General features: G+C 59.8%; 1 protein-coding gene across 1 annotated transcript; it reads right to left on the bottom strand.

Annotated features, from left to right (window-relative positions):
• Positions 1-18,154: 18,154 nt before the first annotated feature.
• On the bottom strand, positions 18,155-49,933 carry DAGLA (diacylglycerol lipase alpha). The gene is made up of 20 exons (XM_055581100.1): positions 49,482-49,933; positions 46,952-47,090; positions 46,388-46,599; positions 44,765-44,866; positions 43,850-43,988; positions 40,627-40,714; positions 38,510-38,644; positions 37,887-37,964; positions 35,951-36,075; positions 30,013-30,166; positions 29,394-29,477; positions 29,203-29,280; positions 28,625-28,705; positions 27,150-27,292; positions 26,521-26,589; positions 26,106-26,178; positions 24,728-24,924; positions 23,913-24,042; positions 23,198-23,385; positions 18,155-21,595 (listed from the first exon to the last, which is right to left on the bottom strand). Exons 2-20 carry the CDS (start codon positions 47,044-47,046, stop codon positions 20,641-20,643), a joined length of 3,126 nt encoding a protein of 1,041 aa, XP_055437075.1. The 5' UTR covers positions 47,047-47,090; positions 49,482-49,933; the 3' UTR covers positions 18,155-20,640.
• Between the last annotated feature and the right edge of the window lie 18,894 nt (positions 49,934-68,827).

The following is a 68,827-nucleotide window of genomic DNA, read 5'->3' on the forward strand; positions in this document are numbered from 1 at the left end:
GGCTGGCCCCACTGAGGCAGGAGGCACCCCTCCCACAGGCCCCTAGGCCTTGAGTCAGGGGACTGTACCTCATGTTCCCTCCCCTGGTGAACCCTGGGAACAGATCTCAGGTCCAGTAATAAATCCTAGATCACCTACTGCGTGCTGTGTGACCTTGGGCAGCTCACTCACCCTCTCTGAGCCTCAAGCTCCTCAGTAAAATGGGGACAGGAACAGCTAACACTTTATAGGGTTGTTCTGAGGATGAAACAAATTAAGGTGTATAAGGGGCCCGGCACATAGTGGGTGCTCAGCAAACAGCGGCTGTCCTCACTCCCCAGCACCCAGAGCCCTGGGGTCCCCAGGAACCCCCGGCCCAGGCCTCTCCCTGGCCCCAGCCGGCATTTCAAGAATGCTGAGCCCCGCTTAGGTGATTAATGAGTGGCTAAGCCCTCCTAGGAGTCACGCGCTGCCTGGGACAGGCCCTCCTGCCTGGGCTCACCCGGCAGGGAACAAGGGACACCCACCAAGCATCGCCAGTGGCCGCCCGGGGCAAGGGGAGCTTCTCAAGCTGGGAGTGACCAGGCTGCAGGCCGAGATCCTAGGACTCCAGTCACACTCTGGCCCTGACTCCGTCCTTCCCAGTTAACTGAAGGTCCCATTTATTGAGTGCCTGCTGTGTGCCAGGCACTTTTAGAGCCTAATACATTAATAATCATAGGAGTTTATTCTATGCAAGGCAACCTACAGGCCCTTCCCGTGCAGTGAGACGCTTCATCCTCCCAACCTATAACGGTGACAATGACATGATGATGATGATATTGACAGGGGCTCCCACTGAGTGCCCACCAGGCCCCAGCGCCCTTCTAAGCGCTTAATGGGTTTACCTCCCAATCGCCCCTGAAGACCTGGTGTTTGTTATTAGCCTCATTCCCTTTGTCCAGAGAAGCCAAGTCTCTTGCCCAAGGCAACAGGGCGAGGAGAGGCCAAGGGTGCGGGCCTGACTCCAAGAGGGAAGGTTTGGTTGGTGGTTGCATAGGCTTCCTGGCCATCCTGGGTGACCCCCCGCATGGGGGGATGGTCCCGAGGGAGGCAGGATCGGGCACAGGGAATGGGGAGGGAGGAGGCACTGGAGCGTCACGCCCACCTTGGCCGCTGAAGCTGCAGGTTTTTGAGACTGAACTTGGAATCCACAGTGAATGATGGGGTGATGGAGTCATGGTGTTGCTATTTATAACAGGCCAGGCCCCCTCCTCCCCTCCTCCCCCTCCTCCCCTGGCTAGGAGCACTCCTAATCACCCCTAATCCTCCTGCCCACCTCCCCCCACCCCAGGGATTGGTGGGGGGGCTCAGACAGAGGCATCTTGGGAGACCCTAACAAGAACCAGATGTGGTTGGGGGGAGGAGAGGCCCTCCGGTGCCAGGGGCCGGGCGGACGGGAGGATGCAGGCGGGAGGGGTGAGCCACTGGGGCAGGGTGGGGGTGGGCCAACGGGTGGGAGAGAAGTATGAGGTTTGGGGGCTTGGTAGTCCTCCTGAGGGACACTGACACCAAATATTCGCTTTCTCTGGGAGTCGTCGAGGCCTGTCTGGCCCTCTCCCCACACCACCCATCCTAAAAGGTCCAGCCACTAAGCAAATGCCCCCAGTCTGTCCGTGAACCACACTGGAGATCTCTAACCCAACTTTCCAGCCCAGGGACTCCTGAGACTGGAGCAGAGGCCCCCAGGAACTCAGGAGAAAGGCAGGGTGCCTAGGGCACACTCTTGAAGGTGCCCCCTTCCCCACCGCTCCCAAAAGAACCCTGGAAATCTTTGAGCCGGCAGCAGACACCTGTCAGGCAGGAAGCTAAGAGATCTTCTGCTGATCCTCAAGACCTCCCTGGGAGGTGTGGAGGCTGCCCAAGGTCCCACAGCCTGAAGGTGGCACCACCAGGTCACAAACCAGCATCCTTGCCCTCCCTCTCCCCAGACCCTCCAACTTGCCATTGCTCGGGGCACCCAGAACCCTAGTGCAAGGCCTGGCAGCTGGGCCCCCTGCCTGCCCCCACGGCTGCTCCTGCCCCAGTGTCCCTCCCTGCAACTCTCCAAGGTCCAGCCCCAGCCTCGCTCCCTCCTGGGACAAAAAGCCCCACTTGCTCTTTGGGGCCTTGGCACGTGCTGTTCCCTCAGTTCAGTTCAGTCGCTCAGTTGTGTCCGACTCTTTGCAACCCCATGGACTGCAGCACACCAGGCCTCCCTGTCCATCACCAACTTCTGGAGTTTACTCAAAGTCACGTCCACTAAGTTGGTGATGCCATCCAGCCATCTCATCCTCTGTCCCCCATGCTGTTCCCATTCCTCATCACTCGTTAGGTTTTGCCTTAAGTGTAAGTTCCTCCCAGAGATCGTGTCTGACTCTCCTAATTCCTTGAGTGGCAGCCTCCTTTCTACTTTCTCATCAGGCTCTTTGCTCACATGCCCTAAGGGGCAGAGTTAGTCCTCTGCCCACCCACAGCCCCCATTCACCGAGTGGTCATTCTGTCACACACTTAATACAGCTTTTTGGGGGGCTGCACGCCATGTGGGATCTTAGTTCCTCGACTAGGGATCGATCCCATGCCCCCTGCGTTGGAAGCATGGGGTCTTGAGCACTGGACCATATATAACTCATGTATAATTCTTATAACAATCCTATGGGGTAGGTGGTTTTCTTGTTCCCTGTTTCACAGATGAGGACACTGCGGCTCAGAAAGGATAAATGCCTTTCCACTGCTTTGCAGGTATAGCAGCTGGGCTGAGTCCTCTCCATCTGCCCTCTGTGGCATTAGCATCTAAGTATACCATAGGCACACAATAAATGTTCATGGGATGAATGAGCAGAGTGGCAAGCAGGGCACTGGAACCAGGCCTGCCTGGGTCTGGGGACCTCCGCCCGGCTATGCTGCAGTTAGGGTCCAGGGCTAGACAGGGCCCCTCCAGGCACCGCCCCTGCCTCGCTGAGCTATGCACCCCAGCTGCTCCTCATTAATTAGGCCCTTTATTACCTGCCTTTAACAGGAGCCAGACACTGCTCCTTCCCAGGGAGACAGGGATGGGGGCTGTGGGAAGGAAGCCCCTGCCCTCCTCTCTCCTCCTCCCTCTAAGGCCACCCAGCTGGGCAGAAGGGGAACCCAGGGGACACAAGCCAGGTGCGGGCTGAGGGCGGGTAGGGGCCCAGGTGGTCCTCCACCCTGGACCCTTCCCTTCCTCCCCACTCATGCTCACGCCCCCTCACCACCAGCTGTGGCCGCTGGCTGAGTCTCGGGCATTGTCCCGGGGAACGGGGGAGGGTGGGGACACGGCACAGTGGGAGGCTTGTGCCCTGTCCACACCCTCCCCCCCACCCGTCAATGGGGCACTTGTCAATTCATGCCCCAAACATGGCGGAAATCCCGTCGGCCACGTGGCTGTGGGCAGGGCAGGCCAGGGCCTAAGGATGCCGTCCGGGCAGAGCTGATCGGAACCCGGGGCAATCAGGGCACAGGTCTATCCTCCCATTGTCGACTGTCCACCCCAGGGATCCTGCCTCCAGACGAGGGCTGACCAGGGTAGCAATGGTCAGAAGACTGCCCACCTTGGCACTCCCACAATGCCCTAAATGGACCCCTGGGGTCACAGAGACCTGGTTGGTAATGTGGGCCCTTCCTTCATTGCTGCGTGACCCTCAGTAAGTGGCCTGACCTCTCTGGCCTTAGCTTCCTTCAAGTGCAGGAGATTCCTGCATCATGGGGTGGTCGTGAGTCTTCAATGAGATGGTGGGAGAGCTCCTCACCCCAGGAGGCCATTCCTCAGTTAGTGTTAACTATCCTGTCTCCATCAACCTTGGGACTCCCATCTCCTTTCCTGCCCAGGCACAACTGGTGCCATGTTGTTATTCTGGCACACCCGTGGCATAGTCCAGTCTCCAGGACCTGGCTCTAGCCATCCCCACTCCAGTGGGTAGGACTTCTGTGACTGTCTGCCTGCCCTGCCAGTCCTTCCGCAATCACCCCAGTCACAGAGGGCCCTCCGTGCTGTGGTTTCATCTCCCAATATTGACTGAGCTGATCGACATGTGCCAAACTAGTTCCCACTGGGACAGGGCACATGGGCTCTCACCTTCCTTGGTCTGGACTTTCTATCTTTATTAATATGACCTATGATTAATATATGATAACTAATTCAGGCTTCAAATTGTGACCAGAGCCTTCTCACCCAAAATGCCTTCAGGTCAAATGCTTGATTCTGCAAGTGACCCTCTGCATCTCAGCATCAAATCCCCAGTTAGCCTGGGGCTGAATGACAAGGATGTGGCTTTGGAGTCATTGCCAGCAGATCCTTAAATCTGATCCATGGTTGTCTTTGTTCCCTCTCAACTTCTTGCCAAAAATACAGTCGAGTCCTGCATCCTGTTTGCAGAGACCCTTCTACTCCAGGGGACCTGAAATCTTTAGCCCCCTCTGGGGTATAGCTGTGTCCTCCTTGGGTTCCCACACAGCTGCCATCCTGTCCTCAGATCTACACAAGGCTGAACTCTCAGCCCCAAGATGCTCCCAAGCCAGGTTCAACAGAGCTGGGCCCAGCAGCTGTGGCCCCTTCTTAGGGAACCCGCATTGGTCCCTAGGGATTTCCACTTTGCTCTACGACCCCCAACCATCTCCCACAGCGACCAGGCCAGGCAGGCTGAGGAAGACCCCTCCCCGCAGAGGTAAAATAGGCTCCTTGCAGCTCAGGGTGGGCTTACCAGGGTCACCCAGGCCCATTTGTGTTCACACACCAGCATGCCCCACATGCACGTGACACAAGAGCACACTCCCAGGCATGTATCCACTAGCACACACACGATCATGTACATCCAAACATACACCTGTGCAGAGGCACACACGCCAAACACTGACACACGCATGTGCACACACACAGCATGGTCCAAGTGTGCTCACCCATATCTTCACACAATTATTTACTGAGCATGTATGTTTCAGTCATGATGGTAGGCTCCAGAGATGAAGCAGTGAGCAGACAAAACCTCCTGCCTCGTCCCATTTGTGGCCAGGTGGGGGCCCAGTCAGGGGACGACCTTTCCTTTGGGACCAGAGCAAAATAGCGAAGGGCAAGCTGGGGAGACATGTGCACACCCTCTTCCCCAGGAGGGCTTGGGGAGGGTGGCAGTTTGCACAAGGAACCCCTCACTTCCTCTTGGCTCCCCTTCACTTTCTGGCTGCCCCTCTCCCAGTCTCTTCACACCCACTCCTGGCCTGTCCTAGTCCCCTCTTCTGTATCAGGTTTACTGGTTGTACATATAAATTGTACTTTCCTTAAAAAAAAAGACAAAACAAACACAAACCTCCTGTCTACATGGAGCTGACATTCCGGATGCAGAGTCAGGTGACAAGATAGATGGGTCAAACCCACAGCATTTTAGAATGTGACAAATGCTATGGAGACACTAAGGCAGGGAGATGAGGCTGGGGTGCTAGAAGAGTGAGAAGGAGTTGTCATTTTAAGCAGGATATCAGGGAAGGCTTCACAGAGCAAAGACAGGGAGGAGGTGAGCCACACGGACAACTGAGAAGAACATTCCAGGCAGTGGGGAGCCAGTGCAAAGGCCCTGCGGCATGTTCACATCTCAACACACCTCACATTTGTACACTCGTGCCCACAGTGATTCCCCGGTGGCTCAGTAGGTAAAGAATCTGCCTGCAGTGAAGGAGACTCAGGAGATGTGGGCTTAATCCCTGGGTCGGGAAGATTCTCTCAAGGAGGAAATGGCAACCCACTCCAGTCTTTGTGCCGGGAAAATCCCACGGACAGAGGAGCCCGGCGGGCTACAGTCGATAGGATCGCAAACAGTTGGACACGACTGAGTGAGCACGCACGCGTGCCTGCAGTGCTCGCTGACCCAAGGCAGGCCCAGGCCAGCACACCTCCCCATCAGGTCCAGGTGAAGCCAGTCCAGCTGAGCGAACTCGGTGTAAGCCAGTCCAACTCTGTCACCAAAGGCAGCCCACTCCCAGTTAGCAAAGCAGGGGATGTGTATCTTGGGAAAGCCCCTCACCCTCTTTGGGCTGCTCAGAGAGGAGCTCCCAGCTCCCCCCTCCCTCCAAGACCACAGACCCCAGGAGAAGAACCATGGTGGGGAGAAGGGAGCACGGGGGACTGAGGTGATGAAGAGGGGAGTGAGGGGGGTGGGTCCCCAAGCTCCTCAGAGAGACAGAGGCTGTGGTTGTGCATTAGTGGGGCTGGAGGGATCTAGGTCAGATGGAGGAAAACCTTTCCCACCGATGAGCAAGTAGGCAGGGAGAGGCCAGGAAGCCCTGAAGCCCACTGTCCATGGTCCAGGCCAGGGGCTGCTTAGGAGCCAATTGCCCCTCGACCCAGGGTTTTCCCTTCCTTCCTTCCTCCAGCCTCAACAGTCTTGGGGTCTCACTGCTTCTATCACACAACCCTGACCATCTGAGTGAGGGGTCTGAGGTCCAGAAAGGTCCAGGGGCTGGACAACAGTCACCCAGCACAGTCGCACGTGAAGGGTCAGGCCCCCCAGCACACAGACAAGAGGCCCCCTCCCGCCCCACTCCAAGCTGGCACCCAGCTGTGATGGGCTGCAGGTCAGGAGACGGGATGCCACCCAGCTTTGCCACCACGGCTGCCCTGAGTGAGCCTGCCCCATCGCCTCCTCCTCCTGCCTCAGCAGCCCCCTCTCAGAAGTGAGGGGACCCCAGCCGCACTTCCACAGGGCCCCCGAGAGACAACACACACCTAAACCTCCGGCCTGGGTGCGGCTGGCAAAAACAAAGGATGGTCAAGCCCCTTCCCCCAGCCACCAGCCTGAGTTCCTCATCTCTGAGCTGGAGGGTGGGGCAGGCCCCGCTGGAGGCACCGGGAACCAGGAGTGGCATCAGGGCCAGGCAGGGCCATGGAGCGGCCTCTGAGTACCGGGTGCTCCACAAGGTCACAGCTTCCCTTCGGCCCTGGAATGAGCAGCCCAGAGAGGGTGAGGGGCTTTCCCAAGACACACAGCGCCAGCCACAGGCCCCAGCCTGACGCTGGGGGTACTGACCTATCCTTGGACCGATAAAGCGGGGAGCATAGTACCTGGTGTGAGCCTCCCAAGGGAGAGCAATCACAGTCCAGGCTGCAGACACCCCACCAGTTACCGTCCCAGACCCCGTTTATCTAATCTCCACGGAAACCCTGAGAGGCAGGTATGATGCCTACAGCTGTGTTGCCATTCTACAGAAGGGAAGGTGGAGGCACAAAGAGGTTTAGGGACAGGACCAGGAGAAGGCTAAGGACAGACCCACAGCCCACCTCAATGAATGCAGAGACCCACATGGGCTCAAGGGGCTGCCCAACATGCTGGCAGCTGGGGCTGGAGACCAAGATGGGAGAGGATGCCTCTCCATACACACACCCAGGCTGCGGGGGAAACTGAGACCCAGAGGAGGGCTCGGTGAAAAGGAAGAAGGTGGGAGAAAAAGGGCAGACAGCCTGGGTAGGGCGGGGCCAGCCCCGGTTAATAATTCAGTTAATGATTTCTTCTCTCCATCCTTATCGAGCGGGCAAAGTCCAAGGGCAGCAGCCAATCAGCAGCCCCCGCTGGGCAGTTACCCAGCGGCCTCTGCTGCCAGGGCCCCCAGTCCTGCGAGGAATCAGAGAGCGGGGGCCAGTTCCCCAGGAGGGGGCCGTTCTGCCCAGAGCAGCCTATCTTTCCCCCCAACACCCTGCTTGGCTCTGCCTAAGACCCCCGGGGCCCCTCTGCCCAGGCCCTCAGACTCAGGAGAAGCCCTGGAGTTGGTAGGCTGGAAGCAGCCTGCTCCGCTCCTTTGTGCTGAACCAGGCCCCCTGACCCTGCCTCTGTTCACATGGTCATTGTTGCTTCCATCTCCTGCCCTCCCCCCACCCTGTGCGGCCCTACGCTGGGTGCTGGGAACAGGGGGATGAGTCAGTCGCCCCCCCCCCCCCCCCGCCGCCCCTGCTACCTACCACTTCCCTTCCAGCTGGGGTCAGGACCTAGGGAGGTGGGGCTGGGACAGAAGTCCTCCAGAGTGGCTCTGTGTGGACCCAGGAGGCACCCCATCTCATCCCCTTGAGAGTCAGGGGTCTGGTGGTCTCCCCTACCCACCGACTCCCCAGGGCACACTGCAGGCAGGTGGACTCAGGCACAGTGCCTGGTCACACAGCGCATCTCAGCCCCAGACTCCCGTCCAGGGTGGGCATCCTCTTCCATGAGTGGTCAGGTGGGCTCCCCGGGGGCCTCATCTGCAGGCAGAGGGGCTGGTCCCCATAGGAAGGCCACCCTCCCTCCCCAAGGCCCTGGCGACGGGGCGTGCTGAGGCCTGGGTATCAGCCCTGGTTCACCCGGACTGACCCCCTTCTCTTGGAGCCACAGTCTTGGACTCTGGGGAAAGCGGGCCAATGCCATCCCTCCACTTCCCCATCCCAGAGCTGAGGAAGGGTCAAAGCCAGGATCTGGTGTTCTGGGATCGGTGAGGAGCCCAGCGCCCCCTCCCCCCGTGTCCAGTGTATATGTCCTATCGTGAGGTCAGGAGCTTGCCTTTGTTTGGTGGCTGAAAAGAATCATCCTGGAAGCCCCTGCTCTGGTCCAGCCTACCTGCCTACCCCAGACAGGTAGGGGACATGAAGCCAGAGAAGGGAAGTCACCAGCCCAAGCTACCCATCAGGTTTGGAAGGAGTGAAAACCAGGCTCCCACCTCCAATCCTAACAGGGCTCTAGAGGCCAGGGGAGGCACCCCAACCTCTGGGTGGCCTCTCCAGCACATGCTGGCAGCCCAGCTCCGTTCAGTCGCTTCCTCCATCCCCACCGGCTTTCTGAGGGCTGGCCGCTGTTCACTCACACCCCATGTGTCCCTGAAGCCAGGGGCCAGCACCCTCCGCCTTCTAAAACATCCCTCTTCCCCAGGGCTGGAGGAGAAGGCTCATCAGAGCCCAGGGCAGCATCAAGATCTTCTCTGCTGCCCACTCTTATCTTGCAGGTGAGGAAAAGGGGTCCAGAGAGGGCCACACAGCTCTCAGCGACCGAGCCCACCCCACAACCTCTAAGACCCTATTAGGGATCCTCTGCCGCCACCTGGCCCTGGCCCTGACCAGCTCTGGGAGCCCCAGGCCCCAGCCAGTCAACGTGATTAGGAGGACACCTGCCACTGCGTCCCGGTTACCTGCTGGGAGCCAGTGCATCGTGCCTGGAGGGTCCGCTCTCTGCAGGCCCTGTGCCCGCGGGTCTGGGCGGCTGTAGCCTCCCTCTAGGGGATTAGCAAGGCAGTCACGGGGGCCCGGCTGTACCAGCCTCGAGGGGGCCGCCCTGTCCCAGCCTCCCACCTGAGGCTCAAAGCGCCTTAGCCTCCAGCCCCTCACCCTGGGGCCGGGTACAGCCTGGCCCCCCCACCCTGTGCGGGCAGGACCCAGGACACATGCCTGATGTGCCTGGAGAGGGGGCCTTGTCACACAAGGGGCCTGGGCACACCTTGCCCCCTTCAGTCAAGCCCTCTCCCATCTCCAAGCCCAGAGCTGAAAGCACAGACCCTGCGCCTATGTACGCACTGTCCTGGGGGGTGACCACAGCCAAGCAGGACCTGGGATGAGAGCTCAGGCGTCCCCCAGCCCCGAGGGACATACGTACCGCGTCTCTTCCCTCTCCCTGGAACAACACATACACCATGCGCACAACAGCACTGCTGCCCCCGCTTCCACACTTCCACTCATGAGCACACTCGCCAGCACCCCCCACCCCCCAGGGGCTCCCTAACACCCACACTGAGTCCCCCATGTGCCATTGCCCACCAGATTCCCGGCCAGGCCTTCCCCACCCAAGCTGCCTGGGAGACCCCAGCCCTCAGCGCCTGCCCCACCTTCCCCCCATCGCAGGCTCTGGGAGCACTTTTCCAGCCCCTGGCTCCCTCCACAGACATTCTTGAGTCTCCTCTTATCTCTCTGGAGGGAGCAGCACAGCCTCCCCGCCAGGCCAGCCAGGCCAGCCGCATGGCTGAGCCGTGGCGTCAGCCCCCACCCCCACTCCCCACCCACGGCCAGGAGGGAAAGTTTGGCTGCGGAGACAGGGAGCCTGGGCCAGCCAAGCCCACCCCTCTGCCCGGGCCCAGGGTCCTGGGGGAGGAGGTGCGGGGATATCTGCAGGAAGTAAGGGGGTCTGGCTTGTGAGTCATCGGGACGTCTGGCACGCTCAGGGCACCCCCAAAAGAGCAGCCCCCAAGCAAGGACAAGTGTCCCCTTCCTACCTCCCCAGGGTCTCCATAAAGCCCCTCAAGGCTCCTAAAGGATTAGCAGGAGCAGGGGAGAACCAGAGCCCCTGGGACCAATGGGGAAATGTCAGGACCCTCAAATGGCCAATCCACTCAGGATCAACCACTCAACCTAGTCCCAACCTGACTTCTTGGATCTGGGGCTGCTGGGGGTCCCAAAAACTGCAGTGGAGAGGCCTGAGGCTTGGGGATGCCCTTACCTGGGTTGTTTAGCAAACTTTCTCCCTGTCTGTGACTTCTGGCTGGGGGGCAGCAAGCAGAGTGGACAAAGGCTCCCACCCTCACACCCCGGAAGTCACAGGGAGAAACTGAGTCAAAGAAAGGCCTTCCTTGCTCCCTCACAGGACTCCAAAGGGATCTGGGCGCTGGGCTTGAAACCTGGGCCCTAATTCCCTGCCCTGTGTGCCCTGTGGGCCACCCGCAACTCGCCAGGGTTAGGTTCACACTGATGGAAGGTTCTGGATCATCGAATTTTGCATTCTGAAAGCACTGAGGTGCAGGGTATGGGCTCAGGGACTGGGCAGCGGGTAGGGGCAGAGGGTGGGCTACCGAGGTGGGTGGAGAGGGACACAAAAGCACCCAGAAGGTCTGGCTAGATGTTCCAGCAAGGGTCTGAGAAGCTGGGGGGTGTCAGCCTGTGCCTGTCCCCCTCCCCCACGCTGTCCCTTCCCTCCTGAACTCAGCACCGGGGAGGGGGACAGCTTGGAGGAGGGGCGGAGGCTACTCAGGAAAAGGGGAGAGAAGCTGGCGAGATGAAGGTGCAGCGCCCCCAAAACCACTGCTCAGGAGCGGGGAGAGGGCAGAAGAAAACACGGTCGGGTGTGCGTAGATCCCAGCCCTGGCGAGGGTCCTGTAGGGTCAAGGTGAGGAGAAGAGGTCGTTCCTGGGACAGGGGCACCGTCTGAGGGGGCAGAGCTCCAGGGACAGGTGTGAGACATAGCCCAGAGGACCCTTGGGGGGTTGGCAGGAGGCAGCGAGAGGTCTCAGAGGGAGGAGGTAGCTAATGTGGTGGGGGCGGTGGGAAGGGGGGGTGATGCCAACTTCAAGAAGGTTCCAGCCCAAGGAGAGCACTGGAGGTGGTGGTGGGGGGGGAATCCCGCCCACAGAGGAATGCCGGGGAGGGGTACCCCAGACCCTGGTAAGGGAGGGGTAGCTGCTTCCAGGGGAAGTTCAGCTGTGGGGGAGGGGGCAGCCTTGGAGAAGGTGGGTGACGGTCCTGAAGGGGGTCTCCCCATCTTGATGGGGGTCCTAGGCTCCAGGAAGCACCGTGGGGCAGGTCCCAGCTCCTAGGAGTCAGGCTAGGGGCAGCGGGAGCAGGATGCCAACCTGAAAGCAAAGGCAGGGCGTCTGGGTCCTTAGGCGGGGGTCCCAGTCTCTGGGAGGCACGCTGGGGTGCTAGCCTAAGAGGCATGGAAGACCCCCAGAAGGCGTGCTGGGGACTCCAGCCTAGAGGGGGGTTCCAGCGAAGCACAGAGACGGTCCCCGGGGTCGGGAAGTGTCAGAATTCAGAGGGGACTGCGGGTCCTGGAAGGCGTGAAGGAAGGCTGAGTAGGGATGGGACGCAGCTCCAAGGAAGTTGTGTCGGGAGTGGGGGGGTGGGGGGGGGGAGGAACAGGGAGGGGGAGCCCAAGTTCAGCAGAGGTGGGTATTAACCTGCAGGAGATGGAGGAGGGCCCCCGCCCGGAGCAGGCATTCTGGCGGGGTCCCGGCCTGGCGAAAGCACAGTCCGAGGTCCCAGTCCCCAGGCAGACCGGGCTGGGGGCTCCCAGCGCGAGAGGGTCGTCGTCCCCGCCGGCCCCGCGCGGTCCCTCACCTTCGAAGAAGCGCTGCAGCGCCTCCGTCTCGTCCACCACCTCCATGTCCGGCCTGCCCGCCGCGCACTCCGCCCCGGCCCCGCTACAGCCCGGCCCGGGGGCGCGGCATCGCCGGCGCGGCCAGCGCGACAGTCCCGGCTCGGCTCCCGCTGCGGTCCCGCCCGGCCCGCCGCCTCGTTCGCCCCCAGCGCGGCCCTGGCCCGGCCCCTGCCCGCCCGCACGCGCCCCGCCCGCCGGCCGCGCGCCGCGCCCCCTGCCGGCCCGCCGCAGACCCGCGCCGGGCAGGATGCGCGCGGCTCCTCCAGGGGGCGCTCGGCGCGGGGTGGGGGGCTCCTAATCGAGTTGGGGGGGGTCACTGCGCCGCCAGACCCCTGTGCTGCGGGAGGCCAGGACCCCCGCAGTCCTTGCCTGCCCCTGGGGTAAGAGCAGACAGCTGGCTTCTCAATCTCAGATGTTCAGAACCAAACCTCAGGGATAACCCCCGTTTCCTCTGTTGACCCACTGCCCATCTCGGCAATAACTTGCATTTCTCAAATGTTCGTTAGAGGCCAGGCCCACCCTGAGTGCTCTACGGGGATTATCTCTGAGTTCGTCCTCTCAGGTACCCTACCAAAGAGAGACTACTATGTGATTTTACAGATGCGAACACTGAGGCTCAGTGAAGTTCGGTACCGTCTGAGGAAGTCTGTCCTGTACAACCTTGCAGTGATGGCGGATTCCCTCTCTGTCTTCCATCAGGGTCGCTGCCAGCCGCATCTGGCTGCCGAGCACTTGAAAAGTGGCTGTTGAGACTGGGAATCTGACTTCTCAATTTTTAGTTAATTTTAATTAGTTCAAATTTAAATAGCTATGTGTAGTTGTGGTATTGAACGGTCCAGGTCTAACGGTTTCAAAGGGATTAGGGTCAAAGGCAACATCAGAGCCAGGTCCTGGCTGACCTGGGAAACTGTCCCTTCCGTCATCCAGGAGGGTCCTGAGTGAATCCACCAGCCTTCTCTCTCTGTCTCCATCTCTGCGAGCGCCTCTCATTTCTTTCCTGCCAAACAGCACAGCCTCTCTCCCCACTGATCTCCTCTATAACCCTTCCTATCACTTTTTTTACTTATCTATTTTTATTATTTATTTATTTATTCTTTGGCCATGCCACACAGCATGTGGGATCTTAGTTCCCCAGCTAGGGATGGAACCCCCCCAACCCTGTACCCCTGCTCTGGAAAACACAGTCTTAAACACTGGACCGCTAGGGTAGTCACCCAAATCACTCTTTTTAAAACGTAAATCAGATCGTGTCACTTCTTTCCTAAAACCTGGGGTTTCCCTTTGCACTCAAAACAATATCTAGGTCCATCCATGCTGCTGCAAATGGCATTATATATGTGTCTGTATAACTGATAGGCTTCCTTGTTGGTGCTAGTGATAAAGAACCCGCCTGTCAACGCAGGAGACTTAAGAGACATGGGTTCGATCCCTGAGTCGGGAAGATCCCCTGGAAGAGGAAATGGCAACCCACTCCAGTATTCTTGCCTGGAGAATCCCATGGACAGAGCATCCTGGTGGGCTACGGTCCATAGGGTCGCAAAGAGTCAGACATGACTAAAACGACTTAGCACACACACATAAGTATAACTGATTCACTTTGCTATACAGCAGAAACCAACACAACATTGTAAATCATACTCCGATAAAAATTAAAAAAACAAAAACATCTAAACTCCTGCCCTGGTTTCCAAGGCCGAGTATGACCTGCTCCAGCCTGTAATGCTGGCCTCATCTCCTACTCCGCTCTCCATTGCCAAGTCACAGGCACCACAAGTCCTCTTTGCCATCACTCAAACATGCCAGACTCACACCTGCCACGGGGCCTTGGCACATGCTGTTCCATCTGTCTGCAACGTTGGTTCCCCTGAGCTGGTTCCTTGGGCGTAGTCAGTCTCAGCTCACTCACCACCTCACTGGCCATCCTATTGAAAGCAATTCCCCCTGTGTGCACGAGTGCTAAGTTGCTCAATTGTGTCCAGCTCTTTGCAACTCCATGGACTGTAGCCCACAGGCTCCTCTGTCCATGGGATTCTCCAGGCAAGAATACTGGAGTGGGTTGCCATGCCCCCTTTCAGGGGATCTTCCCAAGCCAGGGATCGAATCCGCATCTCTTAAAGTCCCCTGCATTGGCAGGCAGGTTCTTTACCACTAGGACCACCTGGGAAACCCAGTTCCCCCTACCTAGCCTTTCTTTCTCACCATGAAAAAGATTTGTATCTACTCTTTGTTATGATTCTTCTCCTTGCTCAAGAATGAAAGCTCTATGAGGGTAAGGGTTTTTTTCTGGCTTGGTCAGTGCTCTAAGTTCAGCACCAAGAATGCTACTTGGCACACAGTAGGTGCTCAAAATATTAATAGATGTGATGAATGAATGACTAGGGTGGCGTCTTCAAACTGCAGAATCTTAGAACTCTGAAACCTTGGAAGCAGGGAGTTCTGGAATCCGGGACCCAGAGAATCATCTCACTACAGAGTGGCTCCGCTCACAGCCTCCCTGGGTCCTCAGACACAGCACGGGGGCTGGAAAAAAATCTACCCCACTCTTCTTCTTGTTCAGTCGCTAAGTCGTGTTCTACTCTCTAGGACCCCATGGACTGCAGCACGCCAGGCTTCCCTGTCTTTCACTTTTCCAGAGCTTGCTCAAACTCATGTCCATTGAGTCGATGACGCCATCCAACCATCTCACCCCTGTCACCCACTTCTCCTCCTGCCTTCTAGCTTTCCCAACATCCGGGGCTTTTCCAGGAAGTCAGTTCGTTGCATTGGGTGGCCACTGTATTGGAGCTTCAGCCTCAGCATCAGTCCTTGCAGTGACTATTCAGGCTTTGTTTCCTCTGCATTGATTGACAGATGACAAAACTGAAACAGAGGCCAAGGAGGGGGTGGTGGGAGGACTCACTGGCAAGTCAAGATGCCGGTCTAGGCAGCCCACCGGTGGCCCCTCAGAGGACAGTGTGGGGTGGGGGGCGAGCTGGGCTACCGGGTGGACGTGGCAGTGAGAGCCAGCAAAGCGGTTCTCACACAAGCTACCCTCCTCCTCCTCCCCAGCGGCCAGCCTTGGTGGGGGTGGGGGGACAGCCGGGGCCTGAGCCCCAGATGTGGCCCAGTCAGCAGGCCCGTGGTGGCCCGCCGAGGAGGGTCAATGCCACGACAGTTCTGGGGCTGGGGGAGGGGGTGCCCAGGCCGGCGGGCGCCTCACAATGAGGTTTTGTCCCCCGGGGGCCGCTCTCGGAGCTGTTGCTCTTAGATATATAGAAATGGATTTTGCTGGAGGCCCCAGCTGTGTGAGCTGACCAGCGCTCCCCCCACAGGGGCCCGACTGAGGGAGGGAGAGGGCCACACTGAGACGCCTATTCTTTTCCAGCTGATACACCCCAGAGGTTTTTCCCCCTCTGCAGCCTCCCTTAAGACAATTGTTATTCTCTGCTCTGCCCCCTCCCCCACCCGGGTCAGGCCCACCCCGCGGACAAAGTAGACACCCGCCTACGCCGAGTGATTTTTTAAAATGAATTTATTTTAGGAGTTGCCCAGGACCGCCTGGAAAATCAGCTTCTTTACAAGCCTCCCCCATCCGCAGGTCTTCCTGCCACATCCCACGTGGTGCCCAAAAAGTCTACCGTTAGAAGGCGGTCCCCATCTGTGAAAGATGCCTTGCCCTGGCAGTGGGTGGGTGGAGCTATGCGTATTTTGTCCCCAGCACCCAAGTCCTCAGGCTGGGTTGTTGGGTCTCGGCCTTGAAGATGCATGCAGTGGGATGGGGCTTCCTGTTCATCTCATGGGAGCTGGCCTGGCTCAGGGGGTTCTCGCCCTGCTGTCTCCCCTGACCCCACTAAACCACTGAGTGAGGGAGCAGTGGTCCCCTGGGATCTTCGTCTCTGCGCTGGGGGAGTAGGGTGGCTGAAAGGCCCCTGACTCCAGGGCTCAGTGAAGAGTCAAGGCTGCCACCCTCCAACTCCATAATGAAGGAGGTTGAGGCTGGTGAGGGAGCCCCAGAGAGCCTTGCGTAAGCAGGACCTTGAGGGAACCCATCCATGGAGAGAAGTCCCTGCCAGTACCCTCTCCTCACCACGCCACACGAGTGAGGGACCGAGATTTCTGTGCTGGCCCGGCAGACATAGCTGTCCCTGGGGCTGGCTCAGCCATTCTGCAAGGCCTGTCCTCTGTACCTTCATCTCTGAGTCAACCCATTATTCCCACCTCATGGTGTAGGTAAAGTACCAGGGAGGTGATTGATAAATGCGGCTTTCTCTGACTCCAGGTCAGTTCCCAGAGCCCAGCGCTGGCCCTTGAGGGGGCGGTTGGGTCAGGAAGAGGCAGCCACTCAGCAGGCAACCCTGGGGAAAGGGAGGCAGGGACATGAGGGTTAATGAGTAACGGGCTGGAGGCTGGCCCAGGGAAGGGTGGAGCGCTGTGGACAGAACCCTCCCTACTGCAGCCTGCAAGACTCTGGGCCTCCTGTGGACTCACACAGTCCTTGGCACCTGCCCACTTTGCAGAGGAAGAGAGGAGGGCCCAAAGAGTGGTGAGCATGAACCCAGGGAGTCAGCAAGCGAGGGGTCCCTTGCAAGCAAGCAGGGTCACCTCTCTCCCGCTTCCCTCCCAGCTGAGACGGGACAGGCCATACGGGTGGCCGAGTGGGGTCTGGGAGGCAAGGCGCTGCTCCAGTCCCTCCCCCATCACTCCTCATGAGAGCCCCTCCCCGTTCCACACTCTGGCTGTGTGACCTCAGGCAAGTCACAGAACCTCTCTGATCCTCAGCTTCTGCTTCTGTTCTCCTGATAGAATAATTTGCAAGCCAAATGAGACTACAAGGTGTGAAGAACCTCTGAAAACTATTAGGCGAGTGTGGAGGCAGGGCTGGGAAGGCCTGGATTTTAGTCCTAGATCTGCCCCTGGGCCTGAGTGCCCTCGAGAAAGTTTCCACCTTTATGTAGCCTCAGTTTCCTCTGTTCGAAGAGGCCTGGGGGAAGACAGAACCACTCTGTCACTCTCCCCAACACCTCAGTCTGCACTCAGAGCTGGGAGGGTGGGCAGTGTCGGGAGGGGAAGGTCCAGGTCTGGTTAGACCTTGGCTGGGTCAGCGTTTGGGCGGCACTGGTGTAGGTCCCCTCGGACTGGCTGGAGGAACAGCGCCATCTGCTGTGTGGAGGAGGCAGACCTGGGCTTGCAGGAGGCCTGGCCACCTGCCCACCCTGGCCTTGCAGCCGCTCCTCAGGCCTCACTGGCCTGGGGCCAGGCTGGAAGGGGGTCCTTGGGCCTGACTAGGTCTTTTGCACCCTCCCTAGGGAGGGTAGGCTAGGAGGTCTCCATGATGGTAGACCCCGAGTTCCGGTCTGAGTGATGCCAAGACAGGCTTCCCTGGTGGCTCAGACAGTAAAGAACTTGCCTGCAATGTGGGAGACCCGGGTTTGATCCCTGGGTCAGGAAGATCCTCAGGAGAAGGGAATGGCTACCCACTTGCTTGGAGAATCCCATGGACAGGGGAGCCTGGCAGGCTACAGTCCATGGCATCACAGAATCAGACATGACTGAGCGACTAGACACTTTCACAGGGAAGCCCTCAGCAAAGACTTCCAGTGGCCCCTGCATTCCAGTGCTACCCAGATCGGGAGTTTCAGTGCTCTCACCAACCAGCCACCCCCTACCCCTGGCTTCCAGCAGTCAGGGTGGGGGGAAGGGCAGACACTGTCAGACCTGCCTGGTTCCCCATCCTCTCTGGTCTTGGGCCGTTTCCTTACCCTTTCTGGGTCCCAGACCCCTCAGGGGAAAGAAAGGGCCCTAATGAGGTCAGACAGATCTCCTGGCACGTGTCTGACACAGGCAGGGCCCAACAAGGAGCTGCCCCCATTCAAACGGGGCTTCAAGGGTTTTCTGGTCTCTCACTGAGAGTCCAAGGGAGGTCCTGGACCAGGGCATTGACAGTGGTGACAGCCGACCTCGGGGGTGGGGTGGGTCCCCTCCCGCCACACTGCCACTGAGACCCACCCCACCCAACCTGCGGGGAAGAGAGGTCACTCCAGGCAGCCAGTGTGCTTCTACATCCAGTTTATACACAGCTCTATACAATATACAGAAACCTTTATATACAGATATATTTATAGAATAAGCTATATTAATTTGTCTCTTTTTTACAGCAATATTAGTTTGGATCTTTCATACATTAGGTACAAAAAAAGTCATGGGAGGATGGCACGAACAGTGCATGAGTGTCTGTGGGGCCCAGCTCTCACTACTGATTGCATATGGAGGTCGCCCAGGCCCCTGGGAGGACGGGCCGGTGCCGTCCAGGAGACCTTGTGCTGCGGGTCTGGGGGACAGAGTGGGGGTCGGTCTGAGCCGAGCTGGGCTGAGGGGGGTGGCTCAGACCCCCCCGAGTGTGGTGTGTGGAGGAAGGGAGACACACGCAGCAGGCCCATCCTCCAGGGGCGAGGTGGGGAGGGGTGGGCTGACCCAGGGGCGTCCAGGGCTGAGTCCGAGCCTGCCCCAGCCCCAAGCCTGCAACCCTGTGCGGCTGCAGCCTTGGGGGTGGGGAGCCTGTCCCTGATGGCTCAGTCCTGGGCATGGGTGGGCACCACGCCCCCTCAGAAGTCCCAGGCCCATCCTGGTGGAGGAGGAATTAAAAGGCCAGATCCCAAGCCCCCCTGCTATTGGCTAGGGTGCTAGTTGGAACTTTACTCTGATTTATGATTTGTCTTTTTTTTTTTTTTAGAACTCTAAGAGCCACTGATTCCATCTTGCTTCTGTGCAGGGGGGTTCGGGGGGCAGTCAGCAGGGGCAGGAGATTGATGGTGGGTGAAGGAGATTGATGAGGGTGGGAGTCACAGAGGGTGAGGGAGGCCCAGCTCCCAGGTCTCTGTCCCCACGTGGCAGGGTGGGCAGGGGTCCCAGATACCAGTGATCGTGAGATGGGGGTCTTGGTGAGGGAAGCCCTAGGCGACCCAGGGAGGCCGTGGGTGGGCCCAGAATTGGGGGGACCATGCCTCTGAGGAGATGAAGGCACAAGCAGGCGGTCAACGCCTCGGCACATGCCTGTCTTCCAAACCAGGGGTTGGAGTGGCCGGCGAGACGAGAGGGACGATGTGTCAGAAGCTGAGCTCGTCCCGTGGCCCCCGCTGCATGGCGCCTCTCGTGTTCACTGCCTGTTGTTTCGGCAGGCCGGGGTGGGGGGCAGCAGGCAGGGCGGGGAGGGTGGGGAGGGCGCCCCAGCCACCCCCGACCCTGTCCTCAGGGACAGTGCACACTCATGCACATGCACACACATGCCCTCACCCCAGCATGCACCACCCCCCTGCTGGGCCTCCAGGGACATGCAGGGTCTCCACCCCATCCCCCATGCTTCCCCAACCTAGCAGGGAAGGAGCCCCTCCAGTGGAGGCTGTGCAGGCCTCAGGCTAAGCCCCTGGCCCTCCCGGGTCTCTAGCCAGGTCCCACAATACCCTACTCTTGGCCCCACTTCCTGACAACAGGACATGGCAGGTGGGAGAGGAGAGAGCCCAGCTCCCAGGACAGAACCCAGGGCGGGGGGCAAGGAGTGGGAGCTGCGGGGAGCGGAGGCTTGTTTGGTTTCAGATCCCAGGGCCTGGGGTGCCGAGGCTAGGGGAGGTGATTAAAAGGGGTGGGAGGTTGGTGGGGCCTTCCTTCTGCCCAGGGCACTGGCTCTGCAGCCAGGGCTTGTCATACCTGTGCCCTCCACCCTTTGAGTGGCCAGGATCCTGGGGGTAGAAGGCAGACCAGGAAGGAATGGGCTGGCGGGGCGGGCAGGCCTGGGTACCCAGGACCCATCGACAGAGGGATCACCATGAGGGACATCAAGCAGAGATGGATGGGCCACCTCCAGGCCCCATGACTGCCTTGAACCCTGTGGAGGCTGGCCCCTGCCTGCTTAAAAAGGGGCAGCTGAACACACGATTGCAAGGGCGAGGGGGGCTTGTAAGCCCAGGACACATCCTGAGCCCAGCCCAGCAGCTTCTGTAAACATACACGGCACTGCGGGCCACCTTGGTGGGGGGGGGTTTACCCCCATGGGGCTGGCCAGCAGGCACCAGATCTCGGGGTGGCCAGGGCAGATGCCAGCCTGGACCACAGATGAGAATATGTGGGGAGGGGGCCGCTCTCCATCTCGGCCCTGGGAGAGCAGCCAGAGGGCAGTGATGGGGAGTCAGCATACTCATAGCCTGTCCTGGAATAGGGGGTGCCAGGATGCCCCTGTTGGAGGGTAGTCAGGCTGGGAGGGCAGAGTGCGGCCCTGCCCCCCGCTTTGGCAGGCTGTCCCTGCAGCCTCCTCCCTGCTCCACGGCCCTCCCTGTCATTCCCTATCTGGAGGGCCCAGATCCCAGCTGCCTTGGCTCCAGGGGGGTCCTAAGCTGAGGTAGGGAGGCGGACCCCTCAGCTCAGCAGCAGTGCTCAACGCCTGAGGCGACACTGGCCTGGGAGGGGCCTCTCCCCAAAGCTGCCCGGCCCGAGGGGCAGCCACCAGGAGCCTGAAGGAGCCACCTGCTCTGCCCGGGCCACGGTCGGTAGCCACTCCTGGGTGCTGCTAGCGTGCCGAGATGACCAGGTCGTCCTGCTTGGTGGGGCTGGCCCCGCGGCCAGCCGGGGTAGAAGTCCGGACCTTGTCCACTGCCAGGCACTCCTGGCTGCTGAGGCCCGTGGGAGTCAGGTCCATGAGCTCGCCGGAGGAGCTGAGTGGGAAGGAGGGTGACAGCGAGATGCCCGAGGAGGGGTCGGCTGAGCCAGCGAAGAGCCGTGGGGGCTTGGGCACCAGATTGGGCTCGAACTGGGCTCGGAGCAGGATCTCCTGCTGGCTGGGGGACTTGGGGCCCTCCGCGTAGTCGCTGGTGGGGCTCTCGGGCACCACCATGCAGTAGAGGTCCTGGAAGGAACTGCTCTTGCTGTCCAAGTTGAAGAGGCTGTCGATGAACTCGGCGAACTCCAGCACCTGAGGGCTGGGCGAGTCCCCCAGGCGCCCCTCCTGCAGCGCCAGCTCTCCGCTGCGGGGGGCTGCCCCTCCGCCCCCTTCTTCCGGCTCCTCATTGGCCGCCGCGCTGGGGGGCCGCTCGGGGGTGACGCCCCCACTGCCCAGGGCGGCCTCCAGGGGCTGCGTGTCCTGCGAGTGCTTGGACAGGCTGTCAGCTGCCAGCAGCTCGGTGCGCGAACTCAGGGATGGGTTCTCCTCGGGGATGGCCGGGTCGATGTAGAAGAGGTGGCCCTCGTCGCGCTCCAGCACGGCGTGGAGGCTAGGCGAGCCGCGGATGCTGCGGAAGCCAGAGGAGCGGCGCGAGTCGAAGCTGTACAGAGACTCCGTGTCCGACAGACTCTCCATGGTGGCCAGCGGCGCCCGCCGCGCCTGCAGCTCAGCCGCCAGCCGCTCCTGGGTAGACAGCAGCAGCAGCTCTACCGGGTCCTGGCGGGCAGCTGAGGCCGCGGCCACGGGGGAGAGCAGCCGCCCCTCGGAGAAGCCCTCCAGGCTCATCTCAGATTGGGACTTGCTCCTGCAGTGGGGGCAGGGAAGGGTGAGACTCAGAGGGGCGGGGAGACCCACCCCCAGCTCCTCTGGAGGGAACTTGGGGAGGGGAGGAGGGGAAGGTAGTTGAACGGTCTGGGGACAGGGAACTCTCGTTTTTAAAACCAGCTCGGGAGACCCCAAGATAGAAGACAGGAGGGTGGATGCAGGGCCGAGCAGGGCAGCGGTGGTGGTGGAGGGGCACTGGTGCCAGTCTCATTGTACCGACCAGGAGACTGAGGCCCAGAGAGACTGGCTGCCCCAGGTCCCTGGAGGCAGAGATGAAGGAGAGAGAAGGAAGGAGGGAAGGCAGGGAGGGAGGCTGCACAGCTGAGAGCCGCATCCACCGGGTCCAGCACCCTCCAAGCCAGCACCCAGAGGGGGTCCCTTCCGAGCTGCTGTCACTTCCTTCCTCACCCTGGGGTCCCTCCTACCTCTCCCAGGGGGTGTAGCCCTTTGCTGGATGGGGCCCTGGAGCCCCGGGCTCCACACACAGGCCTGCAGGGAGTGACTGAAGGACCAGGGATGGGGAGGCAGCGGCTACTATGGCTGCACAGACACTGGCTCCCCCATCCGGTCAGCGGCAGGGAGAGAGGTCCAGGTGTGCCCATCAAGGGCCGGGGAGCTGCCAGCACCCTTCTCAACAGCCTTGGAGCCAGATTTGTCACCTGGACCCAGGACCTGGGAAGGAAGGGTCCCAGAGAGGAAGGAGGAGCCCCACCCGCCTCAAGAGCTACTGCCTCAGAGCCCCCAAAGAGTGTGCATGAAAGCGGGGTGTGTGTGCATACACCCCGTGTATGTGCAGCAGCGTGCATACCAGGCAGTTGCGTATTAGCCAGTCCAGGTATCTGAGTGGCTGGGTCTGGGCATAGTGCATCCCTCATTTACACGCATGGCTGCCTGTGCAAGTGTAGCCCTGTGTACATAGAAGTGTGTCAGCTGTCTTGATGTGTCCTATATGTGAGTCCGTCTGTATGCAGCTTTGTACACGCAGAGCTACTATCTGTGAACACAAGTATATACACATGTAAGTTTTAATACATGATACAAAGAGCAGACTCACTGAAAAAGACCCTGATGCTGGGAAAGATTCAAGGCAGGAGAAGGGGACGACAGAAGATGAGATGGTCGGATGGCATCACTGACTCAACGGACACGAGTTTGAGCAAACTCCAGGAGGTGGTAAAGGACAGGGAAGCCTGGCGTGCTGCAGCCCAGGGAGTCACAAAGAGTTGGACACGACTGAGTGACTGAACAACGACAAATGTGTGTGTTTCTGTGTAAGCGCACGGGTGTCCACCTGTTTGGGTCTAAATGGCTAATGAGTGAATCTGTGTTTGTGACCGGGAGTGTATGCATCCCTAGACACCCACTGGCCCATGTGGGCTTCCGTGGTGGCAGGCTGAGGGGCAGTAGGGGGGCAGAGCAGGAGCAACCCCAAACAGGGGGCAATCCTTCCTATGCACACGGACAGAGCTGTGTGAACATACGAGGGCCCAGGGTGTGTATACGAAGGTCCACAAGCATTCATGCTCTGAAGGCACACTTGGGGCCCCTGCACACACTCTCTGGGGTGGGGGACAGCACTGACCTGACGCTGCTGTTTCGGTGGTCTGCAGCGGGCAGCTCCAGGGCCAGGCCGGCAGGCACGGGTGGCCCCGTGGGCAGCGGCTGCTGCTGGAAGATGAGCTCAGGGGTCAGGTCCACCTCTGTGGGGCTCACCATGACCTTTGCAGCGGACAGCAGGGCAGTCTTCCCCTTGTTGTAGTTCTCCAGCACCTGGGGATGGGACGGGGAAGCGGGCAGTGACCGAGGGGTGACAATCATGTGTGGATGCAGGGTGGCAGGCCAGGCCTCTCAGGCCCAACAGACCTTCATGGGGTCAGCTGGGCCCACTCTCCTTCCTACCAGTTCCCCGCTCCTCCAGGAAGGCCAGGGATGGGCCCTATGATGTAGCTTCGCCCCACAAATGGGCCAGATTGGAGCATCCCTGTGGTCGGCCGTTCCATGGCCGGGAGATGGCCAAGGCGGCCTCTGCTTGGCTGTGTGTCCACCCAGCGCCAGGTGGCTTTGGGGTTTCTGAGCCCAGCCTGCTTCAGGGACGGGTCCTCACGAATCTTCTAGACCCTCCCACCCCAGGACCACACGGTGGTGTAGACAGAGCCGGGTGTGGGGGCCGGGACACGAAGGGGCTCCCTGGCCCACTGGGTGTCCAGGGGGTGCGCGCTTCTGAGTGTTGTCACCCCCTTGTTTGTGATGTGGGGACGGACCCGGCCAGCGGGGGGTGGGGGTGGGCCGCAGCTCACCTTGTTGAGCCCCTCCATGACCACGTAGGGGAGGTGCTCGTGCAGCATGGCCGGTGAGATGATCACCTCGTTGAAGGCCTTGTTGTCGCCCCAGATGGCGAAGTACGTGGGCTCCTCCTGCTCACAGCAGCTGAGGGGTACAGGGGCCAGAGGGAAGCAGGGGGCACAGGAGGCAGCCTGGCCTTGGCCCCCAGACCCTGGCCCTGCTCTCGGCCCTGGGTGGATTTGGAGACCCCTTGCCTGGCTGGGCCAGCTGGGCTGTGTCCCTGGGCTCCTCGCTCCCCACCCGCGCCAGGAACGTCTTTGCCAAACGGAGCCAGAGAGGCTGACCTGGGGCCTCAGTCCTGACCCTCACAGAGTCTTTGATCAGTTGTGGTCTCAGCCATTCCTGCTCCACCCCTGGGGCAGGGTCCCAGCTCACAGCCCAGCCCTCTGAGAGAGTGGAGTGGGGGGAGCGAGGTGGGAGAAGTCTCTCTGATGCCCCCCTTCCTCTTCTCTCTCCTGCCCCCACCAGCTGACTGCCAGCTGATCCCAGCAGTGATGCCAACTGACAGCTGAGGTGTGGGCCAGCCAGGACCTTAGGGTTACCCTCCAGGGCATCTGCTTTTAAATGGATGCAAGTGGGGACAGCTGTCCTGGGGGAACACCAGGGAAGAGCTGATGCTGGGGGCATGGGCTGGCCGGTCATTCCATGTCCAGGGCCCAAGGCTGGGGCAGCCCCATGGTGGGGGCCCTGGCCCATCACTGCCTATCCCTTGCCCCCCTGCCCCGGCCGCTGCCGCCTCCCAGTGGCCTGGGTCACAGGCAGCACCTACCAGCACTGCTCCGCTGGGTGATTGTGGACCACGTGGATGATGCGGCCAGGTGGGTAGAGGGGAGTGCTGGCTGACAGGGCGATGGTCAGGTCGCTGGGATGAGTCCAGAGCCGTGTGCTGGCCAGGGTGGTCACCTCCACCTCCTCGGGCAGCTCTGACTTGGGGATGCATTTGGTGGCCCCCACAATGATTCGCCACTGTGGGGACAAGGGGAGAGGCGGGGTCAGGGCTGAGCAGCGCCGGCCAGCTGGGGAAGTGCTCAGAAGGAGGGTTTACAGGTGACGGGGGAGCTGGGAGGGGGCAGGGGAAGGGCAGCACCCACTGAAGAGGCAGAGGCTAGATTGCTTGGTGGCCATGATGGCCAAAAGGTGCCAGGGACAGCTGGCATGGGATGGCTGAATTTTGGGGCTGCAAGACCAGTCAACCCCTTGTGGAGCGACGGGAAACAGGCCCAGCGAAGGAAGGGGACTTGCTCTAAGCTGCAAGGCAGAGGCAGAACAGACCCTGAATCTCAGGCCAGCTGCACCCACTCGGCCAGGTCAGCGTCGGGTCCCCCACACTGCCTCCTGGGCCAGACGAGTGCCTGGGAGGGGCAGCTCCACATCCTGGAAGCAGGCTCCTCCTAAGGCTCTGCTGCCTGCCCACCCTAGCACCTGGGACCTGGCCCAGCGCCCTGCCTGCCAGAGGGTCCTGGGCACCAAGGCTGGGAAAGGTACCACCTGGGCTGAGAAGGTGAGTGGAGTGAGGGCCTGCCTGCCTGCCTTGGGGTGCCTGGCCACAGCCTGCCCACCTTTGGTTTAGCACATTGAATGCCAGCTTGCTACAGGAGAAGCCCCCAGTGTCCTGCCCTACATGGGCCTGAGTGGGGGTTAGGAAGGGCTGGCCCTCTCCTCTCAGCTGCAGGCAAAAGCAGAACCCACCGCCCCCAGGTCCTCTCTGCAGGTGAACTCCAGCCTCCCTGAGCCTGGGGGATCGCGGTGGGCTTTGGAGGAGGACTTCCGGTCACACGGGACCACTAAACCTCGGGACTGCTTTGGCCTGATTGTATAGGTGGCTCTGGGCCCAGGGGCTAGGACTCAGGAGTCCTCAGCTCCAGTCCTGACTATGTTACAACTGGCTGTGTGAGCAAAAGCGAGCCCCTTGCCCACTGTGGGGCTCAGTTTCCGCATCTGCACAAGGACAGGCAGGGGGCAGCTGGGGGCGGCGCGGAGATGCTGAGAGTCTATGAGCCTGAGGTCCCCAAGACGCCAATCACACCCCAGTCTGGCCTCCCGCAGCGGGGGCTTCCTGTGCTTTGTGCTGAGGGGGGGTGGCCAGGAGGAGGTCGGGGAGACTAGAGCCCTGGGTGCCCAGGCGGGAGAGAGGGGAGCGAGCTCACTTTGGGCTTGGTGCTTCGCTGCAGGACATCCAGGAGCTGTCTGCGGAAGCCTTCCAGCTGGGAGAGGCCGATTCTGGGGGAGGGAGCAAGACAGAACATCAGCCAGGGCTGGCCAGGGATGGGGGGGTTGGGGGTGAGGGGCAGCTGCAGCCCCAGGATCAAGGAGACCGGTCCATCAGGGTCACGGGGCGGGCGGAGGAGGGCCTGCAGCTCAGCAGGGCCCATCCAGGAAGCGGGGCCAGGAAGGGGGCGGAGCAGGCCGGGCCCACCTTGTCCTCTCACCCTGGACACGAGTGGCGGGGGTTCTGGGGTCCCTCGAGGAGGTGGGAATCTCAACGAGAAAGACGGGCCACCTGGGTAAGGGCCCGAGGGGAGGACAGCGCAGCCCAGGCCATGGAGAGAGGGAGCAACTTGCCTGGGAACAAGGTCTTTGCCCAGAACCACAGCGGTCACAAAGTCCTTGGAGTACTCCATGGCGTCCTCGCTGCAACGGAAGCCAAGGGGGCGCTAAGGCAGCGGAGGGGTGCGGTGTGTTCCCCGGGGTGGGGGGGGGGGTCTGCTCCAGCATTCCTGGAGCCAGTTTCTTGACTCGAGACCCTCTGGGGGGAGACTTCCCTGGTGGTCCAGTGGCTAGGGCTCCACGCTCCCAAGGCAGGGGGGCCTGGGTTCGATCCCTGGTCAGGTAACTAGATCCGACATGCGGCAACTAAAAGATCTCGCAGGCCGCAAGGAAGAGCAAAGACCTCCAGTGCCACAGCTAAGACCTGGCACAGCCAAATAAAGAAATTAAGAAAAAAGACCCCCGTGGGGAGTAGGGCTGGGGTCCCTGCCCCGCCTACCCTGTCAGCAAGGCTTTGCTGGGGCTGGATCCCAGGGTGGGCCTGGCATTTGACAGAGCGCCCGCTTCCATGCTGCAGGCCATCCCCAGGTTCCCTGATGACCAGATACCAGCCTGCCCAGTGTAGCCCCCAGCCCAAACCTGCACCCCCCACCGCCCACCCTTGGCCCCACCAGCCCCAGCCAAGCGCCCCCTGGACCGCTTACCTCAGCAGGCCCCCTGGGGGCGAGTAGGCAAAGCACTTGAGGGTTGGGTACTGGGGTCTCAGGAGGAAGGAGAGGATGGCGGCGGTGCCCGCGCCCAGGGAGTGGCCGACCACAATCAGGCCGTAGTGTTTGGTTCCGCGGCCCTGGGGACGGAGAGCAGCCCTGAGAGCCCTGCCCTGCTGCCTGCCAAGCTGACCCCAGGGAGGCAGAGGGCACTTCCCAGAGTGCTGGGATCACCTCTGTGCTGTGTTGGGCAGAGGAAGAGCCAAGCTAGACACCCATGGAGCAACTTCTTAGAGAGACTATTTAACAAACTCCTACTCATCCTTCAAAACCTTGCACAGAGGAGAAGCCTTCTCCTTGGAGAAGCCCTTCCTGATTTTCCAGGAGAGGCTAACTCCCTCCAAGACATTGCGTCTGTACATGGGATTGTTGCTGTCGTTCAGTCAGTTAAGCTGTGTCTGACTCTTTGCAACCCCATGGACTGTTGCCCACCAGGCTCCTCTGTCCATGGGGTTTCTTAGGCAAGAATACTGGAGTGGGTAGCCATTTCCTTCTCCAGGGGATTTTCCTGACCCAGGGATTGAACCTGGGTTCATTGGCAGGTGGATCCTTTACCGCTGAGCCACCAGGGAAGCCTGCACCCGGGACAGACCTTTGTATGAGTGATTATGCTCTATTATGGCCATGGGATTTCTTTGGAAGGAATGATACTAAAGCTGAAACTCCAGTACTTTGGCCACCTCATGCGAAGAGCTGACTCATTGGAAAAGACTCTGATGCTGGGAGGGATTGGGGGCAAGAGGAGGAGGGGACGACGGAGGATGAGATGGCTGGATGGCATCACTGACTCGATGGATGTGAGTCTCAGTGAACTCCAGGAGTTGGTGATGGACAGGGAGGCCTGGCGTGCTGCGATTCATGGGGTTGCAAAGAGTCGGACACGACTGAGCGACTGATCTGATCTGATGGCCATGTGGTCACCTGCTCCCATCCCCGGGCCCCAACAGCTGCACTGGGTCTCCTGAGCCCAGGGACAGCTTGGCTTTGGGAAGGACAATTAGGAGCCCCTCGGGAGCCGCCTGCCTGCACAGGGAAGGGTGGGCAGTGGGCTGGGCTCAGATCAACCCAACCACAGCAGTGCCCCTTCTATCTGCTCTGCAATCACATTCTGTGTTCTTGCTGCTCAGCATCTCAGAAGCCCAGGACCTGAGCCACATTTGTGCCTCGGGTGTCCGGCACCATAATGCGGATGGGGCCGACCAGAGGTGTCCAAGAGGAGCTGGTACCACAGAGGAAAGGGCCAGAGCGGGTGGGAGGGACTGAGCAGCGAGGAGAGGGCTGGGGGCCTGGGATGGAAGGAGAGTGTCCAAGTCCGGCTTGTGGGGGTGGGGTGGGGAGGGCGCCATCATTCACCCATTCTGTCCCCAGCCTGTCGCCTTGCGGGAGGGCTTGTGGCATGAAAAACCCCTCACCAGGTCTCGCCCGAAGGCCTGGGACAGGACCATCTCCTGCTCCAGCTTCTTCTTGATGTACTCGGCCGAGAGGACCATCCCCTGGGTGAGGAGGAACAGAGGTGGGTGTCACTATCATGGGGAGGCACGGGGACCCGTGAGGGACCAGTGAGACCAGTGATGGGAAGCTCAGCAACCCTGTCCCGCCTGCGTCCCCCTTGGTTCCTCAGGACAACCTGGCGGGGGGCTGGGGGTGCTGGTGGATACTTGGTCACATCATTTCCATTTCACAGATGAGAAAACTGAGGCTCAGAGGGATTGTGGGTCTAAGAGGAACCAGTGAGATCCCTTCTCTGTTGCCTCCTTGAGCTCTCTCTTGTGGGACAGGGTCTGGGCTGTGCAGGGCTGTGGGGGTCCTGGCAGGTGGGGGGCAGTGGACCTTCCAGACTGATCCACACACTCTGACCATCTTTCTCTTGGTGAGAGGAGCGACTCCAGAGGAGCCCCTGCCCCAACCACGGGCCAGACGTGCCTGCTTGCAGCAGAGAGGAGAAACCTGGGGGCCACTGGGGGCCCACAAGAGCGGCAGTGGGGGGTACCTTGTGTCCCAGCCAGGTGCCATGGTGGCCCTCCACGGGGAGGCGCTCGGCGTCACCGGTCAAGTCTGTCAGGGCGTCCTGGGGGGCAGGGAGGACGGTGAGGCGTGGGACTGAGAACAGGGAGAAGAAGGTGGGCGCCCCCCTGGGGCTGTGAGGGGGCCGGGGTTGGGCGGGGCCACTGGGTGGCGTACCTTGGGGGACAGGGTTCCCCGGATACTGATCACCACCTTCTTCTTGTCGTGGTCCACTGCCACGTAGAAGGGGGTTTCATAGACCTGGCAGAAGGGCAGCTTGTGAGCCTCAGTGGCCCCTGTGCTGGGGCTGGACGCGGGGAAGTGATGGGAGCAGGTCCCCTTCGGGGCCCGAGACTCTGGCTCCACTGGTCCCTGAGCCCCTGAGGCCTGGGGTCACAGTAGGTCCCTCCCAGCCCAGCACCAGCCTGCCCTGCCCTCCCAACTCCGCTGACTCAGGCGCCCTGAGTACCACGTCCTGCCTGCCTAGTCCCAGAGGCTGCCCTCTCCCCTCTCCAGTGCCTCTCCATGTCCCTCAATTCCTTCCCCCAAAGGCTGGAGCCAGGAAGCCCCAACAGCAGGTGCAGGGCTGGGATCCACGTCCTAGCTCCAGAGTGGGCACAGGCCAGGATGTGGGGAGAAGGAGGCGGCCCAGCTCTGGTTTGCCCACCTAGGGGAGCCATGCCAGCCAGGCCAAGGGCTCCTGCCACCGAGGGGGCCCCCGCCCCGCCTGCCCCCTGCAGCCTGTGCAGGACCCAGGCTGCGGGGAGTCTGCGCACCAGCCCGCCCGGACCCTCACCGCGTCATGGCAGGAGGTGTAGACGATGTCCACCGCGGTCATGTTCTCGTCCAGGAAGTGGCGGCGAATGGCGATGGCGTTGCAGCCACAGCAGTTGTCTTCCTCGATGGTGACTCCGGGGGCGAACCGGGGCCGGGCGGGGCACAAGCAGCACCTGGGCGGGTGGCAGAGGGCTCAGAGCCCGGGCCCCCGATGGAGCCGCGGTCTCCCCATCCTCTCAGGAACCTGTTCTTGCAGCCAGCCCCACGCCCTCTCTGAAAGCCTCCCTTGCAAAGCTCTCCAGCCCATTCCCCCGTCCTCGCCTTATTCGGCCTCTTGACAACACGTGACCCGGGGGTCTCTCCCGCCCCCTTTTACTCTCTCAATTCGGCGGGAGGCACCCACTCTCCTGGACGGCTTCTCCTCACCCGTGTCTTCTCACTGAGACTAGAGGTCAGCCCCAGACCTCCTCTTCTTTCTAATGACATGAGCTCCTGAGGCCTCACCCACTCTTGGGCTTTAAATACCACCTGAGTGCCAAAAAACCCCCAGAACTGCTCGCATTCAACCGCCTATGAAAACCCTCCTCCCAGATGTCCCCCAGGATTGCAGTCCCCTCAGCCCCAGATCCCAAGGGCCTAGCCCCCTGTGCTTCAACAGTCCCCCACACCCACCCCTGAGCGTTCAGCCCATGCTTAGAGCCAGCGGGTCCTCAACCCACCTTATATCCCATATCATCAGTCAGCACATCCATCAGCTGTGCCTTCAAATTCACATCCAGATGCCAAATGCTTTCGGTTTCTTGCCTCCCACCCCCCTGCCCCGCTCCAAGCCACCTTATCCCTGCCTCCCTGCCTCAGAGTGTCACAGGGGCTCCTGACTGGTCCTCCTCACTCATAGCCGCTCCTTATGTTCTCAGCCAGTGACCTTTTATGATAAAAGATGAGGCGGCATCCCTGGTGGCTCAGTGGTAAAGAATCTGCCTGCCAATGCAGGAGACATGGGTTCGATCCCTGGTCTGGGAAGATTCCACATGCGTTGGACCAACTAAGCCCATGAGCCGCAACTATTGAGCCTGTGCTCTAGAGCCCGGGAATTGCAACTCTGGAGCCCATGCTCTGCAACAAGAGAAGCCACTGCGGGGAGAAGCTGCATACGGCAAGGAAGAGTAGCCCCCACTCTTTACAGCTACAGAAAAGCCCGTGCAGCAACTAAAATCCAGCACAGCCAAAAATAAATAAATAAAATTATTTTTTTAAAAAGATATAAGATGAGCCACATCACTGCACTCGACACCTTCCAATGCTGCCCTTCCTGCCCAGTGTAAACACCAGAGTCCAAGCAAGCACCAAGGGCCCAGCTCCATCTGGATCCGTTCTCTGGCCTGTTGCCTCCCATTCCTCTTGGAGGCACTGGGGATACATTCCTGCCTCAGCATCTCTGCACTGCTGTTCCCTCTGCCTGGAACATTCTCCTCCTGGATACTATGTGGCCGGATCCCTCACTTCTTGAGGCCTCTGCGCAGTTTATACTGCTGTGAGATCTTCTTGGGGCTACCTCATATGACAGCTAGCTCCTGCCCGGTGTTCCCCAGTTTGACCACACAGTCAGCTCAATTTTCTCCAAAATACTCCTGTACTCCAAAGCTCTGCATTTCATGTCTGTGCTTCCCCAGCACCAAAAACACAGTTGTTGCTCAGTCGTTCAGTCATGTCTGACTCTTTTCGAGCCCATGAACTACAGCACACCAGGCTTCCCTGTCTTTCACAATCTCTCGGAGTTTGCTCAAACTCATGTCCATTGAGTCGATGATCCCATCCAACCATCTCATCCTCTGTTGCCCCTTTCTCCTCCTACCCTCCTCAGTCTTTCCCAGCATCAGAGTGTTTTTCAATGAGTCAGCTCTTCACACCAGGTAGCCAAAGTATCAGAGCTTCAGCTTCAGCAGCAGGCCTTCCAATGAATATACAGAGCTGATTTCCTTTAGGAGTGACTAGTTTGATCTCCTTGCAGTCCATGGGACTCTCAGGAGTCTTCTCCAACACCACAGTTGAAAAGCATCAGTTCTTTGGCACTCAGCCTTCTTTACGGTCAAACTCTCACATCCATACATGACCACCGGAAAAACCATAGTCAAAGCTATGGACCTTTGTCGGCAAAGTGATATCTCTGCTTTGTACTACTCTTCCTAGGTTTGTATAGCTTTTTTTCTAAGGAGCAAGTGCCTTTTAATTTCATGGCTGCAGTCACAGTCCGTAGTGATTTTGGAGCCAAAGAAAATAAAGTTTGTCACTATTTCCATTTTCCCCCCATCTATTTGCCATGAAGTGATGGAACCAGATGCCATGATCTTAGTTTTTTGAATGTTGAGTTTTAAGCCAGCTTTTCCACCCTCCTCTTTAACCTTCATCAATAGGCTCTTTAGTTCCTCTTTGCTTTCTGCCATAAGGGTGGTATCATTTGCATATCTGAGGTTACTGATATTTCTCCTGGCAATCTTGATTCCAGCTTGCACTTCATCCAGCCCGGCATTTTGCATGATGTACTCAGCATATAAGTTAAATAAACAAGGTGACAATATACAGCCTTGACATACTCCTTTCCCAATCTGGAACCAGTCCATTGTTCCATGTCTGGTTCTAACTGTTGCTTCTTGACCTGCATACAGGTTTCTTAGGAGGCAGGTAGGGTGGTTTGGTATTCCCATCTCTTGAAGAATTTTCCACAGTTTGTTGTGATCCATATAATCAAAGGCTTTAGTGTAGTCAATGAAGCAGAAGTAAATTTTGGGGGGGATTCTCTTGCTTTTTCTATGATCCATAAGATGTTGGCAATTTGATCTCTGGTTCCTCTGCCCTTTCCAAATCCAGCTTGTACATCTGGAATTTCTCAGTTTACACACTGTTGAAACCTAGTTTGAATGATTTTGAGCATTACCTTGGTAGCATGTGAAATAAATGCAATAGTGGGGTAGTTTGAACATTCTTTGGCATTGCCCACAACACAGTAGGCTCCCCAAAAATGAATGGGTGAGCTGCTGAGCAGGGCACCCAGTCTGGGTGCAGTTACTCCTTGCGCCACCAGAGGGAGCTAGCGCCCAACATATGGGGCTCAGGGACCCAGAAAGCATGTGACCCAAATCTGCCTGCTTTCCTGTTGCTGTTCAGTCGCTCAGTTGTGTCTGACTCTTTGCGACCCCATGGACTGCAGCATGCCAGGCTTCCCTGTCCTTCACCATCTCCTGGAACTTGCTCAAACTCATGTCCATCAAGTTGGTGATGCCATCCAACCATCTCATCCTCTGTCGTCCACTTCTCCTGCCTTCAATCTTGCCCAGCATCAAGGTCTTCTCTAATGAATTGGCTCTTTGTATCAGGTGGCCAAAGTATTGGAGCTTTAGCATCAGTCCTTCCACTGAATAGTCAGGGTTGATTTCCTTTAGGATTGACTGGTTTGATCTCCTTGCAGCCCAAGGGACTCTCCAGAGTCTTCTCCAACACCACAGTTCAAAAGCATCAATTCTTCAGCGCTCAGCCTTTTTTATGGTCCAACGCTCACATCCATACATGACTACTGGAAAAACCATAGCTTTGACTAGATGGAACTTTGTTGGCAAAGTAATGTCTCTACTTTTTAATATGCTGTCTAGGTTTGTTATAGCTTTTCTTCCAAGAAGCAAGTGTTTTTGATTTCATGGCTGCAGCCACCGTCTGCTTTCCTGATTTGATGGCTAAGATTTTACTAAGAATCCTAGATTTAGGTGATACGGAGAGGTCTGTCTTTTCTGCAGCAGCCCCTGAGGGACTAATGCAGACCTCCCAACGGAAAGAGGCTTCCATGGGAAAACCCAGGGTCAAGCCACGTCATGGAAGAGACTGGGCCTGGGGTGGGCAACCACCTCCATTTAGTCCGGGAGACCCCTCCCGTCTCCCCTGCCACTGCTGGTCCAAGCGGACACAGCTCTGGGTCTGTGGGCCAGGCTCTCATTTTCAGGCAGCTATCACCCCTCTCCAACCTCAGCCTGGCCCTCCAGCACTGAGCACGTGACTGCCACAGCATGGCCTGGGGAGACAGAGACCCTGGCTGGAATCCTTGCTCTGGTAGCCTTTTCTGACTGCGATGCCCTGGGGGGACAGGTGCCAAAAGCTACTTCACAAGGTTGGGGTGAGATCAGAGGCCCAAGATGCAGAAAGAGCCTTGCACACAGTACGCACCAGGGAGAGGGCAGCCCCAAGTCAGTGATCTGGGGGCCTGGGGAACCACGAGAGTGGCACGGCCAGCAGCCTGGGAGGGAAGGGCCCATGGCACCTTTGAGGCCAGCACTCCCGTCTAGAGGAGGCTGGGTGCTGAGGGGCTCAGAGGCCGTGGGAGCCCTGAGCAGTTGCTTGGCCTTTGTCAGGGCCTCTCCTGCCCACAGGAGACCAACCACCACACGTCCAGGGCAGGGCTGGGGCTGAATGGGGGTGTCCCCAGGGTTGGGGGAGGGCATAGGCAGGCCTGGCTTGCCATGCTCTGCATGGGATGGGAAAACCACTCCAGATGACAGGCCTCGGCCTGAGGTAGGTGGGCAGTCCTTCATCTAGCCCATGCTGGGAACCTGGGCTGCTGCGGACAGGCTGGGCTCGGAGAAGGGAGTCTGACCCTCTGGGCTATAGGCTGGGAGTTCAGGCCCACCTCTTCTCCACCTTCCAGCACCTGGCTCTTCTCAGCAGGGACCCAGCTGGGCCCTCCCGGGTCTGAGGTCTTTCTGCTGCCTCTTCTCGCAGCTCTGACAAGCTGATATGAATGCAGCCTTGCCCCTGTTGGCAGAGCTCCTCAGATGCCCAGACCGCCAGGGACACCGCCCCCCCGTCCCGGCTTCTGAAAGATCCTGCCGGCAGGAGAGGCCTGCCTGTGCAAATGACATCCCTGCCCTGCCAGTGAGTAATGGAGCAGGGCTGTGGGAGCCCAGGTCTCAGGATCCCTGGAGCCGGGCTCATTCCAAGGACCTCTCAGTGGCCGCAGGAGCTCCAAGGATGCCGTCTGTGGGCTGGCAGAGACAGGGAGAGGCGTGGGGTGCCCTGGTCGGCTCTATCAGTCACTGGGGGATGGTGACGACAACCCAGAGAGCCCCCCGGCTTTCTGGGGAAAGGACACTGAAGGAGGGGGTGGCTGCCATGGGCCCCGAGGGAAGGGGTGTGGTGGACAGAAGCTGCCCACCCAATATGCCAGCCTGTCTGAAACAGGGAACCCGGGCAACCATCCTCCTTCTGCCAGGCTTGGGCAGAAGGTGGAGATGCCAGAGAAGGGGAGGGGCCCTCACGGAGCTGAGCTCTCCTCTGGCCCACTTAGGAAGGCAGAGTCCACTCCAGCCGCCCCCCGCAGTTGGCCGAGGGCGGCACCCAGCTGAGGTCTTGCCAATTCCTTGTGAAGAGGATTGGAGCCGTTCACAAAGGGCCTTCTTGCTGCCTTTCCAGAGGCTTCTTTGGATTGGGCCTCTACCCAGAAAGGCCTTTCTTCCAGAAAGGCAGAGCATAGGAGGGGAGTTGGGGGAAGGGAGGGTATGGGTAGAGGGGAGTGGTCAAGAGGGGTGGGGAGGGAGATGGGGGGTAGGGGGAAGGAAGTGGCATGCCAGCCAGATGCTGGGTTCATTTCAGTCTCTCAGAACAGCTCCGGGAGGTATGTGTTATCATCCCCATTTCACAGATAAGCAAACTGAGGCTTGCAGAGGTGTGCTGACTTGCCTGACTCTGAAAGTGACAAAGTATGGGTTCAACCCACAAAGTGTGATTCCAAAACCCCAGCCAGGATAACGCAGAATCAGAAAGGTCCTGGCCCAGAGATGGTGCAGAGGAGCAGCAGCGTGGGCCGCAGGGGGCACGGTGGCAGGCCCCGCCCCACCATGGGCTGGCCCGGCATTGTGACCTCAGCCCTTCTGCACTCGCCACAGGCGGGATCCAGGAGAGGCCGGGGTACTCACGAGCAGGACCGGGCCAGCTGGCAGAGGCCACAGGCGGGTTTCCGCATCAGGTACATGGGCCAGCCATAGGCAGCCAGGGCGAAGAGCATGTAATAACAGACCTCCTTATAGCGGAGCATCTCGTGCTGGAAGAGAAGAGGCAGAGGAGGGTCACTTCCTGCCCTTCCTGCCTGTAGCCTCGGCGCCCACGGGCTCCCCTCCATGGAGGCGATGGAGGTGGGAGCTGCCCTCCCCACAGGCTGCAGACCACGGCCACCCCCACCCTGCATGGAGGAGGGAACGCGCCTCCAGATGATAATTCCATTTCCCTAATTATCTGCATGCAACCAGGGCACGAAACCTCCCGAGACCTGTCCTGTTGCTCCAATCTCAGAATTAATGATTTGGGGACAGAAAAACACTCAGAGCACTGGATCGATTTCCTTGCCGGTTTCCCAAGAAGGGAAGAGAGGGGGAGGTGAGCGCCACAATCACCCACCTTGGCCATCAGTCCCCGGGAAGGGCAATTGAACCCCGAGAGGCCTGGACCCTCCCCTCTGGAGCAGGATGCCCAGGCCAGGAGCAGCAGGGCTGGCCCTGGAGATGCAGACACGCTGGGGGCCAGACCAATCATCCCGGCCCTGCTCCGCACTAAGGGAGACCCTGGCTTGACTCAAGGGCGTCTGGGGCAGTTGGGACCGTTCTGAGAAAGGCGCCGGTTTGAAAGCCGGTGTCGGAGGCCGGTGGCTGCTGTTATCAGCCAGACTGCCCAGGGAGGCAGGCAGGAGGCACACGTGTCTCAAGGAAGCCGCTTCTCCCCAGTCCCGGGCGCCCCAGGCGCTGGGGGACTCCTGCACTAAGAGGGAATTAGTCACCTTGTAAAAGTTAAAGACGGTGATTAGTCATCTCGTGAAGTGAAATAAGCAGCACCTTAATCAGGGCCCAGAGGGGTGAAACCGTCCCGGGCCGCTCGGTCTGCTCTTCAGGAAGGCGCCGGAGGAGGAAATTAACCTCTGGCTCACGCCGGAGGGCGGGGCGCTAGCACCTGGGGGCTCGGAGGCTCCACCCCCGCCCCGCTCCTCCGCAGGGGAGAGCGAGCCGGGCGGGCATCCCCGAGGGAGGCAGGGACGGGCACCCGGGGGGCCTGCTATGGATGGGCTGTTTGGAGAAGGGATGCAAACGCCTGCCCGCTTTGCAGAGCGGGGTGGGGCCGGCGGGGGAAGGCGGTGGTGGCGCGATGGAGAACCGGCGTTTCCAGGGGAGTCAGATGTGAAGGCCGAATCTTTTCTAACGCTGTCCTGATGGGCACCAGTGTTCACTCATCCCCTCCCCACCAGGGCTCTGGGTGGAAGGCAGGCCCAGCACCGCTTCCGCTGCAGGAATAATCTCAGTGGGGTCAGGGACTCGCTCAAGGTCACAGCCCCCGGTGGGGAGCCGCACATTAAATCTGTTTGCTCCCAGCGCAGGGTCTGCTCTCTGGCTGCAGTTCCAGCCCTGGGTGAGGGTCTCCCCTAGCCTAGGACCAGCCCCTCCTTCACTGGGACACACAACGCCAGATTTTCTACTAAAGGCGCTTAAGAAGAGCTCCTGCTACTCAAAAAAAAAAACCCTTGGAAACCAAGTGCTATGTCTTGCTGCCTTTTATAACAATAACAACCGTGGCAAGAATAACAGCAGCTCAGCCCCTGGAAGTACTTGACAATCTCAGGAGGCCAGGGCCAAACATTCTGAGCTCAGTGGAGCAGATTCAAGGGGTTTGCCTGTAGAACCAGAGCAATATGGAGGTGGCAGGTCAGAGTGTGTTTGGGAGGAAGGGGGCTGCTTGGAGAACTGAGGCGGGACCCACAGCGGAGCAGGTGCAGCCAGCGCCTCAAGGGCCGCGGGCAGGTGGTCTGCTCGGGTAAGCCCAGCAGAAGGAGAGAGGGACCAGCGCGCGCTGGGGGTGGTCCTGACTCACCGAGTTCTTGAGGTCGAGGTACTTGGTGTTTCTGGTCACCGGCATGCCAGACAGGAAGGCCAGGATGTCGTTGTTGGCCTGGAAGACAGGTACGTGAGGGTGGCTGCCCGGGCCCAGCCGCACGGCTGAGAAAGGGGTCCAGGCCCCGGCTCTGTGCTCTGTCTGCCTCCCAAGGCCCTGAGAGCCCAAAGAGGTGTGTGGTTCCTAGCTCTTCCACGACCTGGCCCGCTTTCCAAATCCAAGGTCTCCTCATATTTCCAGTTGTTACCCTTCCACCCAAACCATCCATGCCGGGCAAGGGAGCCGGCCCAGGCCAGGAGAAAACATAATTTATATGAGATGTGCAGAGACCCCAGCTAGGACTGGCGAGTTGCAGGGGGGCGGGTGATGAGGCAAGCGCGGATGCCCAAGCACAGAGCTGGGTGGGTCATGGGGCCCCTGTGATTAGATGGTAGATGGGTGGAGACAGCCTCTGGGCCCTGCAGAGGGAAGCAGCTCGAGCAGGGGCCCTGGGCGGCTTGCTGAGGGTGAGCTGGGGAAGGGAGGGGAGCGTGGAACCTGGGGGCGGCAGGGACGGCCTCGGTGGAGGGCAGTGTGGGGACGTGACCTGCGCGTGGGCTCACCTCGTCCAGCACGGCATTGCGCTTAGCCCGCTGCCGCTGCCGGAGCAGCACCAGGCCGGCGATGATGTCCGACGGCACAATGTCCAGGTCTCGGAAAAACTCGGCAAAGAGGTAGGCGATTTCTGAGTAGGCGTCCTACATGGTCCAGGGAGGCGGCGGGGGGCGGTGGCAGGGAGCAGGGGAGAGGACAGAGGCCGGGCATGAATGTCCGGGGATGGGCGTCCACAGGGACCCTTCTCTGGCCCCGCTCCCCCACCCCCCCTCCTGTCCTTGGCACTCCTTTGGCACTCAGGCACTGGCCTGACACCCCCGAGCCATTTCCTGCTCCAGGACTAGGAACCAAGGCCTGCAGGCCCGGCCTGTTTCTCCTTCCGCCCTTCTCTCCAGCAGAGGAGCCAAAACTGAGCTCCTGGCTGCTTTTCTCCCATGCTGTTTCTTCCCACCTCCCTCAGCTGTGACCCTGAATGGCCCCGCCAAGGGCCCTTTGGAGCCCAGGGTCTCAGGCCCCCTCCCCTTCCTGCCCACATCTGGAGGTGCAGGGACCCCCACCATGTGCCTGGAGAAGGGGTGTGTGATGCAGGGTGCCTGGCCCCCAGCTGCCCTGCAAGCTCTGTCCTCAGGACACCCGTGCTTGGGGCCGGGGGTTGGGAGGAGGTCGTGCAGACAGAGGCAACCCTGCTAGCCCTGTGCAGAGTCCTCTCTGCCTCCCGACAAGTGGGACCCTGGAACCTCTTCCCTAACCTGTCAAGAGAGGCTGTGGTGGGAACAGATTCATGGCAACCGGCTTTCTCCTGCTGGGTTTCGCCCCTGAGTGTCTGGCACTTGTGAGAGAAGAAAAATCAAGGGCTGCAAACTCAAGAGCCTAATGCAAGGGCCGAATCTAGAAATACTGAACTCGACACAAACGCCCCCGATTTTTAAATCCTGGCATCCAGTGCAAATGTTTGAGCAACATAGCGTGAGCCGATCAAAACTCTGGGCGGGACCTGACCTGACCTGACCTGATCACCATCAGTATCTGGTGGGACCCAGCTTCTGGGGAACCCCCTGCCTTTTCCCCAGGGTCCAACACCAGCCCCCAATCTGCCTGCCAGGAGGGGTGGATGTGCCCTCGATGAGACCCCCCAGAGAGCCCCGTGGGGGTGCTTCCCACCCACCAGGGAACCTCCGGGGGTGGGAGGGGCTTTCTTACACTTGATTACTCACTCTATGGCTCAGCAGGGGCTGCGGGTGGGTAGGAGCCACTGGAGGCTTTTCCGGTGGCTTCCATGGAGGGCACTGGCTGTCTGGCTCAGGCAGGAGTGGTCTCCTGACCTCACTGGCTCTGCCACTACCTAGCTGTGGGACGCTGAGCAAGTCACTCCACCTCTCTGGGCCTCAGTTGCCTGATCTGCAAAATGAGGGGTGGGGCTAGATGATCCCTAAGGACCCTGCCAGCATTGGAGGGGGCGGGGCTCCACGGAGGGCTCCCCAGGGCCCTGCCTCCCCTCCCCCACCCGGGGGCCACCCACTGCTGACCCACCTTCCTTCTGCAGCGCCCTAGTGGGTGCAGAGGGCTGACAGTGCACGGCCAGGGCCGCACTGACCGCATGGCAGCTGATCTTACAGAAGGACTTGCAGCTGGTTGTGGTTTAGTCTGTTTGGCGACCCCATGGACTGTACCCCACCAGGCTCCCCTGTCCATGGGATTCTCCAGGCAAGAATACTGGAGTGGGTTGCCATACCCTCCTCAGGGGATCTTCCCAACCCAGGGATCGAACCCATGTCCCCTGCATTGGCAGGCAGATTCTTTACTGCTGAGCCACCAGGGAAGCCCTTGCAGCTGGTGAGATGCTGCTGGCTTTTCTTTGTCTTCAGGTCGCCCTGATACTTGAGTACCTCTTCTCCTAGACTCATCTCTAAGTTCCAAGGGGGTTAATAAAAGGTCTTCCCATTTTTCTGTCCCCTGACAAAGGAAGGGAAGGGCTGTTTCACATGCAGGAGGGAGTCGGGCGGTGAATGACAACAGGTCCTCTGAGGAGCAGGCTGTCACCTCCTGTCCTGCTCAAAGCCCGGCCCCGCCCCACCCGGCAGAGCCAAGGACCCGAGCCCCAGGGCGGCAACTTCCCAGTACTTACTGACTGGGAGTCCTTCGTCCGAGTGCAGCAGAGGAACACTTTGAGCCGGCGTGACCAGCTGGTGGCCTGACCCTCTTCTAAGCGGTGCCTGCAGTGGGGGAGAGTTGGTATGTGTGAGGTCAGAGGGCTGGACCAGAAGAGCTGGGCCCAGACATTACAGAAACAGGGCAGCCTGTTCTCAGGGCCCCGGCAAAGGGCTCCCCGGCAGGAGGGTCTGGGGGGACAACAGGCCTGGGCCGGGTCAAAGCCACGGGGCCAGCAAGCTGTCAGCCTGCAGGGCTCTCCCTGAGGGGCTCCTGCTGGCCAAGGCCGGGGCCTGTGCTTCCAGCTTCTGACACAGGAACACCAGCACACCCGGGGGCTTCGGAGCTGGGAGCCCGAACTGGGGGCCACCCGGAAGCCCACGCCAAAGGCTCCAACCAAGGGCCCTGGGAGATGGCGGCAGGGTGCTGGGCCTCCCTGCCGATTTATTCCACGTTGGGAGCAGACCTGCTGGCCAGACCTGTTCCCCTCTCAGAAAGAATTTCTCTCATCTCTGTACTTGGGGAAGCTTAAGGGGCTGAATGAGGTTCAGCATGCTGCAGCGCCTTAGATCCATTATATTACAGGGGAGAGGGCCCTGCCCTTCATCTGCATGGCTGGCTCCTCTCCATTCCCCGACCTCCACCCCCGGCCCCAGTGGGTATGGCTGCTCTGATGGGGAGGCAGGACACCCAGGAGTCTGCACTCAAAGCAAGAGTGATTAATTGGCCAGTTATCCACAGAGACCCTTCCAACGCTGAGTGTCCAGAGGTCGGTGTGTGTTTTGAGCATAAAGATCACAGATCCAACATTAAAAATGTACATTTCCAGACTGAGCAAGAGGGGCTGGCTGGCTTTCGTGACATGCGCCCTGCCCGCCAGCCCTTTCAGAGCCTGGTGCTGGGTGGTCAGGAGGGGCAGGCTCTGAATGACCCTGGATGCCTGCAAGGCACTTAGCATCCATCAGCAGTGACAGGCCAGGCGGTCGCTGCCTCCGCCTCCTCTCTGCAGCTAACAGCCGCTTCCTGCTCCCAATCCTGGTGCCATGGCGCTACGGGCCACAAGGACAGGGGAAGCCACAGGGCCATCAGGGCGACAGGAGGGGGTTAGGAAACAGGGCAAGGGACTTGCTGTTTCTGGAACCTGTCAGCTCTAAGGGACTTGGGCAGCCTCATATCCTAAGCCAACGTCCCCCCTCTACTGGGGGCTGGATGAAGGGACAGCATGTCGGCTAAGCTGAGTACCCAGAGCATCGCGTTCTTTAACTCCTTCTAACCAAACTGGCTGTCAAACATTCAAAGACAATTTCCTCCCTTCCCTCTGGCAGATTAAGTCCTGTATACTCTACTGCAGTACACTTTATGCCCACCAGGGGGCAGATGGAGCCAATGACATGTTTGGCCTAATACATCTGTTGGGCTACAGAGACCAAGATACCGGGAGGGACACTCTGTCTGGACCGAAAGTTCATGGACCCGGCACACCTCTGCCCTGGGGCTCACTAAAGTGAAAGGAAGGCAGACACTCCAGCAGAGATCCAAGGTCAGGCTCCCAAGGAGCAGTGGTGAGAAGAACCCATCCCAAACCCTACCAGATTTCGCTGGAAGGAGAAAGGGCCCAGGACTTGAGCAGCTCCCTAACTCCCAGAAACTAAAATAACCCACCGGTGTGGATCAGCGCGGCTTGTGCACAAAGCCAAACCTGGAAGCAGATGAAGGGTCAGCAGGCTTGAAAAACGTCCTTGTTAAGAAAAACTTTCTGTTGGTCTAAGAGCAGAGCGAGGGGGCCAGGGGGAAGAGCCGGAGAGGTGGTCACAGTAACCCAGCCATGGACTGGGCTGCCCTCTCCAGCCCATCCAAGAGCTGGAGAATCCGCAACAGGTGGGGGTCTAGGAGCTTGAGGCCTTTTACAACCCGCACAGGGCCCAGAACTGCTAGAAGACTTACTAATTCAGATGACAGCTACCACCAACCACCTCCACCTTAAAGGCATTGGCTGCCCTGGGCCCCAAAGGCAATTATCCAGAGTAGGGGAGGGGAATTTCCCTGCCCCCCTCCTAGGGCCCCAGGAGCCCAGAAACCAGGTCAGGTGGGGGCACGTGCTCGGAATGAGCAAAATGGGACAGGCGGTGGTGGCCAGCTGCGCCACCGGGAGGAACAACGGGCTCTGGGGCCTTGGCTCCCAAACCTGGCATTTGGGGCTGGGAGGTGGCCAGTCCAGGCGTGGGTGTGGCTCTGGTTGCAGGGCCCAGCTGACGTGGAGGGCCCAGGGGGGCTGGACGGAGGGGCGTGGGAGGGTGGGGTGGGGGCCCAGGCAGCCCGCTCCCCTGGGTGAGGGCTCCCACCCCTGCTGCCCTGGGCTGGGGGTGGAGTGGCAGCTCCACTCTCCCACCAACCTGACCCAGGGCACGTGGCCTGCCCTCCCTGGGACTCGGACCGCTCATCTGTAGAATGGGTCTCACAGCCACATCAGAGTTGGCCAAAGGATGAAAAGGACTGCTGGTGGAAGTGCAGGGCCTAACCCCGGACAGAAGCTCAATGAGCAGGAGCCACTGGGGCCTACCCTGAGAGCCCTTCTGCTCTTTTTCTTTCAATAAACAGGAACTCTGTGACCGTCCTGGACGCCCTGCCTCATTTTCTCTGCCTCCCTCCTTCTCCAAAACACTGCAAAACATTCCCCCCGGCAAGAAGCCTGCCTTGGTTAACCTCCTGCAGCCCCCTTAATCCTAGAGGCAGCCTCGCCTAGTGGTTAAGAGCCAGGGCTCTAAGGCCAGACTGACTGAGCTTGACCCAGCTCCACTGTTGGCCAGCTGCGCTACCTCAGGCAAGTCACATAACCTCTCTGTGCCCCCGTTTCCTCCTCTGTATTATGGGGATGACACCAACATCGACCTCAGGGAGTTACTATACGTTAATACGTGCACTTCTGGGCTCACTTGTCCAAGTGCTTCCTATTATTACTCTCGTGTTTTTAGTCCTGAGGATGATCCGAGCACGAAGCTCCCGTGAGCGCCAGTGTTCATCACTCTGATAAACATCCCGGCAGCTGCACGAGGCAGGAATGATCGCGTTCCCACTTTACAGACCAGGAAGCCTTGGGCCAGCACCTGGGGCTCACGCAGGTGGAGATGCAGTGAGGGAGGCCCGGGGCCGGCCTCTGCCTGCCCGGGGTCAGCGAGTCCCACCCCCGCCTGGCCACTGACCGCAGGTTGTAGGTCCGCAGGTTGCGCTGCCGCCTCTTGGTGGCCCTCAGCTTGACGAAGGTGCGGCCCGTGGGGTCGAAGACGCAGAGGACCGTGATGCACACGCTCAGGATGACCACCCAGTTGCAGACGACCATCCCTGTGGAGGAGCGGTGGGAAACCAAGGGGCATGGCACTGGGGACACCTCTCTGACTCTGAAGAAAGGGGCGCTGGGGCCTCCCTACCTCAAAATGCTTCTGGGGCCCTACAGTCAGACTCCAAAGGCCCCAGCTCCAGCCTCCAGCTACATGGCCATCCCTTGGCTGAGCTGTGACCACCCCCTCCCCCCCCCGCCAGGCCCATCCTTGGCACATTGCAGACGGCTATGTGGGTTTCCAGAGCCCTGGTCAGCTCTGTGCCTGCTGCTGTGTACCCCCAGACCAGGGCCCCCCAAGGCGGGGACAGTGGACCTCAGGATGAAGGCTACAGCCTCGCCCAGCCAATCCATCAGCCAAGCTCACAGAAACTGTTTCCTCCTCAAGGTATCTAGCTTACTACCCTTTAACCTGGCCCCTGACCCCCGATCTCAGGGTTAGAGTTAGGGCTGGCCGTGTCCCCTCCACCTTAGGGTTGTATGAGTGCTCAGTCACTCAGTCACGTCTGACTCTTTGAGACCCCATGGACTATAGCCAGGCTCCTCTGTCCATGGGATTTCCCAGGCAAAAATAATGGAGTGGGTTGCCATTTCCTTCTCCAAGAGATCCTCCTGACCCAGGGATTGAACCCTTGTCTTCTGCAGTGGCAGGTGGATTCTTTTACCACTGAGCCATCGGGGAAGCCCCCAACCCAGGGTTAAGGATGCTGTGTCCCCTCCACCCTGGGACTGCCCTCTCTAACCTGGCCTGGCCCCGCCACCCCAGGCCCGACCGACATACCGAGCGTGACGTTCTTGGCAGTGAGGTCGTTGCAGGAGGTGTAGTACTGGGTGAGCCAGACGATGCCCACGATGGCATAGATGAACTCGATCACCAGGATGGCTGCAAGCAGAGCAGGGTCCCGGCTGAAGGACGGGGAGGCCCTGGAACCTGGGCCCGGCTCCTCAGCAGCAAACCACCCACCACCCCCCTCAGGCCTTGAGATGCAGAGGCCCAGGGAGTGTGGCCCGTCCTATCCCCTGCTCTGGTTTGCGTGCCCTCAGGCCCTGACACCTCTTTGAGAAGGTGACTGCAAAGGCAGATGATGAAGAGGCATTTCCCTGCTCTTTCAGGAATTAGAAGTGTATCTGTGACCTTTGGAATCAGATGTGGGGCTTCCCTGGTGGCTCAATGGTAAAGAATCCGCCTGCAATGCAGGAGACCTAGGTTTGATCCCTGGGTTGGGAAGATCTCCTGAAGGAGGAAATGGCAACCCACTCCAGTATTCTTGCCTGGAGAATCCCATGGACAGAGGAGCCTGACAGACTACATTCCAGGGGGTTGCAAAGAGTCGGACACGACTAAGCGACTAATACTGTATCTTAGGCAAGTTACCTAATCTCTGAGCCTCCATTTCCTCCACTGTAAAATGAGAGTGATGAGGTCCATGGTTCAGGGCTGTGGGAACTGGGGGACAGGGTGTTCATTTCATGGAAATGGCTGTTCCCGGGGAGGCGGCCTCTAGCACTTGAGGCAAAAAGAGGAAAGGGGCGAACCAGCTGCCCAAGGCACCCTGTCCAGGGCTGAGCCCAGGGCTGACATGGGGTTGGGTGTGGGGAGCAGGGAGGAGAACAGATGCCACCCCCCACCCACCCCGGGGACAGCACTGGAAGCCCCAGCTTCACAGGCAGCCCCATGTGGCAGCCAAGAGTCCAGGCTTTGGAGTCTGACAACCTGAGTTCAAATCTCTGACACTTGCATATTTGTTAGCTGTGTGACCTTAAGGGAGCTAATTAACCTCCCTGGTTCCCAGATTCTTCATCTGCAAAATGAGACCAACAAAGGGCTCCTCCCTGAGTTAACACAGGAAGAAGGCTAAGCTGAGGCCACAGGAGCACAAGAGTGTCCAGCAAGAGTGACCAGGGTAGGCAGCTGAACCCGAGTCCAGGAGGAGGAGACAGGTGGGTCCTCAGGGAGCTGGTCCAGGCTCCTGAGGGGCCTCCCCAGGATGGGGAGGAGGGGCTGTTTGGGGAAGGATCACAAAGCAGCTGAAGAGACACACCCAGCCTAGACAGAACAGGGGTTGGCAAGCTTTTTCCGTAAAGGGCCAGAGAATAAATATTTTAGACTTTGTGGGTCATACTCTCCATCACAACGATTCAGCTCTGCCATGGTTGTGCAGAAGCAGCCAGAGGCGGTAAGTACTAAATGAGTGAGTGTGGCTGGGTTCCAATAAAACTTTATTTTAAAAAAAACAGACAGTGGGCAGGATTTGGCCCTCAGGCTGCAGTCTGCCCACCCCTGGTCCACAAGTGGGGGCAGGGAGTCTGCCTGTTCGCTGCTGGCTGAATGAATGTTGGACACAGGAGGGGGGTTGGGGGGGAGAGCCGGAGTAGCCCCCCGCCCACGGTGGGTGGCCCTTACCCAGGCGCACGTAGAGCACGTACTGCATGGATTCGCGGGGCTCTGTGTAGAGGATGCCGCCACGCATGCTCAGCCAGATGATGGCCATCTCGGCGATCATGCAGCTCAGCAAAATGCCCAGGTAGCCGCGGCCGTGGTCCACCAGGTTCAGGGAGCAGGCCTCGTCCGGGTTGTAGACCAGGCCGAAGAGCACCACGGACAGGATCACAAACCTGGGGGAATGCGCACAGGAGAGGGCTAGGTGGCCCCACCCAGCCTGGACTCCAGGGTGGAGGGCTTCACTGATCTGGGCAGGGGACCACCGTCCACCAGGCAGCGGGGCCGTCTGAGGATACAGGCACCCAGGGACAAGGCAGTGGGAGCAGGGAGCCCAAAGCTAGGTCAGCTCCTAGAGTGGCCAGGCAGGGTCTCTGGGCTCCGCGCAGGTATTGCCCTAAAGGGGGTGGATGTTTCAGCACTGACTCCTGGGACAGGGTCAGGACAGTGGGTCAGAAGGCCTCCCCCAGGCCTAGGACGCACCACCCCCCACCACCCTGCCGGCCTGTGCATGGCCCCAAGACTCACCAGGTGGTATGCAGCAGGAAGAGGAAGATGGCTGGCAGGACGAGGTCATCGCTGCCCACAGACCAGCGCCGCCGGAACACCACGATCCCGGGCATGGCTGGCAGCTCTGCGGAGGCTCAGCGGGCCTGACGCTCACCTCCTGAAACAGAGCAGAGGACCCCCAGGCTGCCCGGGCTGCGGCCGCATCCAGGGCCACCATGGTTCTTGCCAGGCAGGCCCAGCAACAGGGACATCCTCCCAGTCCAACATCCCCAGAGCTTCAGTCCCATCCCTGGGCAGGACCCACCTCCCACCATATCCATCCCCCTGGCGCCAGTATCAAAAACTGCAGTAGCCAGACACTGGCTTCAGTCTAACCCCCGAGGACTTGCCTGTCCCCAAGTGTGGCACAGACCCCTTGAGATTGGTTCAGCCTGGGGTTGCCCTAACAGGAACTGCTTAGCTCCACTAAAGACCTGGGCTTATTCCTACCCTCCTCCATGGGATCAGGGGACCCCCCACCCACATATCCAGTGCCTGCAGTCCTTGGCATGGGGTTGGGATTTCCCAGCCCAAGCCTGAGCCTGTCTCCCGGCATGAGCTAAGCCAGGGAGGTGGAAGGCTGAAGGCGCTGGGGAAGGTGGGGGGTGAGCACACGCGTGGGGCTGGCACACACGGAGGATGGGAGCACCCAGCACATAGTAGGTGCTCAGTAAATATCTGTTGGATGAGGTCTTCCGTTTTGTGCTTTGCTGGAATGCTGGGAGGACACTCTATGACCTGATTTTGTACCCATCAGACAGAATCCCCAACCACAGCGACGCCCCTTGGTAGGGAAGGACCTGGTTGAGACGGGGCAGGGTGGGGGAGAGGTGTCAGGAATGTGGCTGGGGTGCCCAGCATCTCTGCTAGAAGGGCAGTGGGCAAGCCCTGGGGGTATCTCATCCTCCTGGCAGCCGCCTTCCACCCTCCACGCTCCCCCTGAGCCATGCAGTCTCTACTGCCCGGATCCCAACTCTCTGAAGTAGCTGAATTCAAATTAGCCGCAGGGAAGCTTGGGGAGAAGGGACCAGGAGTCCGCCCCCCCCCCCCCAAGAGCCCCAGGAACCAGGGCAGTGGCTCGGGCCACTGGATCCCCACAGGGGGCCAGTGGGTAGACACCAGGGAGGGGCTCAGGGTAGCCCCGCACTCAACTCAACAGAGAAACCCCAGCAACTGGAGGCTGGGCGCTGGTGGGCTGCTGCCCCCAGGCTGGCAGAGGCTTACATGGCACCTGGTCCCTGGTGGGCGGCAAGTCCTCCTCTCCCCGGTGAAGGCTCCAGGGAAGAAGAGCGTCCGTGGAGACCAGCATCACTCGGCAAGTGGCCAAGTCTCCCTGGCCGGTGGGCACGGCTCTCAGGGTGGGCCGGGGGGTGTGGGGCCAGGTGGCCGGCCCAGCACATCCGGCCCGGCCAGTCTCCGTCGCCCTCTCCCGGGTGCAGCCGCTTCATCCGGCCGCTGCCAGGCTGCTCCCAGCGAGGTGGCGGCCCGGCGGGCGGGAGGGCGTGCTAGCCTGCCGGGGTCGTGCCTACTCCTCCCCCCACCCTCAGGAAGTGACATCATCCCACTCTCTCCAAGGAGGAGTCGGAGCGCGGATTCTGGGAAGCGGGAGAAGGATGGAGAACCCGGAGCTGCGTGGCGGGGCGTCCGGGGGCGGGGGTCTGGGACCGCAGGAGGCCGGGGCTTCCAGTCGCCTGTCGGTGACGAGGGGCTGACCGCCACCGGCTTCGGTTGGAAGGGCCGGACGGGCCGGGTGGGAGGGGCAAGGACGCTGTCGGCAGCAGCGGGCTGGGGAGGACCGAGCTGCCAACAGCTGGGATGGCAGCCGCCAGCCCCTCCCCGACGCCAGGTGGCCCCTGGAGGGTGAGGAGCCGCGTGGGGCTGGGCTTGGTGGGTCCCTCACACACGTGGAACCACTGCGAGGTCCCAGCAGGTGCAGCAGCTGCTCTCAGCAGGCCAGACCCCGGCAGAGGAAGGGGAGGGCTGTCCCAGAGAGGCTGGCGGGCACCAGCTGCCCTGCCAGGAGCCCAGGACATCTCGCTTTCAGGGGTACACCCAGTGAACCCTTCCCAACCGCCTCCTCTCCCAGCCCTTCACCTCTTAGAGTCTAGAATGGCTAAAACTCCTTCAACTCACACGTTATCACCTAATAACCTCACACGCGGCCCCACCTTCCTGGCTCTCAGGTAGAAGGGGGCGGGGCGGGGAGCCTGGCACCCCTGCAGAGGGGGCTGAAGATCTGTCAAGACCCCTGTAGTGATACGACCAGTGGCAGCCTCTGCCCCCGAGCTTGACGAGGAGGGGGGCATCCAGCTGACGGCCATGGTCAGTGCCAGTCCCACCTAGGTCACATGGCAGGGCGGCTGCGGGCTGACCGCGCTGGGGTGCCCGGTAACAGGTCTGGGGGCCACACCCCGCAACCTCCCGGGCCAGCTCGCCACTGCAGAATCCCAGGTCCAGCACTGCCTGGCTCCCAACCCCGGCTCCATCACCCACTCACGGTATGACTTACTAGTTGTGCCTCAGTTTCCCCATCTGTAAAATGTTGATGGTCCCCACCTGCTAAGGACCTGCGGACCATACAAGAGGCCTTGGCAGCGCTGAATGAAGCCAGCGGCGGTCTTAGCCAGAGAGCGTGTGAACCGGGTGGACGAGCTGTGCCTCCCCTGCCCAGGCTAGCGGATTCTCCAGCTGGTCACCACCAGGTCATGGTGGGGGTGTGTTGATGACAGGGCCTGTGCTGCTGCTGGGGGGGTGGTGGTAAGGATGGGCCCCACTACTCCATGCGGATTCATAAATCTCAGGACTGCTATTTTTAAGGGCCTGAAAGACGCCCTTTCTCTCGAGACCCCAGCCCTTCACAATGGGGGCCTGTTCCCCTGCTGGGGATGTGATTTCATCTGGAGGAAATGTCTCAGGATGGGGGAGGGCAGAGGCTACTTCCTGGTCTGAGGAGGCCGCAAAGCATCTCCTCTGGCTCTCCTCCCCCAGGGCACAGGGGCCTCAATGGGGCAGGGGGCATCCAGACCAGCGGCACTTTCAGGGGAGGGGAGGTGCCCCCTTCAGTGGCGGCAGAACAGAAGCATTGCTGGGTGCCTCCCATGCCCCTGGCTGGACAACCCCCCCTCCCCTACCGCCCAGGCAGGTGTGAATGCCCAGGACGCTCCCCACACGTGGGTGGAATGACCTGAGTGGCGCTCCGAGGCCCCTTCTTCCTCCACTCACAAAGCTCAGTTTCCTTGATGGGGATTCAGGCCTTTGATTTAAGTATGAACCATCCTCAGAGTTCCTCTTTCTAAAAATGCAAAACTGTTTTTCTAAAATGCACAGGCTGATCCCTACTTTAAATACCGTCCATGGCTCCAGGGGTCTGCAGGATAAAGTCCAAGCCTATCAGGCAGCACCTAAGGGCCGCAGCAGCTGGCAGGCAGGCTGTGCAGCCTTGGGCAGGGGCCTTGCCCTCTCTGAGTCCTGGAGCAGGAAGTCACTCCCCAACCCCTAGGGATCCGAGGCACAGACAGGCACAGGGCCGCCTTCTGGCTGGGGAGGCACTCCAGTGCCCCCTCACACTCCCTCACCCTCCTTTCCCAACCCCCAAACTTGCTGCTCCCTTAAAAACACCTCATTGGAATCTGTGCTTTGTTTATCCTAGTTCCTCTGGCAGGCAAAATCCTACTCATCTTTGTAAGCCAACGGAAAGCAGCCCTCTTTGAAACCCTCCCTGACAGCACCCCCCACCCCTTCTCATGCAGAACAGGCTGCGCTCCCTTATGGGAACCCCTCATCTCAATACCCTGGGTACACTGGCTTACACTTGCTGATTCCTTGTTGCCCATCCCAGTCCTGCTCAATGGAGAGTCCCGGGGGGTGGGGGTGGGGGTGGGCCAGGCAGCACTGCTCTCCTTCACATCACACCCCCGCTTCTCTTGCCCCTGGAGTATGAACACAGCCCCTCTCCCCCTGGGCAGCCCCGGCCCCTCCAAACCACTGCTCCATCCTCCTGAAGCAGCTGCCATAAGGGTAGGAGACATGACTCCTGCCCCTCTTGGCTCAAATCCTTCACTTTGGAGGAAAGGTCCCTCCCCAGCACCCCCACCCCGATCGCTCTCAGAGAACCACCCTCTCCTCTGGCTGTCTTAACTATTCTAGGGCTTCAGTTTCTCCAGCTGCAAAAGGGGGACAACCCCGGTCCCCCAGAGGGCTGCGGTGAGAGCGGGCTGGGACAAGGTCTCAGAGGTCTGCACGGGTCCTGGCAGAGCCCAGGCTCCACTCACGGGTGGGTGGGGGATCGTATCAACAGGGCTTACGGGGGCTTCCTGGCAGGGTGACCTGTGACAGGTGCCAGGGTCTGGGCAGGTGTTGCTGGATGCCCCTGATTGGCTCCAGCTGATCAGAAAGGGCTGGACTGAGCTGACATGAGACCTAACAGGGTCCCCTGCCCTGCCATGGGCTTTGGGGGGCTGCTATTTAGAGCACATCCCCTGATCCAAAGGTCCCCTTGGGCTGGGCCCTGGGAGCAGGCTTCAGGGAGAAGTGCCCCTCAGCAGTGGGTCCCAGCTGATGGGGTGCTGAGAGCTCCCAGGGGAAGGATGAAGGCAAGGAGAATTCCAGCTCGAGCTGGTGGGAGGTGAGACATCACCTCGCTAGCCTGCAGTGGGGCCAGGGCACCAGAGTCAGGCTCAACCACAGGGGACAGGATGATGTGCTGTGGGAGGCCCGTCCAGCAGCCTCTAGGTCAGCCCATGAGATTTCCTGCCTGGCAGAGGTGGCCTTGGGCATCTGGGCCCAAGGATGGGCTGGAAGTTGAGCCTGAAGGAAGGGATGACAGCCAGGTCCAGGCCACTAGGATACATCTGATATCAACTGAGCACCTTCCACGTTTTGAGTCCCAGACGAATAGCCTGCCATCCTCACAGCAGCGATGCAGGGTGACAGCCTCGCTCTCACTGCACATGGGTCTGGGTCCTAGCTCTGCACGTCATGGCTGTGCGATGGTGGACAAGTTACTTAACCTCTCTGTGCCATGATTCCTTATTTCTAAAATGGGGCTAAGAACAGCAACTACCGGTTAAATGAGTCACATACACTTAAGCCAGCACCTGTCACAGATGCTCAGCGAATGTGGCTCTTCTGCTAATATTTTCATTGAAAATGAGGAGGCTGAGGCTCAGAGACCCTGCCCCACACCTTCTGAGGAGCAGGAGGCTGGGCAGGCAAGAGACTTGGGTCCTTCCTCCTGCCATCCAAAGCCCACACCCACTGCAGGAATGTCAGGCTTAGAAGAGATCCTGGAAACAGTCCTGGGGCCCCCATTTATGGGTGAGGAAGCAAGTTCAGGAAGGCACCAGAGGCTCCCAGCTTTCCCATTATGTCCCTCCCAGCGGGAGCTGGACATGCAGCCAGAGTCTCCGAGCCAGCCCGGCCCTTCCCTGCCACACAGCACACGCATTCTCCAACTCCTGAGAGCCGCTTCCATTAGTAGAGTGTTGCCCCAGGGAGCCTGGGCTGAGATCCTTTCTCACATTCTGGATACAGAACCCTCTCAGAAGCGGCAAAATCCACATGAGCTCCCTTGCTGGAGATCAACCCGCAAGAAGGCATCAGTCACTTGAGCAGTTTCAAGCAGACACATCGGTGGCTAGCTCTCCACTGCCCGGCGGGTGGGGTCCCCGCGGCTCTGCAGCTCAGCTGGCAAAGGAGAGGAGGAGAACTTAGCCCCGAGCCCACCTTCCCTGGGTCCTGAACAGCCTGCTGGTTGAGGCTGGTGACCGGGCCAGGTCCAGCCACATTACGGAGCTGCCAGTTCCAGACCAAGGGCAACATCCCCAGGACAGAAAGTCACCGCCCCTCCAGACCTCAGTTACCTCTTCTGAAGAATGAGGAGCCTGGACTAAGAGGAGGCTGATGATTTTGTATTTGTTAACATTTATTTGCATCCAAGGCTGCATGTGCCTATATAGGAATCCCCAAACAATGAAAAGGTGGAATATACATTTAAAAACAAACTTGAGAACAAAAACTAAGTAAATTAAAATAGAAGACTGGGGAAATCATCGTACATGTACAAGACATAAAGCCCATCATAGGAGCTGCATGTAAAACTAGTATTAGCCTCCATGCTACCTGGTGGCCAAAGTGAAAAGGGAAATTGGGTAGTCTGTATGCACTCTTTAGGGCTTCCCAGGTGGCATAGTGGTAAAGAATCCACCTGCCAATGCAGGTGATGCAGAAGACGTGGGTTTGATCCCTGGGTCAGGAAGATCCCCTGGAGAAGGGCATGGCAACCGGCTCCAGTATTCTTGCCTGGAAAATTTCACGGACAGAGGAGCCTGGTGGGCTACAGTCCATGGGGTCACAAAGAGTGGGACACGACTGAGCACACACATGCATGCAAGTTCTCTTTCAGCACTCTGTGAGGTGTTGTATTCCTCGGGGCTCTGAGGGGAGGGCCCAGGACTCCCATTCCCATAATGAATGGGATGCCCCCACGCGACAGGGCTTAGAGAAGATGCTCCCAGAACGGTGAAAGGGACCTGCTGCCTCCTAGGCCCTCTGGGTCTGTCTGTGTTGGCTGCTGGAGCTTGACTAGTCTTGAAGGGTGGTCATCTGACTTGGAGGACTGACCTAAGGGAGGTTGGGCCCCCGGGCAGCCTGCAGGGCGAGTGCTGGCCCCCAGAGGCTCAGTCCCAGCTGGGGCAGGCTCACCAGGGGCCGCCCTCTGGCCTATGTGTGCTGGCAGACGCCTCCTGCCCTCTTTATCTCTGTCCAGGGCACGGGCTCCAGGGGTGGTGGAATCCTGGCACGGCCACTACTGCTCAGCTGTGTGGCTTGTTGGGGAGCTCGTTAACCTCCCTCTGGCTTGTGAGACTTAAACAGGGAGCACCCGCAGAGGGAGGGGCGCGGCACGCAGTAACCAATCATCTCCCGAGGTTGCGGGGCGGTTCCGGGTGATGGAGGAGAGCTCCGCCCAGCGCGAGTTGGGGACTCAGCCCTTCTGCGCCCTCCAGCATTTGTCAGTTGCCTATCGAGTCTTGGGCCTCCTCTAAGCCCTCTGTGCACATAACTCACTCAGTCCTCATTGGAGGCACTGCTATTACCGTATTTTACAGATGAAGTGATTTGCCCCGGGTCACATAGCCTAGTTCCACAGCCCGTGTCTTAACCGCCACTTCAGAGGAGCAGGATCCAATTAAATGCGTTTCTGAACCCTGGGAGCGGGCTACTCATGTTCCCCCACCTGGTGGAGGGAGGCGCCAGGGCCTTGGGGACCACAACCCACTCTCTGGGTCTTCCTCTGGCTCCAGACTCCTGGTCCCACCACTAGGGAGAGACTGTGAGCATCCACCCCATTCCCAGACGAGAACTGAGGCCGAGGAGAGGCTGCTCCACGGGCTGCCTGCAGGTGGGTGGGCCCAGAGCTAGAAACTTTGTGTGTCCCCTTACTCCAGCCTCATCAGGCTGCAGGGCTGGGATTTCAAAGCAGCCTCCTGGAGTTACTTCAAAGGAAACAATGTCTCTGCCCCTCGGTCTGATTCCTGCTTGCCCTTGGAGTCCCTCTGCCTCCCAGGTGTGAGGGTCCCGCAGAAGCTGGGCTCCAAGAGGCGAGGGGCGGGGGAGGGCAGCGAGGGAGGCAACAGAGAGTGAACACGCCTGAGCGGGCCGCCCGACTGGGCCCGGGTGTGCGCAACCGGAGTCCGGGGCCCGAAAGCTGTTGCTTTTCACACGTCAGCTGTGCCGGAGCAGAAGGCAGAGGCGAGCCTGCCCAGGGCTGGGGACGGATTTCGGCAAGAAATGGGTCCTCACACGCCCAGGCCCTTGGACGAAACTGGTGCCTGGTGAGGCCTGCGGCGGGGCAGTGGCGGGGACGCTGCTGTCTCTACTCCCACCCCACGCCGCACCGCCCCCCAACCAGGGTCTCAGGCTCATGAGCACCTTTCCTGCACCGCCACCCCCCACAACCAGGGCAGCCTTGAAGGACCCGGGGAGGTGCCTCCTACTCCCCTCACTAGGAGCCTGTGGGTAGGCAGGACTGTTTTCATGTCACAGATGGGGAAACTGAGGTTCCAAGGGGCCTACTGAGCGAGGGGCCAAGTCAGGCTTTGAAGCCCGACCTCCCTGCGGTGTCCTCTCCACACCCACGAGCATCCATGTGTTACTCACTCAGTCGTGTCCGACTTTGCAACCCCATGGACTGTAGCCTACCAGGCTCCTCTGTTCGTGGAATTTTCCAGGCAAGAATACGGGAGTGGGTTGCCATTTCCTTCTCTAGGGGATCTTCCTGGCCTAGGGATCGAACCTGGGTCTTCTGCATTGCAGGCAGATTCTTTACCATCTGAGCCACCAGGGAAGCCCACGAGCATCCGTGGTGCCTCACAAACCAGCACTCTGGGGCTTGGGCACAGAGTTCAGGGAAGAGGATGAAAAGAAGCAGCCCCACTTACTGGGGGCCACACCTACAGTTGCTGGGCTGGGCCTGGAGATGGCGCCAGCCATTATTCTACCACCAGTTATTAAAAAAAAAAATTCTTACATAGCGTTTCCTACATGCCAGGTACAGTAGTGAGCAGTTCATAGGTATCGCCTACTTTAATTTCATCTTTCTAGCAACCCTGTGCGGAGAAAGCGATGGCACCCCACTCCAGTACTCTTGCCTGGAAAATCCCATGGACGGAGGAGCCTGGTAGGCTGCAGTCCATGGGGTCGCGAAGAGTCGGACAGGACTGAGCGACTTCCCTTTCACTTTTCACTTTCATGCATTGGAGAAGGAAATGGCAACCCACTCCAGGGTTCTTGCCTGGAGAATCCCAGGGACAGGGGAGCTTGGTGGGCTGCTGTCCATGGGGATGCACAGAGTCGGACATGACTGAAGTGACTTAGCAGCAGCAGCAGCAGCAGCAACCCTATGAGCTATGTGTTATTGTCAACCCCATTTTACAGATGAAGAAACGGGCCCAGAGAAGTTAGGTCCCTTGCCCAAGGTCACTCAGCTAGTGATAGCCGGGCCGTGAGCTTCCAGTCTGTGCCCTTGGCCCCTCCCGATGAGTCCTCATCAGGGCTCTGTTTAGTACAGAGGTTCCAGCTTCTCATTCTCACGCTAATTATTTTCCACTCGTCTACAACAAGCAGAATTTGCCATCTGCCACAGGCCCTGTCACTGACACCAGCCAACTCCCTGGGAATCAACTGAGGCCTTTCGTTTCCTGCTAGTTGTTCTGGGAGGGAAGCTGGCTGCTGGGGGATGAGTTGGGGGGGCCGCTGCCCCGAGAGGTAGCAGGATGTGCTCCCCCTCACCCCTCCACCCCTCCTTACCCGGGGCATGGCAGTCAGGCCGGGCCCTCCTTCCACCCTGCAGTCTTCCCTGGTCCTCTCTTCCAGCTTTGTCCCGAGCCAGAATGGACTTGTTTTGGAGAGCAGAAGAGAGTCCCCTCTGGCCAGTCCAGGTTTTGTTTCTCCATTCTTCCCTGGAGACGGTTTCTGTTCTTGAAACTAGGAATGGCCTTTGTCCCACACTCATTCTGGGCCCCAGGGCTGAGGTTCCCTGGGGCGGCCCAGAGAGGCTGGGCTCTGGTCTGCCAGCCCCTGGCCAGTTCCTCCCGCCTGTCTGTGCATGCAGGCAGGCGCCCATCCCAGGTTTGCTTCTATTTAGGCAGAGTCTTTCCTGCGCTGCCCCTGTGTTAGTGCCACGTCCCCCTTCCCCTGGGACCCGCAGTCTCAAATGCGAACACCTGGAGGGTAAGGGCTCCTCCAAGGAGCCCACCGCTGGCTTCCCTCCAGCCCTGAGGTGGGACAGCCCTGAGTTTGCATCTTGGTTCTGTTACTGCTAGGCGTCTGTGACCTCCATTTCTCTGAGCCCCTGTTTTTTCATCTGCAGGAGAGGACAACGAAGGACTCCCCGCTTCACCGGGAGTCGTGAGGAGTACATGAAATAACGCATCGAAAGCACTCAGCGCCTGGCAAGTGTTCGTTGCCACCATCATTATTTATCCATCATCTTCTCCTGAGAGTGCTTAGACCTCATCCTCATGGCCCAAGTCCCTCACCGCCCAAGCTGTGGCAGGGCCACTGATCTCTGCGAGCAAGTCAGGCTTCCGGCACAGAAAGGCCCTGCTCCCCACCCCTGGGCACCAGGCTGACCCATGCCTGCCCTCACCCGTGCCAGCCTACAGGATGCCCTGACCCACCTTCTTGGGCAGGGATGGCAGGAGTCCCACCTGCCCTGGCTGAGGCCTCACCGGCCCTGCCTCCTTAACCCCGGATGAGCCACGGAGATGAGAATCACCATCCCACGGCTCAGCTCGGACGGGGGAGCTCTGGCCCAAGGCCACTCCGTGCTCCTGCAGATGCCCTGTCATCTGTCTGTCTCAGAGGTTCAGTGCGTCCCCTGTAGGCCCCTTCCCAGCCCAGACTCTGGATGCCCCGAGGGGCAGAGGCCCACCGCTCATGCCAATGTGCCCACTCCAGCGTCCTGCTAGCAGTGCCCCCTGTGGACCCCCCGGCCCCTCCCCTCCCCCAGGGCCTCTGCTCTCTGGCGAGCACCAGTCGCTGGGAACCCCACCAGGCAGTTCATCTGCAGCACTCTGGCCGGGCTTCCCAGAGCTTCTGAGAAGAGACTCCCTGTTTTAGGTGCTGGCGACACCTCCGAGAGGATTTCGCACCCTCCTCTTCATGAGGAGCCCCCTAGCAAGGTCGTTAATGAGTCTGCTAAGTGGGCACACCTCGCCTGACACCTTCCTGCCAGGAACCCCGCCCTCACACCCCGCATACCCTGTGCCACCACGGTCCTATTGCGCCTGCCTCTGCAGCCTGTACTGGGGGGCTCCCGACTCCGGGGGTGGGGGCTGCATGGGCTATGGAGGATCCGCAGAGGGGGGCCACCTCCTCGGGCAGCACGGCCATCTAGGGCACAGCCCTGTGCTCGGCTATCAAGTTTCACGTCAACCATTCCCTGGGCATCGCAGAAGTGGGCAGGGATCGAGTGACTGCGTAACACAAGCTCTCTCCCAGGGGACGAGGTCTGCAGAGTCCCCCTGTACCACAGGAGCATCGCTGGAGGTGGCAGGTGCTGCTTTCATGGGCCCCGGGGCCTCGGCCCAGGCCCAGCCCCTCTGCCCTCCTCGCCTGTGCCCAGCGAGTGGATGGCAGCGCTCTCTGAAGTGGGTTTCTCAGGCACCCCCAGATGAGGGGAGGGGGTCACGGCAGGCTGGGGCTTGCAGGCTATGCTGGTCAGAGTGGCTCCTAGCTTTTTTACCCACTGGGGCTCCTTGTGACATTGTGTTTGAGCTAAATGGTCTCAGGGCTTAAAAACATTTGAGAACCCCCTCGAAACAGCCTGACCTCTCAGGTAGGTCCACTCTGGCCTTGGCTTTTAGAGTTCTACTTGCTGTTTGGGTTCAGGAGAGAGCCTGGGGCCTCCACCCAGGGGTCTAGGCTAATTCAACCATCATTCGTGTCTGCCTGGCCTGCACCACAAGGCGCCGAAAGAAACGGTGGCCCACCCAGGTGCTTGGAGACTCCCCCCGGCCCCGTCACACCTCCTTGGGCACAGCAAAGCCAGGCCCAAGCACGTGACCCCAGGTCTCCAGGGAGGGCTGGGGGCTCCGAAGGCCACTGGGTGGAGAATAGCGTAGACCTGCCTTGTGTTCCAGTGTCTCTGTCCACTCAGGTGTGCACCGAGCCATGACCTTCAACATCAGGACGAATCAACCACTGCTTTCTCCTCCTCGGTAAAGCGGGGCTGGCAATGACAGTGGCTCCCCCGTGGGAGATGACAAAGCGGGTTCCAAGTTGTGAAGTGCTGAGAGCTGGGTCCTGCATACGGGGGATGCTGGGTAGCATTGGCTACACACACACACATCTGTTTACAGTTTTAACTAAATCAACCCCCTCCTCACAAGTGCATTAAGACTCCTAAATTCCCCCTTGTTGTTACTGTTTAGTTGCTAAGTTGTGTCTGACTCTTTGGACCCAGTGGACTATAACCTGCCAGGCTCCTCTGTAGATGGGACTTTCCAGGCAAGAATACTGGAGTGGGTTGCCATTTCCTTCTCCTGGATCTTTCCCACCCAGGGAGCAAGGCCACATCTCCTGCATTGCAGGCAGATTCTTTACCACTGAGCCACCAAGGAAGCCCCTAAATTCCTCTCAAATAAGATGACAACGCCCAATCATTAGCTATCGAGCTCTGCACCAACCAGACCCTCCAGCCCTGCTGTTGGGCAAGCCCGTTCCCTGCACCCATGTCCCTCTCCTGCTCATCAGTGGAGTGCCCCCTGCCTGGTGCTTCCTTCTCTCCGGACACCCGCTCACTTCTCAGGGTCCTCCCTGGCGAAACCTGGGGCCCATATAGTCGGCCTTAAGCCTCAGTCCTGGTTGGTCAGCCCACAGCTGATCAGTGAAGTTGCAGCCCACCATCCTGTAGGCTCCGGGCCCTCCTGCCTCACCTTGTCTGTTACACTGGAGGCCCCCCAAAAGGTAATCCTGGCCTCCCCCTTCTTCTCCCCCCGGGCTAGGGGATGGGCCCAGTGGCTCAGGGCAACATAGACTGGAAATGGTAGCGGGGGGCACTGGCCTCCACAATGGGAGTGACTCCATCAGGCCCCAAATAGAGGTCAGCCTTCTGCCTCCTCAGGCCTGGGCGGGACCCAAGGGCCAGCTCTGTATCTGGGCATGTGAGGCCTGGGAGAGAGCAGGGCCCAACCTGGGCTCCAGAGTAGGGTGTCACTTTTCTCCCCAGAGGACTCACCCTCAGGGCCTGGGGCCCCAGGCTCATCACACTGTCACTCCTGGGGCTTCGGCTTCCAGGCCTGCTCCCTGGGGTGGAAGGAGGTGGAGCCTGGGTGTGGAAGGAGGAACAGCCCTGGTGACTGCACACAGCACCGCTGCCCACCGTTCCTGCCCCCAGTGGCACTCCATGGCCATTTTGCAAGGTCGCGGCAGGGAGGTGACAGGCATTTGGCGGGGTCTCCGCCCCGTCAACCTGGGGCAGGCACCCGTGGCCCCATTAACTGCCCGCCACCAGCAGGGACGCACCTGGCAGCCCCAGGGAGGTTGGCAAAGCTGCCGGTGACTCCAGGGCCCAGACCTTTCAACCAGAGCTGATGGCACCACGGAGACAGGCTGGCAGGGCCGGGCACTGAGTGCTATAATGGGATGCCCACCTGGGGCCCAGGAGACAGACCTGGGCCAGACCGACTGGGGCCGAGGCTCCTGCTAGGCGGAGAGTGGCACTGTGTCCCGCCGGGGCTCGGGGAGGAGGGTGACCAGGCCTGTTTCCTCAGCAGGCCCAGCCCTTCGCTGCTCGCCCAGGAAGCCTCTGGAGTTGGGGGTGGTGGTGGGGGAGTCGGTGAGAGCTAGGGGACTGGAGGAGGTGGCCTGCGTCACGGCGCCTGCTGACTGCCCCACCCTCGGTGGCCGCTGGCTGCTATAAATATGGCTCCTGCCTCCGATGGTGCAGGAGGTGACCTAGAATTGTGGGCTCTGGGGCCTCCTGGGCAACCCTCCCCGCCAGCATCAGATGCGGCAGCCTGACCAGAATGTCCTTGCAGCCTGAGAGCCCACCCCCACAGTGAGCACAGCCCCGACCGGGGCTGGGGAGACCCCAGCAGTGAGGGGGACGAGGGCTGCGGCTTCCCACCCCCAGTCTCCCACCACCATTCTTTCTACCACTTGACAGCAAGCGCCAGGGATGCCAGGTCCCCCGAGATTGAAGACCTGCCCAGTCTGCAGAGGAGACAGGTGGGAGGCCCGAGACCACCCACTGCAGCCTCCACCCTAAAGCCCAAGGGCAAAAGCCCCAAGGCCATTTGTTCCAGGCCCCCCGCCCCTCCCTCAATCCACGGTTCCTCGGCAACGCCACCTAGCCTACAAACCTGCTGTGGCCCGGAAACCACCCTGGACAGACTCGACTGTGACTGTCCTCCGTCCAGTCGGTGGCAGGCATCTGAATGAGCCCGTCCCCCTCAAGGGACCCCAGGCAGGCCCAGGCCCCAAACCCCAGGGCTGGGAGCAGAGGACACAGCGTGGCCCCAGACCTGGCTGTTTCGAGGTCCCCCCCAACCTCCAGATGTGGCCAGTTTGATTCCAGACTCCCTGGCTCAGGGCAGCGCTGGGACCTAAGAGGAGAGGAAGCCAGGATCAGCCCCAGGGGTGGGGCCCCAGGGTGTGAACACAGGAACCTAAATATTAATTTCCCGCACACAGCCATCCTCCACCCTCCAACACACAATCAGAGAGCCCACTACGTGCCAAGGGGCCACGGCAGTAAGTAAAGGCCCAGGTGGAGCCAGCCCTCAAGGATCCGACAGGCCAGAAAGGAAAGACAGGCTGGAAGCTAATCTTCACATACGATTGTGAAAAATTCTACAACTTGTGCTCAGAAGAGGGGTCCTCATCAGAGCCCCAGCAAAGATCTGAGGGGCAGCTGCCTTAAGAATTGGGAGCAAGAGCTGAGATCTGAAGGATAAGGCAGAGTAACGTGGCCACATGGAGAGGGCAGCAGGTCCATGTGCAGGCGGGCGGTGGAGGGGATGGAGCCTGGAACATGGAGCGAAGACCAGAACCAGCCAGATGGGAGCAGAGGGGAGGGACACGCTGGAGAGGCTCCTGGGGTCTTGTGAGCCAGCTTCATCCTGGAGCTGGGTGGGAAGCTCCAGGCCAAGGCTGGTGATGGGGGAGAGGGGTGGGGGACCATAGATGCAGCAGATGGCGGTGACCGACAGGCTGGGTGCTGCCAAGGATGCCCCGGCCCGATGATGGTGCCCCTGGACAGGCCGAGGGGCCGACACTGCATCAGCCCTCAGAGCCTTGAGCCACCACCCAGGGCTGCCTGCCTGGAGCACTTCCTGCCCAGTCTCTTCCTGCAGGCAGGGGAGGATGGACCACGCCTGGCTCCACCCACTCCTGGGGGAACCCACTCCCCAGTCTCAGCTCTTCTGTCCAGTCCTGCCCTCAGGGGGTGCGGCAGGCCAGGGTGTTTGTCCAGCAGGCACCCACTCAGGGGTGGTCCCTGGGCTCCACTCCCACAGCCGAGAGACCCCCATAATGAGCCTGAGGCTAGAGGCATTCCTCCTTCCGTGCTCATCTCCTAACTCTTCCGGCCACTGGCTCCAACCACAAATGCCACCGCACGGGGGACGGGGTGTGTGCTTCACTAAAGCAGGGAAACAGGCTTGGAGAGAGGATGTCTCTGCCAGTCAACCAGCCTCCCCCCGCCCCCACACCCCATTTCCAGTCTCTGTGCAGAGCTCATCACACGTGGAAAACACTCTCCTTCCTCTGCCGGCCGCCCTGCCCTCACCTCCACGCTGCCCTTGCTCACCATGCCCCAGGCACGTGGGCTTTCTCTCTGTCCCTCAGACAGCCAGGCGTGTCCTGTCTCCTGGACGCGCCACCCCCCTCCCCCCCCCCTGCCCACCCCATCATTCCGATCCCAGCTCACGCATCCCTCCTCCCGCCTTTCTGCCCAGCCTCAGGGCAGCCCGAAGGCCCTCTCCATCACATTACCATTTTATTTCCCTCTCAGCACTTTCCACCATCTAACCCTCTCTGGTTTATTCCTGTGTTGAAGTGTTTACTATCTAAGCGGCAACCCACTCCGATATTCTTGCCTGGAGAATACCATGGACAGAGGAGCCTGGCGGGCTGCAGTCCTTAGGGTCACACAGAGTCGGAACATGACTGAAGTGACTTAGCACGCACATTACGGTCTAAGTCTCCCCACCAGGATGTGGCTCCTGGGCAGGGGCCTTGTCTGTCTCCTTCCCTGGTGTGTCCCCAGCCCTCAGCAAAGGGCCTGGCAGGTGGCACATCTAAGCATAGCCTTGGGGAATCCAGTGCAGAGTGGAGCCCAGAACCCAGGCTCCTGATTTCCACCACGGGCTCTTCCCATTCTACCCACTGGCCATGTGCCTTGAGTCCCAGCTCGGGCCTGGAGGAAAGGGAATGCCTGGAGAATGACTCCCCTCTCAGAGCCTCAGTGATCTCCCATTTGGGGCTTCCCAGGTGGTACAGCAATGGCACCCCACTCCAGTCCTCTTGCCTGGAAAATCCCATGGACGGAGGGGCCTGGTAGGCTGTAGTCCATGAAGTCGCTGAGAGTCGGACACGACTGAGCAAGCGACTTCACTTTCACTTTTCACTTTCATGCATTGCAGAAGGAAATGGCAACCCACTCCAGTGTTCTTGCCTGGAGAATCCCAGGGACAGAGGAGCCTGGTAGGAGGCTGTCTATGGAGTTGCACAGAGTTGGACACGACTGAAGCGACTTAGCAGCAGCAGCAGCAGGTAGTACAGCTGATAAAGAACCCCTTCCCAATGCAGGAGACACAAGAGACACAGGTTTGATCCCAGGGTTGGGAAGATCCCCTGGAGAAGGAAATGGCAACCCACTCCAGTATTATTGCCTGGAGAATTTCATGGACAGAGCCCAGCAGGCTACAGTCCACATGGTCACAGACAGTCAGACACGACTCAGCACACAATGCATAGGATCTCCCGTTTTCCCAGGACTCACTTTTTTATTCCCCCTGAATGTTCACCTGCCAAGGGCCTTCAGCCTCTGCTTTGCTGAGGAAAGATGCTGAAATATTGATACCACTGCATGGCTGCCCTGGGCGGGAGATGGGCCGGGAATGACCATTCTAGGCCCAGTGTTTTAGATCAATCAGAACCAATGCCAAAACCCAGGCCATCGGTGACTTGCCCATGACTGCGGAGCCTCGAAGCCTCTTGCCTCTCCAGACAATGGCCACAGGAACAGTGGCTGCCTCCTGGGCGGGGGCCTGGGAGCAGGGGAGACCAGAGATGACCGGGGAAAGGGCCTGCCCTGCAGATCCTCATTCCGCCTCCTCCCTGTGACCCTCATCTGCTCTCTGCCAACTTCCTAGGAATGCGAGAACAAACAAGACAGAGTGGAGGCTTCTTAGAAGGAAAGCACTATAAAAAGCCTCACAATATGATTACTTCCCTTTAAGACAGAACCCTGGGCTTTGACACCCCCGCCCCCGTGGGGCCGCATCGGGATTCTCCCAGCATCCCCCCTCATCCTGCACAATTGGGAGACTGAGACTGGAGGCCGAGGGCAGGCCCAGCGGAAGACACGCCCCAGTGTCCCCCTGCTAGACGCAGAGAGCCAAACCGGGTCTGGACGGCGCGCAGGCTGGGTCTTGGCCCTGTGGCTGGCTCTGTGCAGCCCTCCCACCCTTGGCATCTGGTGTCCTCTCCACTCTTCTGGGCCTTGGGAGGACACATGAGATCACATCTGGGAAGTGTTTGGAGCTCCTCAGAGAAAAAAAGCCAGAGGGATCCAAAGTGGGATGGATTATGTATCAGTGGGCTCATTTATTAGCACTTTGGTTTAGGTCAGGGGCAGAAGGGGCAGACGCATGGGGTTCACTGTCAGAGAACCCAGGCTTCTACTACCTGTGGGCATGTTGCATCCTCTCAGGGCTCTGATTCCTATAAAAGGGAGAGGGGGACATAAGATCTGAGTGATGCTGGTTAAAGTACAGCCTGCAAACAGGGACTGCCAGGGTACCAGCCTCACAGTGTTCCCATGGAGGTGACAGTCGAGGGCTTGGCAAGAGACCATGTGAAAATGATGTACGTTAGGGAGCATCCTTCTGCTGGGTAAGTTGAGTCGTAGATGAAAGGCCTGAGGATGGGGCTGTCTGCAACGCCACTCGAGCTTGCAGACCCTGTGTCCATCCCCAGGCAGAAACCAACATGGACCAGCAGCAGGAGAGAAGGCTGAGCAGGGCCTGGCAGCCTCTGTGACTTAAATCACAACCTCAGAGGACTAGCACTCCCCTCTTCCACGTCGGCCCTGCTCCCCAGATAAGAGGTGGTGGTGGAGACACCAGGCTGCCTCCCTGGCCCCAGCACACACAGCCAGCTCACCCAGGGCCAGTATGGGAGTGACCGGACCCAGCACACAGCCACGCCCACCTGGGAAGACCATCCCCAACTTGAGCTAGGATGCGCTCCTGGCTGCCCATTGTGTAGAGAGTTCTTTGCCCACAGTGGGTGCAGTCCAGCCACTTGGTGACAGCCTGCTGGTCCTCACGGCTTGTCTGGCAGGCACCAAGGGGTGGAGTGACCACGGGCCACAGCAGTGGGCTTGCTAAAGGCCACAGTGCAAAGCAAGGTGGGCACCCCATGGTGGGGCAAGATCCCTCATTCTCCCAGGACCCGAGCCACAGGCAGGACTTCAGGGAGCGGGGTGCCGGCTCCCTGTCCAGCTCATTTAGGCCTCTCCCTAGGGTCCCAGCTTCAGGGGAGAAACGGCTACTTCTCCACTGGGACGCCAGACCCTCCCAGCTTCTGTTTACCTAATCTGTTCCCCTTGGTCCCAAAGATCCAACCTGTGACTTCAGGGAGCCACCAACACATTCCCGTCGGTGAATGCCACTCTCAGGAGGAGAGGTGGGGCGGGGGGTGGTGGGCCGGGCCCAGGCCCAGGCCCAGGACCAGGGAAGTTTCTGGTTCTGATTTATCTGAAAGGAGGTGAGGCCAGAGCAGGGCAGGCCTGAATCAAGGCAGAGTCTCCTCGCTGGGAGGGAGAGCAAGGCCGTGGACAGGCGCAGCTGCCCCAGGAAAAGAAGGGACAGAGGTGTCCGGTGGGATGCTCCCAGCTTAGGCCATATGCTCCTCTGCCCCTGGCCGCACAAAAGCCCCATTGATGCCAGGCCTCGCCTCCACGCTGCTGCCCTGACTCAAGGGCTCTGGGGACCTCTCCTGCTCCTTGCTGACCATCCAGCTGCCGCCGCCGCCGCTGCCCTGGCACGCCAGGCATGCCGGGCCCAGCAGTGCGAAGTCACATGCTGTGGGCGGGCGAGGCCAGGCACTGCTGGGGCAGCGTCGGACTGCAGGGTGTGGTGCTTACGGGCAGTGCAGCCCTTCTTGGTTACACGGAAAAGCTAGATGCCAGAAGCAGTGGCCCACTCATTCGCCACCGCCCCCCCCCCAGTCCCACCCACTTTCCTGGAGGGCAGATCCTTGGGCAAACAGTCAGCCAGGTGCTGCCGGCACGGCAAAAGCAGGGCTGGGAAAGCAAACACTGAGGGCCACCCCAACCCCTCCCTGCACACCAAGCCTTCTCCAGGGGACAGGGTACGTCCCCAAGCAGGAGGCTGCCAGGGAGTCAGGCTGACCTGGGCCTGGACCTTGGCCAGTTCCTGACTGGGTGACTCTGAACAAGTCTCAGTGGATCTGGCGTCCCAGTGGAGAATGGGGCAATGCTCATATGCACCGCTCTTGTGAAGGTTAAGTGGGAGGAGGCCTATGTGGGAGCACTTAGCACGGTTTGGCATAGACTAGGGTCTTGATTCATGGAGGCTATGTCCAGTGCTACATGGATGTGGGGGAAAGCCGGGGCAGGTCACAGAATGAGGGGCAGCACCTATGGAAGTCTGGGCACCACACCCTCTGGGGGCATGCTAGTTCATGGCCCCCTTGTCTCAGCCTCTGGGAGAGACTTCTGACAACAGCTCTACCAGCAGGGGTTGCTCCACCAGCAAGAGATGCTCCACCAGCTGAGGCAGGATGCACTCTACCAGTAGGGGGATGCTCCACCAGCAGGAGTGCTTCGCCAGAAGGAGGTGCTCTACCAGCAGGGGCTGCTCCACTAGCAGAAGGTGCTCCAGCAGTAGGAGGTGCTCCACCAGAATGAGGTCCTCCACCCGAAGGAGGTGCTCTACCAGCAGGGGATGCTCCACAGCAGGAGATGCTCCTGCTGGCCCCAAACTCAGGGCAACCATGAGTCAGATCCCAGAATTCCTTCCAGCTGCCGAGGGCCCCACTGCCCCCATGCAGTGCTTCTGCTTCAGGTTGGCCCCACCCCACAAGCAGCCAGAGGGTCACTGTCTGCTCCTCCTCACAGACCCTACTCTGGGGTTGAAGAGCACACGCTGGCGAAACAAGCTGGCTTTCATCTGCTCTATTACTCACCATGGTTGAGTGCTCTGCAGCATCGAGTTTGTCATGCCTCCGTGCCTTTGCACAGGCCATTCTCATGGCATAGGATGCCTTTTCTATCCTATGCTCCCGTGAACTCCTCAACCTACCAGGGCTAAGCCTAAACACACCCTCCTCTGTGAAGCCTGCAAAAGCCTGCCAACTCTGAGGCAGATCCGACTGGTGCCCCTCCATTCCTGTCCCAGGTACCCTGGTTCCCCACCAAGCTGGGAGCTCATAGAGGGCAGGACTGCATCTTCTGCCTGTGTCCTCAGCACCCAGACTGTGCCTGGTGCCTTGCAGCTGCTCAAGAAACATCAATCCGGGCCCAGGCCCTTGTTCTTCCAAGATCTCGCCGGTGGCCTTTTTGGCCAAAGAGACTCAGGCAGCGTGTGGGAACCTAGGCAAGACACTTCCCTCACAAAGCTGATGGGGGCTCGAGGATTCTTCTGCTTGGACACCATCTGCGCCCTGTGCACCAAGCTTCCCCACAGTCAGAGGCGGCTTTGGGGGCTGCAGGCTGCCTCCCTGTCTCCCAAAGCAGAAAGCAAAGTTAACAGGAGGGCGAGCACAGGGAAGGGAAGTGCAGCCGGAACTGCAGGGAGAAAGGGAGTCGTGGCTGCCATCTGCTGTGAACAAGATGTTTGGAGAACATGCACTCCTCGGCTCGGAGGTCTCCCAGCCAACTCTCGGAGGGCGGCCGCCCCTCCGCAGATGGGCGCCGACGGGCTCAGCCAAGCCCGAGAGGGGCCAGGCCCCCTCCCACCACACAGACCTTCCAGCTGGCCCCGTCTGACCTCTTGCTTCTCAAGCAGGCTGGGCCAGGGGGTGGGGGAGAGACGATGCCAGCCCAGGACGCGAGCCATCTCTTCCAGGGAGCCCCCCACAGGCTCTGAGAGGACAACTCCATCATGGTGATAATAACATCGCAGACATCATGATTACAAAGGTAACAACACCAACTACTGTTCAGTGAGAGCCGGATGACCTGCTGGAAGGCCTTGTACTGGGAGCTCGCGGCCACAGTCTCATTTCAGCTGTCACCCCAGGGAGGAGGGAGGAGACATGGAAAGTCCAGGAGAGCACCTGTGCTCTGCCCCAGGGTGTGGGGCACCTGGCCACCGATGCCCATTAGGAGACGGTCCTCGGGTCCTCCTTTATTCTCTAAGCTGGAGGGCACAGTGAGCAACAGGAGAACATCTGGGTGAGAAGGAACCTTCTGGGCCACAGAGTCACACACCCGCATTTCAGCAAGGGAAGCAAGTGTTAAGGATGCGGAGACCTGCCCCAGGCCACCTGAGGTCAGTGGGAGGTTGGGGACATGAACCCTGGCCTGGGACCTGGCTCCTGGGGCCTCAGCAGGCTGCTGGGCAGGGCTGTCCTCTGGCCTTTAAAGAAAGCAGCCCTCGGAGGGCTAAGGGGCTGGCCCTGCCTCGAGGGCCCATCCCGGTTTGGACCAGGCCTCCCTTATCCTCTGTGCCCCAGGCTGCAGCAGGGGGGCAGGGGAGGGGGGGGGAAGGGCGCTGAGCTGAGATCCAGGGAAGAGAGGCCTGTCTTCCTGGCTGTGCCCCCAGGCCTGCTCTAGACCTCCCCCTGGGTCGCCCTGCCCAGAGCCTGCTCACAGAGGGATTCATGTGGCCAAAAAGGCTGGGCATGTTTGCAGGGGTGCTGGGTGGCCCGCTCACCAGAGACACTGGAGCTGCCCCGTGGCACCCGGCCAACCACACCCGCGACCTCTCTCACCAGACCAGGAGGGTGGTTTCTGCAGGTGGGCTGCGGAGAAGCCTGCCCGCCTAGACTGAACTGTGCCAGGGCTCTGAATGCCCCTCCGTGGACCTCACTCAGCCCTGGGCAGCCCGGCCCCTGGAGGGGTGGTGGGGGGGTTGGGGGGCTGCCGGCCCCTGCCAT

Source organism: Bubalus kerabau, chromosome 5 (genome assembly GCF_029407905.1).
Source record: "Bubalus kerabau isolate K-KA32 ecotype Philippines breed swamp buffalo chromosome 5, PCC_UOA_SB_1v2, whole genome shotgun sequence".
NCBI lineage: Eukaryota > Metazoa > Chordata > Mammalia > Artiodactyla > Bovidae > Bubalus > Bubalus kerabau.

What these genes read in the sequence shown, in the direction of transcription:
- DAGLA (XM_055581100.1), bottom strand. Translation starts at nt 47,046, where the DNA reads ATGCCCGGGATCGTGGTGTTCCGGCGGCGCTGGTCTGTGGGCAGCGAT. An exon ending in AGGCCTTCGGGCGAGACCTG is followed by an intron (nt 27,293 to 28,624) that starts GTGAGGGGTTTT and finishes CTCCGTCCCCAG; the next exon opens with GGCCGCGGAACCAAACACTA. An exon ending in CACCGAAACAGCAGCGTCAG is followed by an intron (nt 21,596 to 23,197) that starts GTCAGTGCTGTC and finishes CCCCCACTGCAG; the next exon opens with GAGCAAGTCCCAATCTGAGA.